This window comes from Phocoena sinus, chromosome 3 (genome assembly GCF_008692025.1).
Source record: "Phocoena sinus isolate mPhoSin1 chromosome 3, mPhoSin1.pri, whole genome shotgun sequence".
In the NCBI taxonomy this organism is placed as follows: Eukaryota; Metazoa; Chordata; class Mammalia; order Artiodactyla; family Phocoenidae; genus Phocoena; species Phocoena sinus.
Window position 1 is genome coordinate 98,358,702 of NC_045765.1, and position 72,089 is coordinate 98,430,790.

General features: G+C 37.5%; 1 protein-coding gene across 1 annotated transcript; it reads right to left on the bottom strand.

Annotated features, from left to right (window-relative positions):
- Positions 1-44,538: 44,538 nt before the first annotated feature.
- LOC116751553 (ubiquitin carboxyl-terminal hydrolase isozyme L3-like) lies at positions 44,539-46,044 on the bottom strand. Its single transcript, XM_032627610.1, is given in 2 exon segments — positions 44,539-45,272; positions 45,275-46,044. Coding segments are annotated over 2 exon segments (699 nt in total). The 5' UTR covers positions 45,758-46,044; the 3' UTR covers positions 44,539-45,056.
- Between the last annotated feature and the right edge of the window lie 26,045 nt (positions 46,045-72,089).

A 72,089-nucleotide genomic window follows, 5' to 3' on the forward strand; every position in this document is an offset into this window, starting at 1 on the left:
TTGTGTATAAAAAGCCAACATTTACTTATTCTGGGTAAAAATAAAATACATTCTTGTGCCAGTTATTGATAAAATTATATATATATGAGATAACGTATATGTGTATTGTATACTATATGTAGTGGATAAAATTTTTTCTGAAAATATTGTCTCTAAATGTATGTCTGAGTGGTATTTCAAGATCATTTTTTAAATTTCTCCATAGAAATTCCTTTCGTACAATATAAATCATTCAAACCACAATCATTAAAGTGCTTTTGAACAGTAAAGTTCTATACCAGTAGTCAGTATTATTATTACTTCTATGGTTTATTTATACCCTATACACTGCATTCTGTGAAAATCATTGTCAACACAATGAACTTTCCAAATACCAAAAATGATTCTGTTCACAAACACTCTGAGAGAATCATTTAGAATTTTTGAATAATAAAAAATGAAATCATTCTCTATTTGTGCAAGTTCCTAGGGTGTTATGAATGCAATGTGATCTTGGTATTTGCTTATCAAAGGAATGCACTAAAATACTGCAGAAAAGGCCATGGGTCATGTATGAACTACATTTTATTACTTAACTTGACTTTGACTATTAACTCTACATTCCTCTCTCTTCTGTTGTTCTTATTAATGGGTTTTAATGATGAGATAAAAGTCTTTGTCTAGTGCTTAGCAAAAAGTTGTAGAATTTCGACATGAATGCAGCTTTATTTTATAGAAGACATTGTGTTTTCAGATCTTACTGGGAAAATGTAACTCAATGAATAGTTTTCTTACTTGGTGATTACTTATTTTCTTATGTACTCTTCTCATTGAAAATTAATTCAGCAATATGAATTGAATTCCTATATATGCTTCTAAGGTGGTCCTTTAAAATGACTTTTTCTCTTTTGTTCTTGTATTCTGTTTCTGTGCTACTTTGCTCAAGATTCAAATTCCCAGTAAAGAGGATCCAGTTGGCTAACTTAAGTGAAGAGCTGTAATGAGGTGGTAAAAGGAAAGTTTTGAAAGAAGGAGCCAAAACTCCTTCTATATTTTACAGGTGAGACAGGCACATGAATTTAACCCCCTAAGACTGCACTCATTAGGGGAAAAGTAATGCCCCAAAGTAACGTGGTGTATGGAAAGCAAAGGGGGAGAGATAATGGTCTCTGTAGTCAGGAAGCCTACATGGAGTGGGTGGAAATTTAGCATAGCCTTGAACAAAGTGTGAGTTCCAGATGGGCATAGAAAGGGAATCAAAATCATTCCAAGAATGGATCGATTTGAATTACTAATGTTCAGTTGTTCGTTTTCTTATAATCTCATGAGAGTGGTACTGATGAATTAAACAATCAATCACAGAGACAATAGCATTACAAACTAGGAGGTGTGTTTGGGTCCCATAAGTTAAGCCACTTTGTAACATGAGTCTTGGTAAAGGTTTCTAGTTTATTTTTACCTGAATTTCACTTGGTCATTGGTAGCCTTATTGTGAAATACTAATACATGTACAACTTTTCATCTTCTTCACAGGGGAACTGACACTACTGTGAGTTTTATTATTGACTCTGATGCCCTCAGAGGGAGGTTCAAAATATTGCAAATAAGGGATGTGAGAAAATTATTTTCCCCAATCATTTCTCAGTTCAAGTCTTAGCTGTGCCCTTTACTTGTTATGTAACCTTGAGCAAATGTCTTAAGTGCTCTGACTTCAATTCCACACATGAATATATAATATTTATATCGATTGTTTGATATACTTATTGAATATAATAGATTAAAAATTGTTTTATAGAATTAAGTATATTGCCAGTTACGTCTCTTACATTAAGAGAACTAAATGCATTCTGGAATTAAAAAACCTAACAATTTGAATATTTGATGCCATTTTCTAGGGACAATATAACCAAACAGTTCAATATGAGATATACATGCACAGTACAAGAATGAGGTTGAAACTTCAATGTCTCAAAAAATAGCTTTATATAGTCATCTTTTAAAATTAAAATTATATTCTTAGAAATATGTATAAATGCTGTCTCTACTTTTTCCAGTGTTTTGTAGGCCAATAAAAAGACAACTCATTTTCTATCATCAATAAAATCAGATTTCCTAGTTTAAAAAAATAGAACAAATATAGTTCTTTCTCAATTTTCTGTACCAAAGAAGCAATGATGTAGATACTCTAAAATAGCAGGTAATGTAATCAGTGCTTATGTTACTGGCTTGACAAACATTGTTTTGAGTATGTTTAATTTGGGTGTTTCTGATCTTTGAGAACCAGCTTTGCATGAGTTGTGTCAGTAGCTGATAGCTTGGTTATGTGATATGATTTGAGTGGGCAAATCCTAAAGTATCTCTCTAGTGTCCAAAGTACCTGAAAATCTCACCAAACTTATCGAAAGACCTGGTTAAGAATTAAAACCTTACCTGGGAAGACCAGAAAATTAATTAACTAATGCCCAGAAACATGTATGTTCTTCTCTTCGGGAACCCAACTCCATTTTCCTTTGCTCCTCTCAGAAAAAAAGCCTTCTTCATTCTTTGCCAAGTATTTCTGTAATTACCTGACTTTAATTTCTTCTTATTCTGTAACTGGCTCCCCCTTTCTCTCCACTTGTTTTAATTCTGTATCGGCCTCTAAGGTCCAGTTTAAACTGTCTTTTGATAAATCCTTCATTATTAACTCAAGTAGAAAGGCATTGTCCTTTCTCTGAACACTTATGAACTTTGTGGTCTGTATGACTCATTTGCCATTTAATCATTTGGTTTTGCCTTGTGACATCTACTCTGTTGCATGTTTAGCTTTTTAAAAAATTGTTCTTTTTCCTTTTTTTCCCCTCATTTTTCTTGTTCAATTCATTCTTTGCACAGCATCCACAGTATTCTTCCAAATGTCACTTTCCTATTTAAAACCCATTGTACAACCAATTAGGTCTGTATTCCTACCTTGACTTATGAAAGCCACATGAGAACCATGTGAGTATTCTTTCAAATCACATAGCACAAAGGGCTCTTTCCTACCTTAGGGCTATTGCCAACACTATTCTTGTTGCCTAGAATTCTCTCTGCCTATCTCTTTATGTGGTTGGCTTCTTCTCATTCTTTAGAGCTCCATCTATGTGTTACCTCCTCCACAGTCTTACTCCGACATTATTATCAAAATCTGATTCTCTCTGGGTTCTCTACTTTAGGACCTTATTGCTTTCTTTCATATGTACAGTGATATTTTTCTTATCTTCATGATCTACTCTTCACCATTCTCCACGCTGCCTCTGCCCTGGAGTCTTGCCCTATGAATTGCATCAGTGAACTCCTGCCCTCTGGATTCAAGTTGGGTTTAGCCAATGAGAGAGGAGATTTAGAAAGTGAGGACTGAGTGCCAATACTTATTCTTCTGGCTCCCTCCCTTCCAGGTCATCCAATGTTGGCTGTTTCTTAGAAAGTAGATATTGTGTATATTTCCACTTTATAGATGAAGAAACAACTCAGAATGGTTAAGAGATATATACAGTTACACAGCTACAAGTTGGTAGTGTCAAGATTTAAATTTAAGCACTTTCTCTAAATCACCCTGCCTCATTTGACAATTGAAACAGTCACAGTTGATCCAACTTTTATTTCTGAGACCAGTTGAAAACACTAGTCTAAGCTTTATTTCTCTACCTCTTTTGCCTCTAAAATCACTGTCTCTTTGACTTAAGCTCACAATAGAGGGTTGGAGGAAAAGTCACCACAGTATTGATACCATGTGTGTTGACGTGTAGAATTCCTACGGAATGTGTTATCAGATGTGCTCAAAATCATCTAGACCTGTGAAAAATAACAAAGAGTGACAAAATTTAAAAAAAAAACAGTAATAACCATCTTGAAATATATCCTGAAGATAAGTATAAGACATCATAATAATAATAACTTAATTTTAAGAATTACTTGAACTTAATTTTTAGGTTAAGTTAAATAAAATCACTAAAGATCTTTGTATCGAGCTGCATATTTTTTATATCATAACAAGATTGACCAAGCTCTCAATGAGAGAATATTTTTGAAATCATCATGTGATAAGACTCTTTATCAGTAGTATTTCTATATTATATTTTGTTAACTGGGAAAAAATTACTATTTGGACTTTATTGAGAGAACAAATCCAAAAGCTAGAATGTAAATTCAGGGAAAATATAATCCTTACAGGTTTTAAATCTTAGAGATAATCTTATGGGGAATAATTGTTTAGGCCTTGAAAGTTTGAACGTTTTACATGTTTTGCTAAAACATTATATGTCCAATACCTCCACCCTTCCTTCAAAATTGAAGAGCTGTAAGAAAAAGCTCTCATTCTCTTAAGAAGATCCATTAATCTCCTTAAACATAGAAAAGGCAAAAAACATGAAGGATGAGAATGAACCCTAATGTAAATACAGATAAATATAGCAACAGCTGTAGTTGAATAGTTACAGAATTGACTTGAGAAGTGAAACCTCTGTAGTACACACACACACACACACACACACACACAAACACACACACTTTGGATTTATTTATGAAACAGCGACTTCTAAACATAGAACCTTGCATTGCAGAAAAGGCAATTAAATAGAACAGCATGAGCTTGTCAATCACTTCAACAACTAACAAAAGCATCTACTATCAAAGCAAATAATGTAAATGTGCAAAAAGGTACCTTGCTATCAAAGCAAATAATGTAACCATGCAAAGGCAAAGAATTCTCTGTAGCAAATGTCACCATTTTAATGTTCACCATTTTTGTGTATGTTTTTGCATATCCTTGATCCTAGTGTATCAGTTGTTCTGAAATTTGATATAGAATTGGCCATTATCTTTTCTTAGAGGAATTGGTCCTTGTGTGAAGCTTTTGAAAGAGGTTGGGACTTTCTTTTTCCATCTTCTCTTTCTTTCTTTCTTTCTTTTTTTTTTTTGCTGCCAGTGTTGTACAAATAAATGGACAGTCACACCTTATCATCACTTAAAGATGCATGTGCATGCTGCAGTTTACTGAAACATGATTGGCTGCTACATAAATCAATCTGATAGAGATCAGTTCCATGAAGAAGAGATGAATCATTAGCCAGAGCTTTTGGAATGTAGTTCATTTTAGATAGTGATTATTGATGATTTAATTTTAGCAGTACATGTACATGCCTAGACCATGATGTTATATAAAATGTTAATGCAGAAAAATATATTCATTTTTAAAGCGAGTATAAAGAAACCAATTAGAAGTTTACATGCAAAACACGTTAATGAAATAGTGGTGTTGAGAAGTCCAAAGTTCTATTTACTAAATAAGTGAGAATGTAGCCTTATTTCTCAGGAAAAATTCTTAAATCTTTTCTTTAGACAGCAGCACAAAGAAGTGGCCCCAAACTTCATTTGACTTATCACACCCAGATGACTGAAGCTCAGGAATATTTTAGATGTACATCTTCTGCATCTTGGCCTCCATCTGTACTGTTTTTTGTGCCCTTAGACCCACCACTTCTATTCATTTCAATTCAACAGCATTTAGTGGGAGTCCTCATGAGGAGAGATCTTGTGCTCTGAAATGCACTGTTTGTTTTCTATCATGTGGGTAAGTAGGGAATGGGGGATGTGTGTTGAGTAGTGCTGACACCGGTAACTCCAAGTGACAGTGGCATAAGACTGGCAAAGACATATTGAGAGGTAGACCAGCTAGATGGTGCCAAGGACCCCCATCTGCAAGGGACACTAGGACATCATTGGGAAATTAATAAGGCGGAAGAATGGAATTTATTAGAAAATTTCCAAGGAAAGTTATACACCTTGTTGGGAGAAATACTTTGAAAGGCTAACTTGGAGTGGGAATGAGCTGGTCAAATAACAATAGCTGGTCACCAAGATATCTTCTCAGAAATGTCTTTGATTTACTGAGTGAAGTATTCAAGTTTGGGTCAGAGGTAAAAGCTGCCACCAACAGGCATCTTCCTTCTTTACCTCATGAGGTCCTGCTTTGAATAAATGTGAACAAATATTTAAACTATACTGGTTTGCAGGGACACAAAATTATTGCCCTGCCCAAATGCCTGGTATAAGTCTCTGGAGAGTAGGGCAAGTGAAAGCACAATGGCAGTCCTTAGTGAAAGTTGTATTTCACGTCTCTGGTCTTTGCCCCTGGCTAACCCAGAGTGAGTCATTCTGGTTTTTTCAAATCAATCTCTGGTCTTTAACAGGCAAATCCATTTCATTGAGGAGATGCAGTATATTAAGTTTGAGATCAGTTTTGCAGTTTCTTTTCCATCTCTTGCCTCTCCATACACAGTCCCTCTAGTCTTTGCTTTTGCCTTGGAAGTGTCATCATCTTTCTAACTCCTAACAGTTCCTCAGTCTATACAGCCTAAGATCTGAGCTGATTAACCTGCCAGCTTCTAGAATCCAGTTCTTACCTTGTCCTTTTATACTGGTGACTCTGTAATTCACTTATTTCCCTTATTCTGAGTGATCCCAAGACATTAGGACCTCTCCTTAAATCACACTGGGTACTTCATTTTAATCATGAACTCCCCAGTGGAGCAGGGTACTTAGGTAGATGTCAGTATCTGTATGAAAATGAATGCCTAGAATCCAGAAACATCTTGCCTTTATTTTATTTATTTTTAAATACATTTTTATTGGAGTATAATTGCTTTACACTATTGTCTTAGTTTCTGATGTGTAACAAAATGAATCAGCTATACATATACATATATCCCCATATCCCCTCCCTCTCGCGTCTACCTCCCAACCTCCCTATCCCACCCCTCTAGGTGGTCACACAGCACCAAGCTGATCTCCCTGTGCGATGCGGCTGCTTCCCACTAGCTATCTATTTTACATTTAGTAGTGTATATATGTTAATGCTACTCTCATCTTGCCTTTATTTATTTATTTATTTAACATCTTTATTGGAATATAATCGCTTTACAATGGTGTGTTAGTTTCTGCTTTATAACAAAGTGAATCAGTTATACATATACATATGTTCCCATATTTCTTCCCTCTTGCGTCTCCCTGCCTCCCCACCCTCCCTATCCCACCCCTCTAGGTAGTCACAACCACCGAGCTGATCTCCCTGTGCTATGCGGCTGCTTCCCACTAGCTATCTGTTTTACGTTTGGTAGTGTATATATGTCCATGCCACTCTTACTTTGTCACAGCTTACCCTCCACCCTCCCCATATCCTCAAGTCCATTATCTAGTAGGTCTGTGTCTTTATTCCCGTCTTACCCCTAGGTTCTTCATAACATTTTTTTTTCTTAAATTCCATATATATGTGTTAGCATACGGTATTTGTTTTTCTCTTTCTGACTTACTTCACTCTGTATGACAGACTCTAGGTCCATCCACCTCACTACAAATAACTCAATTTCATTTCTTTGATGGCTGAGTAATATTCCATTGTATATATGTGCCACATCTTCTTTATCCATTCATCTGTTGATGGACACGTAGGTTGCTTCCATGTCCTGGCTATTGTAAATAGAGCTGCAATGAACATTGTGGTACATGACTCTTTTTGAATTATGGTTTTCTCAGGGTATATACCCAGTAGTAGGATTGCTGGGTCATGTGGTAGTTCTGTTTGTAGTTTTTTAAGGAAACTCCATACTGTTCTCCATAGTGGCTGTATCAATTCACATTCCCACCAACAGTGCAGGAGGGTTCCCTTTTCTCCACACCCTCTCCAGCATTTATTGTTTCTAGATTTTTTTGATGATGGCCATTCTGACTGGTGTGAGATGATAACTCATTGTAGTTTTGATTTGCATTTCTCTAATGATTAGTGATGTTGAGCATCCTTTCATGTGTTTGTTTGTAATCTGTATATCTTCTTTGGAGAAATGTCTGTTTAGGTCTTCTGCCCATTTTTGGATTGGGCTGTTTCTTTTTTTGATATTGAGCTGCTTGTATATTTTGGAGATTAATCCTTTGTCAGTTGCTTCATTTGCAAATATTTTCTCCCATTCTGAGGGTTGTCTTTTGGTCTTGTTTATGGTTTCCTTTGCTGTGCAAAAGCTTTGAAGTTTCATCAGGTCCCATTTGTTTATTTTTGTTTTCATTTGCATTTCTCTAGGAGGCGGGTCAGAAAGGATCTTGCTGCCTTTTAAATTGCACAGCTTTCCCCCACCTGCCCCTCCATATCTTGATTAAAATAAGGTAAAGCAAAGATTTTATTCTGATGAGAAAGCTTGAGACATTGCAGATAGAAGCTGGCATATATGCTAATATAAAGTGTTATATTCTTTGCATGTCACATCAGATTTCCTGTTAGGAATATGAATGTTCCTCTATGTGGCAGTCACAGAGGAGGTCAGGGTCTTGATTCCAGATGAGGGAGAAGGAAGCTGGTCAGTGCAACATAGTGTAAGGTGTGTGTGTGTGTGTGTGTGTGTGTGTGTGTGTGTGTGTGTGTGTGTGTAAAGGAGAAAGACATTTAGCAGGAAACCCCTTGGGAAGGTGTACACATTCTGAGAGGAGTCCTACAAATCTAGTGTCCTGTCTTGTATTTCTTTTCTGTTTCTTTCTGCTCTCCCTAAGCCTCGGAAAGTTCTGTAAAATACCTCAGCCCGCTGCAGGCTGTGGGGAGTAATGAGACAGGCCCACATCCATACTTAGCACAAAATGGCACGAGGGGAGCAGAAAGAGCGTTTGAGAAGTCAGACTCCGGCAGGAAGAGGTCGCCGGCAGGAGGGTGTGGCAGCAGACAGAGACAGATGGCTGGCTGAGGGGGAAAGTGTAAACGAGCACACATTCTGTAACATGTAAGCAATGTCTGGGATTCTCAGAGTTACCAGGGCACAAGAAACTGCTAAAAGACCCAAGTCCCTCTGGGTGGGGTCTCAGACTATTGTTGTACAGTCATTAAAGGGAAGGGCGACCCCTGGAGGCCAGAGCAGCCTACAGCGCCAGCTTCCTTTACTCACCAATTTTTTCATGATGCACTCCTTGTTAATAATAAAAATGCCCACCCCTCCTGAAGGGCTAGCTAAGCATTTGAAAAATGCATTATTTTATTAGACCATCTTATTAGATTAATGTACAGTTAGAGCTAAAGGAATGAATGCAAACTTAGCAGTGTTTATCCTCCCAGGATATCCTCCCAGGCACCTGATCCTTGATTCTTCTGATCCAGAGAATCGAGCATCCTTACTCTTCCAGAAGAAACCACTAAGTGTTCCCAATGGCATAAGTGTCCCCTCACCCCCTCTCCAACCCTCATCCACCACCAAAAAGATGTCTATTTGCTAAAGTAGTGCATTCTGAACTAGCAGCACATTTGCTAGAGTTAAATGTTTTCTTCTCATAGTCTAGTGAATGAACTTCTTAATGAGATTTGAACACATTACATACTTTGGATTCACTGTCAAGCCTCTTGAAGGGGAATTCCGTGTGTAGCAGAGACACGTTCTGTGATGAAACTGTACAGCTAGGAAGTAATGTTTTCAGTTTGATCCCAAGGGCTGTTGGGCTCTGAGGTGTTCATGCTGAAGCAGAGGCATTGGCAGTCACTCCAGTGAATGGAGAACTGTATCCAGGCCTGGCGGATTATCTTTGAATCTTTGACAAATACGTAAGTCTCTTTTCAAATAACATTCTCAATTTCACCAGTTCAGAAACAGCTTTTGTCTCCTTAAACACAAGTTATGATCCCCAGCTGACTCACAACTTACATACTGATCAAAAGTAGATTTGTTCTATGGCTTGACTACCGAAAAGGTCTGCCTTCTCTCCTTATTCTAATTCATAACAAAATAACTAATATACTGTATTATGCAATTTCGAATGGAAATATTTTCTGAAGAACAAGACAGAAGAATTGTCTGATTGGTTTTTTGATTCAAGTTGGCAAGCTCATCCTACTGAAGTGAAATAAATATTTAGATAATTTAGATTATTTTAAACCTATAATTTTATTTAAAAATTTTTGGTTAGCAGCTACTTAGGCACCAAATACTCCGATAGTGATGATTGTCCCAGGGTTCAAAAATCAGAGGAAGTGTTGTTGTTTATTGTGATCTGACTTTATGGAAGTCTCTATGAATGCTACAAACTTTTTCCAAGTGATGTTTTACAGAATTGCTTTTAAAAACCCCAGAGGGTAAATAGTATTCTCAGAATAAACAGAAAAATGCTGACCTTGTCAGATTTAGCTGCTGAAAGCCAAGCTGTTTTAAGACTTGGAGGATCAAGGGTCATGGTTATAAACAACACAGATTAAAAAAAAAAAAAAAAAAAAGGGAAGAAAGTAAGAAATCTAGAAGGAAAAAGGGTAGTGAGCTGCACCATGAATATAAGTAATAAATATGTTGTCCTTGACAAAAAGGGAAGGAGATATTTATGTAAAGATATGAAATAAAACTAAAGCAAAAACACAACCAAAAAACCAAAAAAACCTGAGGCCCAAAACTACTTGAGAAAATGTTTCTTAGAGCATATTTAAAGCCGGAAATGAGTCACTTTAACTTCATCTGTTTTTGGTTTCAGAAGGGGAGAAAGGTCAAAGCTTCTTTGTTTTAAGTAAGCTGGTCACTACTTCTGAAGTGTAACATGATAGGGTTCAGGAGCCTTAATGAAACAGGCATTTCCCAGACACCCTGAGCTGTGTGAGAGTCCTTGGCAGCGGCAGGCCAAAAATGGGGCTGCAAAAATGTGTCATAAACAAAGGCAAAGCGGAGCATGACCCCTTCTTGACTTTCATATCTGGGTGTGTGTTTCTGTAGCCACCTCTAAGGACAATAGAAAGCAGAAATCGGCCATTCCTTTCTCTCTTGTCATACGTTACCATGCATTATAGCTCCACAACCAGAACCATTACAGTTCCATTTATACCCAGGCACTAGGTATAGATCTATGCATTTTAAATATTGCGTTGATATAGTGATGTCTTCTGTTTAGCTTAGACAAATTAAATAAATAAGTTAGGAAACAATTATCATTGCAGGGAACACAAGTACTAACTTCTAACAAATTCTAGCATTTAAATGCTGAATTCAGCATCCTTCCAATGGAAAAGTTAGAGTGTAATATGTCTAAAAAAGTAGTGAGGCTGAAGCTGGCTGAAGAGATGGATTTCAAGAAGTAAGCGCAGTCGACTCTGAGCCTGGGAGGCCAAGACAAACTGCCTTCTGCAGCAGGAAGGAGAATATAGCCCTTTCTATGTCTTCATGGGATTTGTCGAGGTGAGGGTGTCTTGACTATGGGGAAGAGGGAGTTTTGGAGGAAAGAAACGAACCCTGAAGACACAGTCAGACACTGAGGATTTCCATAGCCTCTCCTGTTGGTGGCTGGCCTCCCTTTTGCTGTCCTCCTCTACTCCATCTGGAACGTGCTGCTTCATATACACCTCGGGACTATGGCCTGCTTGTTTCTGACTTTGACTTGGCAAACTTTTCCAGGCCTGCTGTATTCCTGTCCTTGTTTCCCAAGAGCAATATATTCACTCTGGGTCATCACTACCACGCCTGTCACCATTTTGCTTAATGGTTGAGGTTTCTTGTTTTTGACCTTGGGTTGAACCCGGTAATGAATAACTTCTCTATACTGGCTCAGCGGTTGAATTCTCAACGCCTTTCTCTGACGATATACATGTTTTCAATGATTAGAAGTGCAGCCTCCAAGTAAGGAAAGAGGGTGATATTTACATGGGCTGGGCTTAGTAGCAGGATCTGGAGCTGTAGATATTCCAGCATAGATGCCTGTTCACAGCAGTGCTCCAAAGTTGTGTTTAGTATAAGGACAGATCCTGTCTAGAATCCTGTAGGGGCCTTCCACTCCAGCCCTTTAGGAGGGCAGAGAAATGTTTTACAATCATGACATGCAATCCTTTATAGTTGATCAAGATATTTTGTATACATTATCTCACTGGATTCACCCCAATCTTGGGAACTTAGTAGAGAAATTATTATCCTCCAGAATTACACCACTAGCAGGCAGCAGCTCTGGAACAAAACTCCACGTCCTATTATCTCCCATAGCAGTGCTCTTTTTCCCACTCCATGCTGCTCTCCCATGGTTATTATAACAAGAGTAAACCCACAGATGCAGAGTTTTAGAGTGTGTGAAACTTTAAATATTATCTAATTTAATATTATTGTTAATATTATTATTATTAAAAATATGAAATTTAGCTCTGAAGAAAAGAAGTGACTCACACAGTATTATTGATAGAAAACACCATATATCTGACTTCAAATCTTACACACACACACACACACACACACACACACACACACACACACACAGGAGAGAGAGAGAAAGAAGGGAGATTGAGGCAGAAATTGATAAGGATTAGGGGACAGTAATAAGGAAATGTTCAATGTGGTCATGGTTTCATGGTAGTAAAATTCAGCAAGGCTAGATTCTGATATGAAAAACATCAAAATAATTAGTTTGATTTTTCTTTATACAGAATATGACATAAAAGCCATGCTCTTAATCAAATTTTAAAAGAAGTTTATAGTTCATAGTTATTTTTATTTATTGAATATTTCCTGACCTATAAGACATTGCTGGTGATGTAAATATGACCAGGACATAGTCTCTACTCTCAAAAGACTCTTTGTGTCAGAGGAGTTTTTGGCAGTTTTAAACCATGGTCGCAAACTGTTTGACATTCCTGCCATTAAAGGTGGATCTATGTCCCCTGCCCATGAATCTGGGTAGGCTTGTGACTGCTTCAACCAATAATGGTGATGCTACATGACTTCTTAGTCATTTAAAGCCATGAGCTTGGCGGCCTGAGCTGACATGTAAGAAGTCCAGCAATTACCATGAGCCCACCATGCTGGATAAAGACGCATACACCTCATGTAGGGATTAGCACACCTACTGAGCCCAATTTTCCCACCAACCCCCACCAAGGCACCAGAATGTGAGGAAAGACATCTTTGAGCCTCCATACCAGTCCAGCTACCAGCTGAATACCACCAGTTACTTTGTCAGTGCCCTGCAAAATAGAAGAATCACCTGGCCAACACCTGTCCAAATTCCTGACCCACAAAAATCAGGAGACATAATAAGATGGTTGTTGTTTTAAACTAAGTTTGAGGGTTTGTTATATAGCAATAAATAACTAGAACATTGATATAATAAATAAAATTTTAAGGAATTCAGAAAATAGGAGGCATCTGTGTTAAGGGGTAAGAATCAGTCATGAAACAATTAGATCAATAAAAGCCAGAAAAATCAAGGAAGTCTTAGGAAAAAAGTTAAAATTGAAATGGATCTGGAAGAGGCAACCTAACTTCGTGAGGAGGCAATTAGGGAGAGAACAACATGAAATTTAACGAGCGTCAAAACCGGTGTTAGCAATGATAATGGCAACTACTGTTTATTTAGTACTTACTATGAGCCAAGAACTCCACAAAGTCCCTCATATATGATTTTATTTCATTTATAATGCATATCTTATAACTTTCAAGGTATGCCTTTGGTACTGTTTGCCCAAGGTGACAGGTAGCCTGCGGTGGGACCATGGCTTCAGTGGGATATGTCTGACTCTGAAGTCCATGATTTTAACCCTCGCTTCTATACTGCTCTTCTGAAATCACCTTTCACCAAATGAGAAATATAACCATATTATACTTATAGCTTAGATAGAACGTTATTCATATGAATAAAATTCTAAATAATTTCTTTAATTTTCTAGGGCGTTAGTAAGTAAATCAGACATGGCATATGTTTTATCTCGTCTTGAGTCCACAATATACATCTGGTGATTAAAATTATTTTATCAGTATTTGTGAGAAGCCATTAAAATGTGACTTTTTAATAGAACTTTAAAAAATCCCCTATTTTTCAGTATCACCCTTTTATCAATAGCCTCTTTTCAGATTAAAAAATCCTTTGTTCTAATTGGGACACACCAACATTTCTAAAAGATCTTCTTTTGGGTATTTTCTTTGCAAGTACTGAGAAAATGCCCTCTGCTATGTAGCTGAATGCAGGATTGGTTACTTCGTTGATGGTATTTTAACCCCTATAAGCTATTAAACAAACCTGAAATATGATGAAGGAGCTCAAGTTTTAACACACTGAAATAAATGAATAATCCAAATCATATTCTTAGCTTTAACTAAAAGAAAACACATGTGAAAAGTTGCAAAGAAATGCAGGAAGATAGGGTTTAAGTGGTCATCTGGTATAGAAAGGATATCAGGAGATTGAACAGTGTTGTTCTCTCTGATTTAAATTGTCATTAAAAACAGACTCAACCCTGAAGTGATAATCACAAGCTTTAAATCACCTACTCTGAATGTCTCAGAAAGTAGAAACCTCATCTCTCAGGAGGAAAAAGTAAATCAGTACAATGTGCCCACCAAAGAAGGCAACTCTGTGCGGGCAGCAAAGGAGGTTCCCATACATCTTCATCTCTTAGGTGGACCAGATTGTATGGCGTTGCTGTGAGAAAATGTCCATGAATGGAAACAACGCTTCATCCAGAAAGAATAGCTCTTACAACATAGCCAGCAAAGGAGTGCTTCAAAAGTAACAATGTGAGACACATACACACGCAGTGCCAAAGGTCTGTTCCTCATTAAATTATTAAGAGTATTTGAAAATAGATTAAATGTCTGTCCAAAGAAGTAAAATGGCTGCAGTTGTGTTATTGTTTGACAAACTGTATATTATAAACATTTTCCTGTCTTTAATTATTCTATTATATGGAAATACCAAAATTTACTAATTTAATCCTCTGTAGCTGGGCATCAGGTTTTCTTTTCCTTCACTAGTATCAAGAACTTACTTGAATGTAAGTCTTTGTGCACATTCATAACTTCCTTCTGATACATTCTTAAAAATTAACTTACTATGTCAAAGAGCGCACGTTTTCCAGGCATTTCTTACAGAGCACCAATTTGCTTGCCCTAGAGGAAAATCATGCCAATTTATACTTCCATAGACTAGGAGAGTAGTTCTTTCCTTTTACTGAGTATAACAATTTAATTTTTTCATTTCAAAAACGTGCAAATTTACTAAGTCTCTTTATTCCACATATTGTTTTTTAATCTTCTAAATGCTTTTTTTCTGATACATTTTTTAAACCATCAATTGTATCAATATCAATATATTCCTTAAAGGTTCTCACTTTGTTGTTATGATGTTAGCTAATTGCCTGTAATTTCTTCTAGATTTTTATTGTTTAATTTTAAAAGGATATTTTAATTCACCTAGAAATAATTTTGATGTATAGTGTGAGAACAAAAGCTAATATCCTTCTACTTAAAAAAAAAGTACATTAAAAGCTATATACCCCAATTTAATTTTTGTTCAAAAATCATTGTCTTAGGAATCATAACCACACATTCGAACGATACTCAGCATATTTGTAACTTTCATCTAAAATTGTCTTCATTGTCAGTAGAAACTTCATAAAGCCACATAAACACACCACTCAGGGGTTTATATATGGCTTTGATTCTGATCAGAAGTGGAACGACTCAGCGTGATCACTTACCTCATTCAGTAGACTTGGCTTTGATTGGCTTTATGCTCTCTCTAAAAATACAATTTGACCTCAATTGATGAAGATTCACCACCACCAAGAATATTTCAAAGGATTTGGACCAATGGTACCCAAAAATTCACCAAAGAGGACTTCCAAAAATATACTGAGTAGTGGAATAAATGTCTGTCTTCCTAAAGTAACTAATTTGAAATCGGCAACACTAATTTTGTTGTATCCATTCTGATTTGGTTGTTTGAATTTTGGTTTTCATTATTTAACAATTGTACTCTCCATATTTTCTCTAAGAATCAGCTTTCTAAGTGACCAACGTTATGTATTAAACGTCTCTTGTGTGATTTCAAAATGTTCATGTAGTTGTGAGAAAAAGCATTTATATCAAAGCAAGGAAGTGTGTGTGTGCGCGTGCATGCGTGTGTTTTAACCAGACTAATTAATTCTAGGACATATGGAGCAAAGTATCTCACAGAGATAGGATTATGAACAATATTCTTATTAAAAATAGATTCTTCTTGTAGTAGATTTAGTAATGAGAAGCACAAGCTAAGAACTCAAATAATACGTTATGCTAATTAATAAAAGTGTGTGTTCCAATAACACACTCTTTGGACAGAAACTTTATTTCCAGAAATACCAAAAAGAGCATAGGGATATATTCTATGAAGTCAAGAAGGGGAGGAAGTTTTATTTAGAGATGGTAAAGTAGTGCATCTAATTTCTTCCTATTCACTTTTTTTTCTTCACTGTAAATGCCAGTGGGTGGTTCCTGTACCCTGAAGCTACCACAGGTTCTTCCCACTCCTGGGCCTTTAGGTATTTGATTTTGTAATTCCAAAATTGGAATTTTTTTAAAACATGAAGCACTAAGTAAACAAGTAAAACCCTACGCATTTGAGAATTCTGATTATTCTTTTTGAGAAAGGATATAATTAGAAGAGAAGGTGAGTAGGGGACTTATCCTTCAAGTATGAAAGGGAAGAGTCGTGAAATGATTAATTCTTTACCTTTTGGAGTCTACTAACCTTGTGACCTGTAACCTCTTAATTCTTACCTGGAAGTTCAAGAAGATCTCACGGGCTTTTGGGGGTCAAGTTTTTTGCTCAGGGAAGTTTAAGGAGCACCAGGCCAGAAACCCCACTGGAAGCCCCCTGGCCATTCCCTCTTCTCTTCCCAGTTCCAGCTTTATTCTGCACTTTGAAGGATCTTGCGTGCACGTGGGTGGATGTTATAGCCACATGTCCACATTCAAGTTCTGTCCATCTTCCCCAAAAGCCACCTCATAGCCACAGCTCAGAACTGTACCCACGCAGGCGGTGCTGTCAGTTACTGAAAGAATGGACAAGGAAAGGGCCTCTTCAGGCCCCGGAAGCAAGCTCAGGGCCATTAGAGCAGAGTGTAGAGGGATGGGCTCAGGATCCAAGCGGGCGTGTCTTCTTAGCAACATGTCTTCCTCACTGCCTGGAGAGTAGCGGGCTGCAGGAAGAGCCCAGAAGAGTTGTCTAAGACACAGAGCGTGGGACCCTTTTGCCTCAATCCAACGTGGTAATGATTTCCAGGGACTGGAATCTTGGTTACTCATCTAGTCTTGCTTCCCAAACCAGCACTTTCATTCTGCCATGTTCTTCCCAAAGACCGCAGCTTTTCCTGAGACCTTGATTTTAAAGATTTTGTCTCCATTTTCTTCTGCTGATGACTTGGATCTCTGTCTGTCTGCTCCAGGCTCCTTGAGCATCTTATTCATTAATCCAGAGAGCTAGAATCTCCACTCAGCATCTTCTGAGCGTGATTCTCACGCTGACTGCTAGTCTTAACTCACACCATAGCCCACCTCTGGCTCCTCCTTCTGACCACCTACTATGCTCTAGTGAGCTTGCCCTCTGCTCTCATTGTCTGGTCTGATCTGGAATCAAGTGAAGCCTCTGTAGAATAGATTCTGACAAATACACTTGTCCTGGAAAGGACGGCTCCAGGCCTACGGAGAAGTCAAGAAACAGTAGCAACAGGGCACCCAGGAACAGGCCTCTGAAAGACCGTTTTGAATCCATTACCCTTAAATGATTAAGAGGCCATTTCAAGGAGAGGCCTCATGTCCCTTCTGAACATATGTACAATTATCCTAAAAGGAATCAAGCAGATTTACCTTTAGTGTAGGCCTTACCTCGCAGAAGCATTCTTGCCTTTCTTCCTACAGATGCCTTAATTACTTTAATGGGGATACAGTCTTTCATTCCATAATTTGAGAGAAAAGGCTTAAAATACACAGGCCTGACTATGGTTAGGCATTTGCAGAAACTCATTCACACTAAAGTGTCATCAGTCAATCAATCAGTTAGCAACTATAAATGGCAGACATTAGATCTCTTCCTTTTTTGATGAGCATGTGTAGGGGGAAAGATAGTAGAAAGAAACTTTGAAAAATCAATGCTTCTGCATATGTGGGTGGAATTACCATTGAGGCGAGGAAAGAGGAACATAAATGGAAGGCTGGGAACCTCGAAGAGAACACCCAAAACTTCACAGATTCCCTCATCTTCTCATTGCCAGACTGAAGGTAGAATTCAGTCCAATTCAAGTCCACTCTTAGGACCTAGGGTTCAAAGAACATAATCTCTAGAAAATTAACCAGCAGTGTGATTATGTTGGAAGAATAATATCACACTACATATTCTGTGGAGGAGAGACAATAGATACATTCAACTTACATTTTGAAACCTGAATGCACAGATGTGAAGCAGCCTTCCACGTTGTGTGGAGTCTGAGGGTGTCGCAAGTTGAAGCGTGGGATCTGGCCTGTGGTTACCACGACCGAGGATCTTTGAATAGCTACCTTCATACATCATTTTCTGCTCTTACCTTGACTTTGCCTCTTAGGGCAAACAAATTTCATAGCAATAAAAATAATACTAGATAACATTTTTTGAACAAAGTATTCGGCTAAACAAGCTACTTGGATTGCATTATTGAATCCTCACAGCAACCCTAGGAGACAAGTTTGAGGATGGAGGGTTAGGAGTTTTACTAACTTGCAAAAGTTACGGAGACAGAGATTGATAGTACCAGGATTCTAATCTCATTCCATGGATGCTCATGGAAAATTTTGTTGTCCAGTGCTAAGTGTAACAGTAAGAGCTACACTCTATTGTTTCTTCTGTATATTTTGTGTTCATGTCACTCTTTGCCTCAGGGCTTTGGGTCAGAGGGGATGTTTTGCAACAGTAAATGGATGACTAAACATCATAATCACCTGTGATTTAACTCTTCCCAGGATAACATGTTTTCAGCTATGTAACTGTTCAATAAGTGAGATAAAAATAAGTGGCATAAAGCTATCCTTAAAGATGGCTAACAATAAATTAATATGGCAAGAAATGGAATATGGCTTTCTCATAGGAATCTAAGCAGAGCCACGTGCACGAAATGCCTACTTCAAACATGCAAATAAGCTTGATGTCAGTCTGCTTTTCAGAACTCTGCTTAAAGGATTTTGTTCTTTTTGAAGTAAACAAGCTAGAAGGCTCTGATTAAAGTAGGTTAGACTCATGGCAGAATGTTTGAGGGAAGCAACATTTTTGCCACAAGATGCTTTGCTCCTAGAAGCTAACACTAGACTTATGGTGGGAATTAATAGGATTATTGAAACTAGATAGCAATTAATTTATTAATTCTATGATTAATTGTGCAAACATTTATTGCACATCAGAGACAGGTAATATATTAAGATACCATGGTTTGCTCTGTGGAGGACACAAATACTAGCCATATAAAGGCTCAGGCTTTTTGGTTTGTATCAATAAAAACCAGCCGAGGCTACCATTGAATCAAGAGGAGACTTAGTTTAAGGAGATACAGAATTCTAAGAAAGGGAATATACCAAGGGATGTTCCAAGGGGTCATGGAACTTATTCTCTTATCACTGTGGCCATGCCTACTAACCCAGTGCTTGGCACATGGAAGTACTTGATTAACAATTGCAGCATAAACTAAGGGCTGAATCAAGGGCAGAAATGTTTGTACCAGGAAACCCAGAAAGTGGTCAATTTCCATGTCTTATCTCTTTGCCTTTGCGTTCATGTGTCCCCATACTCACTAGAGAGAGACTATGGCTGCTCTACCATCCTGGAGTTTAGATATTATAGTCCAGTTATACTTCCTCACCATGTGTGATTCCAACTGGCTCAAAGTGAATGCCCAGCCATAAGACTTGGCTTGGCCCTCATGGCCAAGAGTGAGATTATGTGGAAAAATATGGCTGCTGGGGGCACACCTAGAGAGAGCAGTTCTGAGGGCGATGTTTATTACAGCCTCAGCACATAACTCAAGAAGTGTTTACATCAAGCAAAAATGGATCCTGCAGTCCCAGGGCCTTTAGATATGTATATAAATATACATTGTTTCTCAGGGTACTGCACTTGAGCCCTCTGACTATTTACTCTCCCTGCAAGCATGCTACTTACACCCCTGTTTTCAGATAACCTCTTATAAGTTGATGATTTCCAAATCTATTTTCAGCATAGAGCTCTCTCCTGAGCTCCAGATCCACCTATCCAATTTCTTACTTAATTTCCCATGCATGTCTATTAGGCACCTCACTTTTGATATGCTCAAGACTGAGATCATCTTCCCTCCAAAATCTGTACCTTCTCTAGGATTCTTTAGCATGTAAAAATGAATACCGTTTTTGAATCTATAGTAAAGACTGTGGTGAATGTTGGCAAGTTGCTCTCATTAGAGATAAAAATATAAAGATACAAAGAGGACATCTTGGAATTTGGAACAGAAAATTAAAATCTAAAAACTGCCAGCAATATCACACATTAATAAAATGTGGGCCCACACATAGTCTGAAAACAATATGTAATTTGGGAATTCAAATCCATTTATTTGGCCACTGGAGTAAGACTTAGTAGTTGGGTGATGATACCTCCCAGTTTCCCTGAAACAGTTCCAATTTATTCCTGTTGGCCCAACATCCTATCTAGTTTTGTATCTGTTTCCAATGTTTAATTTTTGATGAAGTATTATTAATAGTTGAATTAAAATAGTCTTGGATGGGCTTAGTAGAAAGAATTCCACTTTTTTATTCTAGTTTCTGCCATGAATTCATCTAGTAATGTGTGAGAGGTATGTACAGTGAACAGAATTCTCACTCTATCACTAGTGACAGTAACTAGTGATAATCCATTTATCTTTTCATAGCCTTTTCCAAACACAACTGTGGCTAAACCCCCATTTCATCCAAAGACAGCTAACTCCATGTGGTATCTGTATGGTAATGGGAGGGGTATCACAGTCCGATGCCCCTGATGGTATTGTTAAACTAATTAGTTGTGCCAGGGTCCATACAGTGCTCTGTGAGATGCGTGAAGTCATCAATCAGTGGAGTCAATGAGAAACATGGGAAATGATAACTTGGGTGTACATGAAACATAAGCAGGTAATAAAGGCTGAGCAGTCTTGCCCTAGAAGACACAGAGAGTAATTTAAATACTCTTGCTACAATAATATGATATTTATTACATGGTGCAAATCTATAACTATTCAATTGTTTTATTTTGGAGAATACTTTTAAAATTTCCTACAGAATGAAGCTCAAGCTTCTTGTCATAAAACGTTTCTGCCTAGCCTCTGCACCTCAGTTCTTGCCTCTTCCCTCCATGTACCCTTCAGTTCTGCTACATCTATGCATCACATATACTATCTTCCCTCAGGACATGAAGCAGAAAATATTTTCTCAGCCTCATAATTTTCCCCCGTTTCTCTGCTTGGCTTTCTCAGCATAAGGCGCATTCTTTTGCTATAGCACTTAACATAGTCTACTACAATTGTGGATTTGCTATCTTCCTCTCTAAACTGTGTCGTTGGAACAGAGAGTCTGTATTTCCTTCAATATTCCCAGTAATAAAAATATTCCCTTACACATAATATACATGCAATAAAATTATATTGCATACAAGGTAGAAAATAAATGCTGTAATGAGGCACGAGGCACAGGTAAAGTGTTATATGAGAGGAAGCTAAGAGATAAGTGATTTCTAGCTAGAGGGAAAGGGGAAAATTCACACAGCATTTAATTTTTTAATTGATCTTGTGGTATGTATTGGATTTGGGGAGAAAGAAATCTTAGGCAAAAAGTACAGCATAAGAATATAGAAAGTGTCCTGAAAACTGAGAATTTAAGTGCGGGTAGGGTAAATTATAACATGAAGTTGAGTAGTGAGAAATATTTAGAAGGTCTAGATCGAAATTCCTGAATGGCAGACTGTCTAAAGTTCAGAATTTATCCTATTAATAGTGATAAATATTCTGAGTGTTTGGAGTCAAGCATCTTCATGTAGTCTGAAAGCTACGTGAGATGGCTTCATAGGAGGAAAAAAAAAGGAAACCAAAAGGAGAAAATCACTGTACAAACTAGGTGAATAAGTAGTGCTGTCCTGTAGCCAGATTGTATTGGCTTGTGAGAGCCAATTGCTAAGGTTTCAGGATTTTTGTAAGTCAGTTTTTATATACAATCATAATTAGAAATAGAATTATGTAAACTTAGAATTAAATAATTTATATGCAAGTAAAGGTAATAAATACTCAGAACTATTCACTTCATACTTACTTTACTATTATCTATGCATTTGAGGTCACACGTATCTGTATGGTTCAAATAAGATAAAATTATGTATTACTCCACATCTCTCCCCAACTGTGTTTAGTGACGTTATGATGCAGTAGCTTGACATCAGTCACGATGGGAGTATTTACGCTACAGCAATTGGCAAATGCTACAATCATGACTTTCCCCTACAAAATTAGAATTGACTTGCATTTATTTGCTCAGATTATAACTTTATGCTTTCTCCCTTACATTTATCAAGGACCCTTAATATATGTCTTTGGACAAACTTGAAGTGGAATTACTATAAGCGTATGTACACATTGCATAGTAGTATTTTTTAAGAATCCATAAATATATTTCTCTGTGTGAGTTCAGAGACAAGAAGAGTGTTAACTAAGGGAGTGAGGAAAAATCAGAAAGTATTGTATTTTTGATCAATTCTAACAACAAAAAATATATATAAACACATATTTCCAAATAAGGTCACATTCGGAGGTTCTGGATGGGCATGAATTTTGGGAGGATACTATTCAACCCGTAACAGCTCATAACTGAGTTCAAAATTTCAGGAAATACTAAAATAATTTTAAAATTACAGATATGGGTTTTCTAAGTCATAAAATTATGTCCTGGTTTATTTCATATTACATCCTCACTCATTTTTCACATGGTTTATTGTCTCCTTCCCTCGTTGCTCTAGTTTCGGAAGGCTGCGGCTTACCCATAAGAAAGGGTAAGCTAGCCCCTGTGGTTGATCTTTATGGGAACACAAGATGACAGATAAGCTGAATGCACTCTTTCTAAATATTTGACCCACAAATGTAGCCAGACACTTAAAAATAAAACCTGTGTTTCCTAGCTGTGTGGTTATATTAATATCAGACAAAGTAGACCTCAAGAGGAGGAGTACTGCCAGAAATAGAGGGCATTTCAAAATGCTAAAAGGGTCAATTCATCAGGAAGACATATCTTAAATGTGTATTCACTTAATAAAAAGAGGCTTAAAATCCGTGAAGCGAAGATGTCAAATTCACAATCAAAATTGGACATTTTTTAATACTCCGCTCTCAATAATTGATAGAACATATAGACAGAGATATCAATAAGAATACAAAGAATTTGAACAGTACTATAAACACTCTTGGGCTAAATAGTATTTATAGAACACTCCACCAAACACTACAGAATACACATTCTTTTCAAGTTTATTCAGGAAGTTCTCCAAGGTAGGCAATAGGATAGACCAAAAAATAAGTCTCAATGAATAAAAAACAAAAGTATATCTTACGAAGTATATATTCTCTAGCCGCAACAGAATTAGATTAGAAATCAGTGATTTATTAAAAGACACTCCAAATATTTTGAAATAAGAAAAAAAAAGAGCTGCGTAATGATATCAGCTCTTAAAAAGGATGTCAGTTAAACAGCTTAGTCAACTCTGTGAATTCCTGGTCGGCAAAGAGAAATTTTGGTCAAGAAAATTAAAACTCAGAATGAAATAATCCTTTTGAAATTTATGGGTAATGGGGCTCTTTAAAGTTATCTTATGTATTGCCATTAATCACTGGCTTGCTGCATTTATAAAGATGTATTCAGCAATATAACTAATCCTTTCAGGTATCCTAAGATTATTTACAAAAAATACACTATATTACTTTTAATGGTCCCATCTTTTAAAACTTCTAGGATCTCAAAGCCTTTCTGGAGCGGGAAGGAGACTTGCCAGTTGTCTTGGAAATGTGAAGTAAACACTTTTTCTATATATGTTAATGCCATTGTTTATTGACTATTTACTCAGCTCCAGTGTAACTGGGGTCATTAGCAAAATAAAAGCAGCTCAGATCCTGTCGATACTTGACCTTTAAAATTGTTGTACATTCTGTGTTCCTGGATGTCAAACCAGCTAGCCCACAGTGTGGCATCTTAGCTGTTGTTGCAGTGCAAGTGGAAGCAGAGGTGCCATTCCTTGTTGAAAACTTTTTGGGAAAAAAATCTTCTGCTGTAGACATGGTGTTTCAAAAATCAGACAAAATATATTTCATGGAAAATCTATTTTGAGATCGACATTCATTTGAAAAGCTAAAACTAGCATCCGGATAAAAAAAGGAAGGGATGAAACATCAAACTGAAAATATCTTCCTATATTGTGACATTTTCTCAGATGTAAATGAGACCACCTTTAAGGCTGTCACAAGCAAAGAAATCCAACTGGGGTCTTGATGACTGAAGGGATGCTGAAGAATCTCTCATCAGCGGACCATAAAGAATAAAGCAAAAGCTATCAGTAATGTGCAGATGTTATCAGGATGTGACTTCAGCACAACCCCACATCCCAGTGGAGAGACAAAACTGCAGATGTTTAGTGTATTACAGGAACTAACCGCCAATTCTGTTTTGCTTCTCCTACTTTATAATGTTTAATTTTTTTTTTAAAGACATGAATTGCACTTTTGAAGAGCTCCCTGCAACCTGAATCACTTTGTAAGTCTAACTGCTTACAACTAGGATGCTGGGAGCTCTGGGTAAAGTGGCAGATCGATTACTGCTTGGGTGTGGGACAGTGTGGAGTATGCAGGGGTGGGCTGTGTTTAAGCATTCAAACGCAGGTGATGGGAAGAGAGTTCTCATTGTTGTGTGATAGGAACCCTAGGTGCCAGGTAGACCTGTGTACTGATTTGACAACAAATCTACTTTAAATCTGCTCAATTCCTGAGAAACCAAAAGAATTCACAGAAGCTCGAATTTGTTAAAGTACGAAATATTTGGAGATGTGAAGCAAACAGTTCTGCCCAGATGATTCTTTTCTTCTTTTTAAGTGAAAAATGGTAGAGTAATGATTTAATTATTTATATAGCTTCAAAAGAAATTATTTGCCTTGGTGAGAATTCATTTTTGGGGAACGTCTGGGTTTTGATTTTTATGTTCTTGAAATCAGCCAGTTGTAAACTCGTGAACCTGTATTCATTTTGACTGGTTTAGATGTGGTCATTTTCCAAGCAAGTTTTGTTTTTCAAATAAAAGCAGCCTATCTATGCTCTGTTCAGACGCTGGTGCCCTCTTCTGCCCACTGCAAGTCTCTCCTGTCCCCTCTGCTCTCCACCCCCAGTGGCTCTTCTCTCCCTCAAGGAGCCTGTAGGACCTTCCCTTCAGTGTCTTTAGATCTAATGAGTCTACATCTTCTGGATCACATGGACTGAAGGTTATAGAACAAATCATAGAAAAGGGAAAAAAAGGTAATTAAAAAAACCAAGATGACCTCTTAGAGCATAAAGACATAAACCACGCTAATTTGGGGGATGGGCTTGTATTTCAGAAAAAAAAAAACGTAATTTACATTCAAAAGAGTAAATATTAGGAAGCATACCACAGAATTACATTCTAGTAATTACATTTGTAGAAATGATTACATCTGGTATTTAAAAAGATGAAAAATCAGAAGCAGATATCACCTGGAATAAGGGCTGGCTTAACATATATGAGTGCTTAAATTAATTTTCTTTGAGATTCATGAAAGAAGAAAGCCAGAAAATGGGGATAACATACTGCACTTGATTCTAAAGGGAAGAGACAAGAGAGGAACAAAAGCAAAAGGAGAGCCCTGCTTTATCCTAGAAGGCTCAAGTAAGCAAAGAAATTCTAATCTGATCATTAGAAACAAACCAAATCAAAGACAAAGCAATTCCTGGTTTTAAACCAAAGACAAAGCAATCCCTGGGTTTAAAGCACATTTACCTATTTATGTCCACACGCACTGAATGTAATGGAAAGTGAACACAATTCATCTCTAAAGGTTGGTTTATTGTGGGCTTGTGTTCTCTTCATGTTTGTTTTCCTAGTACCCAGCACAGTGCCTGGTACTTTGACATTGTCCAATAATGTTGATTTAATCGAATCATTGAACAAGAACAAAGAACCCTATTCTGAATATTGGATGAAGTGAAAGATTCAGATATTTGAAGACTTCTACACTCTTTGTCTAAAGGACCACCTAAAACTTATAAGAAAATTTCATGTAATTTTTATGTCAGGATAGGCAACTACAGAAGGAATGAAAGAAATTTTTTAGTGTAAGATGGTTCTACCTTTGCTAAGATGTGACCGATTGAAAACCTCAGAATATTTTGAGGAGATGCTATCTGCCAAAGGGATTATCACAATACATGTAGGATCAAAGAAAATTCCACATTTTACCCTGGTGATTAGCTGTAATTAAATAAAGTAGGTCTTTTTAAACTTCATTAGCAGCAAGATGTTTGCTACAGCAGAGTGGGCACAAATCATCCATTCTTAATTAAAAGATAATCCACAGGATGGCCATAATCTTCTTCAAAAAATACACCATTTCCCCCTGAAAAATTTTCTCATCAAATAAGGATAAATAACAGTTTCTATGAGTTTAAGCCATGAAGGAATGGGTGCTCCTCCCGTCTGCTTGAGTGAGTGCTGAATGTGGCTGATAGCATCACTTTGGCATGCTATTATCTAAAATGGTAGAATACCTCACTTCAGCAAAGTCTGACATAAATCTTTGAAAACAAAGACATTGCATATGTATGAGCTGAAATAGATATGACAGTGTTGGCACATTAATATTCCTGTCACTAGGGGGTTTCAAACTTTTAAGGAGAGGATGGGAATGAATTCAGACTGTAGCTGGTGAAATAGGGCGACATACAGTAGGACAATTAGGCATTGCTAACCATAATAAAACATGTACAGAGAAAGGGTTCCCCTGCTCCCTGCCTTTGGTTAAAAATGACTGTGGGATTATCTCTTGGGAATGCCAAGAATAATTAATTTAGCTTAGAGATTTGCATGGTTGTTCTAAGCATACTAATAAGAATGTTCCGTGAAGACCAGTCCCAATCAATAGAAGAGAGAACTGTTTTTTCTCGTGTGGCCACTGTGGTGGTTCATGGCTAACAGATGTTTCCACTTATTCCTCAACAACCCTCATTAAAAGTAACTGTGAGGCCTAATTGACTAGTTCTCCACATAGTTGGATCTACGTAGAAAATAGTCCTATCACTGTATGTTTTACAATGATTTCTTTTCCCGTTTTTTGTTGCTGATATGAAAAGCTTTACCATGACCTTTTCACTTAACTTCTCAGGAAGAAGTAAAGGGATGAAAACTAAACTTTTTCCTCCATCTTACTCTGGATGGACTTACTGTGTGTTGTGAAGCTCTACTTGGAAATGCCAGCCATTTTTAGAAAAGCCTTGTAAATCCTCAAATTCTAGAAAATCATCACTTACTAGGGAAGATGACATAACAGTTGTATTAGATTTCATTCTGTAGGGGAGTGGGCAAGAGTTATTCAACACCAGGTCCTAATGAAAAATTGTCACTAAGTTACAGTTCTGGTGTTTGAAGCTGATGCTGAAATGTCAGAATTTTTTCTTTTGGTAAAACATATGTGTTGACCTGGTGAGTGGATATGAGGGGCTGCTTAAAAGCTTTTTAATATTTTTTACCAAAAGCTTTTTGGACATGTTGGGAGGCTTGGTCTGAGCCTTGACGGCAGTCACCAGATGCAGGAAAAAAAAGGCTTCAAAACCTGTCCTTTGCCAAAGAGACAAGAAATAATATCTGACAGAGGCATCACAAGCAAACATGATGGCGAATCAGTAATTATACAGGCTACAAAGGAGAGCACATCTCACTTCCAAATGTCTTTTTTCTTCTTCTTCATATTTTACTAATAACATCTCATAGAGGTGCTTAGGTCAGTAGTTTTAAAAACAATTTAATATATGACTGTGCTTTGGGTTAGGTTTAACTCCTTTATTAGACTAATGCTATTTGTCATTTCATGCATGTGTCAGCATTGTTTTTGAATGGCAAAAAAGGTTGGGAATAAACCAAGCACAAAGAAAGACACTCGCAGCTCACTATATGTAATTTTGCTTTAGAAAGGAATAAATATTCCATGAAGATAGGTTATATGCCACTTGCAAAATATTGCTATCTCTTAAAGGGAGTTACATGTTGAAAGAAAAAGACAATAACTTAAATAATATTAGTGAAAAAATGGCAGCAAATTTGACCAGATCCAAGTTGCATAGCTTCACTCTTTAATCTCAGACTCTTTGAATGTATTGTTCTTGATTTTGGAAAGCAAGTAAGAGAAAGGCTTTTCAAAAGAAGTTACAAGATTAAATTTCAATGTCACAATATTACTGTGTTTTTCATCAAATAGCATACCATGAAAAATTTACGTGTACAAAATGAATTTTCATCCCATCTTACAAATAAATCATCATTAAAAGCATATGTCAAATGAATCGAAGTCCAAGTTTCAACCAGGATTGATGTGAAGAAAAAGAAAAAAATGATAAATGGAATGGAATATTTACTTCAGAAATAACTGCAACTTATACTTTCTCAAAATCTTTGCCTTTTTATTTCATAATAATCTGTTACTGATCAAAGATATACTATATGTCAAATAAGCAAGATGCTTCTGGTATAAAATTATTGATATGAACCGTAAATGAAAACAAAGTTACTTGGGCCTTGAAAATGTTCTCTTTCATGTTGATTCATTGCAGACAGCTAATGAATTGCAGTCTCTTCTTCTTTCCCTGACATATTTGGGATGGTTTACATGACTTTGAAATGGCTTACGTATTTTACCACCCACTATAGAATATTCGGAAGAAGGGAAGAAAAACATGCATTTATTTTGCTGGTGGTCCTTTTTTACCATCTCATTCAGTGTCTAGGAATACCAAAGGTATACTGATAAAAGGGAAAGGAGAAGAAAGCCTAATCAAATGTATTAAAATACAAGAATATATTTTAAAGGCTATCTTAGAAGATACTTGATAATTACCAATCAATCCACTGACCACGTGGTCTCTAGTATGAAGGTACTGTAAGATCTCTGATAACCACGTGCTAATCAAGCTACCTATAAAGTGGCTGTAGATAAGGGTGCTCCTAAAATTATGTCTATAAACACCAGTTACCATTTTAAAAAGCACTAGAAAGATGTATTTTTTCCCAACCACATTCACATAAAGAAATTTATTTATACCCTTACAATTTCTTTCTTAGGATAATCTCTTTTGTTCTATCGGATCATATAGATTAAATTTACTGTGATATTATGTTTTCTGATAACTATGAAAGTCAGAATTTCAGCATACCACTGATAAAGCTATCATATCCCTTTATTATGTATAATGCACCTATTGTGATTTAGACCCTTGCAAAAGCTAGAAGCTTTTATTAAAACATTTCAGACATATTTGATTTCAAAGGTACAGTATACCATATCTTGTTTATTTGAATTAAACGTTTGTCTGACGTTTTAGTACACTGTACTAATTTCATTGTTTAAATTGAACAAAAATGGCCACGAGTTTGATTCTATATGGAACTGAAACATTTAACACAATAATCATTTCATATGAAATGTAGAAAACATACCTACAAACAAATGTGAATTTGATATTATCAATGAAGAAGAATATACCCTAAGAAACTGGTACCATTTAGTGTTACATGCTATGGCATTTCATTATCTGGCAAAATAAATCTTCCATCTTTTGTTACCACTTTATATAAAATAAATAAAAGACCAACTTCTTTTCTTATCCTTGCATTGCTTACTCCTTGCAAAAACAGATATGTTTTATAAAAGAACTTGTTACATTAAGATGTATGTCTGCTTTCCTTCAGAAGACAGATTAGAGTGCTTCAGCCGCCACTAAAGTTCTTTGTAACAAAATGTAATGCTGCATATATAAAAATGCAAAGTGTAATGTAGAGTCAAATGTCTCTCAGCACAAGAGTTGTTCGTTTTAGCACCCATTTTGTTGGTATTTATCAACTTACTAATTATAGGCAAATTGCTTCCAACACGAAAACTGTGATGATTAGCAGTTTTTTCTGCTAACTCTAGTCTACTGTAGTTCCGGTAAAGAATGTCAATAATCCAGATTCCTTTCTTTTTCCTGCCTTAGAATATGTAAAAATAAATTCATCAGGCTAGCATTTCTAAACTTTTGGGAAACGTGGTTTGGAAGGATGGGGGTGGAAAGAGGAAAAGGGATGGATTAAATATATCAAATCAAGAGAAAGTCTACTTGCTACTTCCCAGCAATTGGACAATCTTGAGGGCTCACTGGAGATTGGTCTAGCACAAAATGGAATTAGGTAATCCCAGTTTAGTAACAGAGTAACTGCGTGTGATTGCACAGTAATTGCATAGGAAGTGCATCAACTGCTAGCACCCAGCATAAAATCTCTATGTTAAAGGGAGGAAGAAGAGTCTTAAGAATTACTTCACATACCATCATTGATACCCAGCAAATGGCTGGCACATATTGTGTAAACCTCTCATACAGCTATTCAGCAGAGCTATATGTTATTGCTTGGTGAGGCATAAAACAGTCTGTAACCTTCAGCTTTCCAGTACAGTCCTTTAAAGTGAGCTCAAATGAAAATGGGAGTAACATACCCATCTAGAAAACATTCTCATAACGTGCAATACAATAAAAGGTTGAATTTTCTATCACCATTGCTGATTTCACCCATTTGTTTCTCATTACAATAAGTAAACAAGATTAAATGCAAAATCTTACAGTTCAGAGTACATTACGAAGCAGAAATGTCTGTAACGAATACTGACTTAGTGTCTTAACCAACTTATGTGTCTCTAAGTGACTATTTCTTCCTGCTAGGAAGTTTTTACAATTTTAAAGTTATATTGGCAGGTTCCAGTCAACAATGATGTCTGCAATGGCCTTCTTTCTCCGATACGTTGCTTTTAGTCTAATTGCTTATTTGCAGTCTCAGCAAGCAGAGAGAAGAATTTTATCCTCTTTGCCTTGTCTCTGAATACTAACTAGCTGGCCCAGCCGAGGCTCTCTAAAGAGAGAAACTGCATGAGAGACACACTGCATTTGACACAGTCAAGAGGTAAAAGAAAGAGCAAAACAAAAGTCTATTCAAGACTGAATCCTCTGATATTCTCCCCCATCCCCCAACCCCTTTAAAAATAAAGCAAAAGGGGGGAAAACCCATAAATCCATGCCTGAATGCCTGAGGTTGTCGGAATAAAGGACAGTGAATGACAGGTGACTGTCAGCATAATTCTCAGTCTCCAAGTAATCACTTTTTGGCATTGTTGCACAAAAAAAGTGTATACATAACAAGGGAATATGTCATAAGTTCTCTATGTATGCACAGACAACTTCAGTATAGGAGAAGCAACTAAGCATTTCCACACCGACCCAATGGTTTCCTTTCAGTTCAATGTATTGTTGCTGGAAAATGTTCTCAAATTATTAAGTGTTTTTCTAGTGACAAAAATGCTAAATAACTTTGGGGAAACTACTGAAGGGTTATGAACCTACTTTCCTCTTACTTCTTTTTCGAAATGTATTTACAGAATGGGAGATCTGGCTTGATAAATAAAACTCCTTACACACGTTGCTAAAATGTTAAAAAAAAAGGAATAAGAGTCAACTGATGAGTTTGATTTTTAAAAGTCTCCTCTCCAGCTATTTTCCCCCAAGATCTCTTTACACTTTCATCTTCACAGACGGCCTTAATCTTCCTGTCTTTTTTGTTCCAATGTCTGGTCAGTTTGTTTTAAAGTTACCTCCCCCTCCCCATTTGCTGGAACTGAAACTTGACTTCGGGCACTTGCAGTTACAAATGCTGATAAATGTGCAGGCCTTTCCAGAGAAAGGTGGAAAGTGCTGAAGCAGGAAAGGTTTTGATGATTATTTAAATAATGTGTATTAAGTTGTCTGTTGCATGAGCTCCAGGTACAGAGAGATAAACAACGGAAGTGACAGAGTAATTGGTAATTAAAAGAAACCTGGCCTCTTCTCAGATACTGGCACACTCCAGTCTGCTGACCATCCGTAGTGGAAGGACAGGGATCCTAGCCTCAGTTCCACTGGGCTGAGGAAGAGACAAAACTGACCAGAGCCCCAAGCTTCTAGGTCCTGCCTAGAAGACGTGGGCATGGAGACGGTTCACTGTGGCCAAGTTGCTGATGCCAGGTGTAACCAGGTGACGAGCAGGAGTCTAGAGACAGTGATCTGTGTCACTCTAAGTACTCACAGGGCACCATGAAGGCAAAGCTCCACTGCAGTTACCACCCCAGCAGGTGTTACCACATAGTCTAAATCTTCTGAGAGAAATGAAGGAGGAAGGAAGGAACTCGAATGACATAAAAGGAGACAAATAAGAGGAAGTTACTTTCCTGGTTACAACTTTTTTCTTTTGCTTGCTATAAAGGAAGAGAAAACTCTTAAAAGGATGAGCATGACTGAATGGTGTGTATTTATTTCACTATTAAATATGGACAATAATTTGTTTTGCTTTTAAAGTGTGGAAGTTGAAAGTCCTTGAGATAAAACAGTCACCTTATACAGACTTGAACTCAGTCTTCAAGAAGTTAATTTGTAGAATATTTAACAAACTGATCAGATGAGAATTTTCTTCAATTGCATATGAAATATGTCTTTGCACAGATAAGTGAACAAGATTGCTGGATTCTGTTCTTGTTTTTCACTTACAGTGGCTGTAACTTAAGCTGCCACTTTTGAGTATTTATTTCAGAGGCCCAAATAGAAATGATTATACCCAACACTTGAAAATGTTTTCATATAGTCCTTATTTGTAGTAATATTTCTACTACGTTTTTATGATGGTCTTCATGAAAAAACTCCTAAAGAAAACAGTAAGATTAAAAATCTTCTTGTCCTGGGACTTCCCTGGTAGCCCAGTGGCTAAGACTCCTGGCTCCCAATGCAGGGGGCCCGGGTTTGATCCCTGGTCAGGGAACTAGATCCCACATGCCACAAGTAAAGATCCTACATGCTGCAACTAAGATCTGGCACAGCCAAATAAATAAATAAATACATAAATAATTAAAGGAGTATTTTAAAAATTTTTTCTTTTCCTAATTGAGATTGACAAGTTTAGAGCTATTAAACTTAAAAGTCACAGATAAAATTGTTTTAAAATTCAGGATTAGTCTAATATTGCTTTTGCTTATTAGGAAAACCTGGGCATGGGAGTTATATAAGACAGTGATATGAGACAAAGATTTGAGAGGAAATAGACCAAATTTCAACTTTTAACAAGTGAAATTAAACGTATGCATGTTTGATGAACTGAGTTCTGTTTTTAGTGGGGGGCAGGGGGAAGGAGGGCTCAAATGAACCAGGATTAAAGATGACTACTCAGTACTTGCATGAGCATTTTTTCTTAATGAAAATAGAATAATTATTATTTTAAAACCAAAGGTTTATTTGTGGATGATGTGTCAGTGTGCCTGTGTGTCTGTATGATGAGAAAGTAGAAAGAATTACGTTGGGAATAACAACTAGAGCCGTTCAAAATGAAGATGTTTAATTCTTCATTTCATTATATTTAACAAGATTCCTAATATACAGTTGAAGAATTCCAATTATTAAAAATAGTGACCTTTGGATCAATCATATCTTGACAATTCCTAGTGAGAATTCAAGAAAAAACTCAAGGTCTTAAAAGTATAGAAATCTATGTGGTCATCATCATCATGAAATAACAGAAAGTTTCATATAATTTATAAATAAGATGATTATTTTTTGAGCTATTTATTTCTATGAAGACTTAATTTTTTTCCCCTAATGACAAAGAATGAGATGGTCAAGAGAAGGCATGAAATACCCAGCTGACAGTCATTTTTAAAGAGTAGGTGATAAATGCTTTCATTCTGGAATCTGCTCAACGAAAATACATTAGTAACTATAGTTTACCCAATATGGCGATTCTCTAGGTTGCACGTCTGCAGTGCCAGGGCTGAGGAGTGGAGCGAGTGACCACTGTGAGCCAGTAGCCAGGGAGGCAGTGTGGCAGAGGTGGGGCTTGTACTCTAAATGGAAGGAAGAGAGGTTGAGGAGAGGTCTGCAAAGGAGAAAGAGCCTTGCTGGACAAAGAATGAAATGAGCAAAGACACAGATGTGATGATGAAGATAGGTAGAAAATGTCCAAATCCTGACTTTCCCTTTGCATAGATAGATACGACAGAAGGATATCTCATGTTGGGAAGTGAAATTCTGTGATAATAGTTTAGGAAAGTTCATTACTTTCTATTAATGTAATTTAAAATGTATAAAGGAGAAGTTTTATCTTAATAATATAACAAATACTGAGAAACAGAGAAAGAGGGATGTGAAAACCTGGCAACTTAAACTATTTTATCCCTTTTCTGGCTGAGAATGGAAATTCAGATTAGACATTCATGTAACAATTTGATTGACACCCTGCCCTACCCACCCCCACCTCCCGACCCTGTGTTCTCCCTCCCCCTGGGCACCAGGACTGAAGTTCAAGAGCCTACGTAGCAGTGACTTACACGGTGCTGTTTGAGTATAAGTTGGTATAGTTTTTTTTTTCTGAAGAAAAAAACAAACAAATGCTTTATAGGTCAAAAACCTTGAAAATGTATATATATACTAACAATTCTACTGCTTGGAATTTATCCAAGATAAATACTCAGATAATCCAGGTAATTAAAATGGAATCCACCTAAATGTGAACTGTAAAAGATTGATTAAGTAAACTATGTTATATCCAGATGTCCATCATTGCTTAATTCCAACCATGAGAAATCATCACTATTGACAATTGTTCTAAGTTCAGGTGAAATGGAGCAGTTATTCCGGATCAGCAACCCTTGGGACTGTGCACAGGTATCTGTGTGGGCAGTCTGTACTTTATGCTCGATGAGATGCTTAAACATATGCAAATGCTTCCACTATGTTACATACGGCTGTTTGCCACCCATGTTCCTCCAGTGGGAAGGTTCAATTTGGTTACCAAGTAAGGAGTTTCTCTTTACACTTAATGGAATTTTAAATACCAATAGTATATCAAGACATAGAAGGAAGATATCAACTGTGTTCACAATAAGATGGCCCGTAGAAATCATCTTTGCTTTACCTGTGCCCTAAAGATTAAAAAAAAAAAAGATAAAAAACTAGCTAACATCTGTCAGAAATAAGCAAATGTATGAGTAATGATTTTTCAGAGAATTATATAAAGCAATCACAATTGTGAAATTAAATTTTTCTTCACATATAGGTTATATATATATTTTTATGAATGCTTTCACACTTACTCCAAGTGCTAAAGAGAATCAATTGAAGCTAGAAATTCTCACAATTTTCATGGAGCGCTACCCTTGAAGGCTTCAAACGTCTGCTCATTACCATTTTAAATGCACTTATTTAAATCTAGCATTTACTTTCCTTTTTCTACCTGTAAGTAATGCATTGGTAACATCAAAAATTTACTTTGGCAAAGATACTATTTTTCTCACAGAATAGGTTTGGGGCAGTAGTCAAAAATTTTTGCTAACCCACAGTAAGAGTTTCCCTCTCTACTGGAGATGACTGACCTGTGCTCCCCAGGGGCAGGTACCCGACATGAACACTCTCTGTGTTCCAGCAGTGCCTGACAGTAAAAGATGCTAAACAAATGTTTGTGGCAGGAAGAACACTTAGAGGCAATCCTCGCTCCAACGAAGTTAATTATACATTGTCTCCTGAGTACATTTTGCTCCTTCTTCCTGCCTACAAGTTTGTCAACCATCCTACCTTACCTACTGAAACTCTGCTCTTCCCTAAGTGTCACTCTCTCTATTATCCTCTCCTGATTAACTGAGGCTACTACCATTTCCCCTTTCTTTAAATATTTAGATTTTTATCTGTTCTCCCAATATCGCATATGTTATCTTGCATTATAAATGTTCTTTCATAATTACATGCATTATATATTAGTAATGGTTCTTCCTTGTAAGCAACAGACACCAACTCTGGTTAACAAAAGTAAAAGGGAACTCACTGGAAGAATATCCAGGTGGGGGCTTACACAATTAACAGGGAGCTGGCAGACCAGGCTTCAGACCATGATTCAAGAAAATTCAGGGCAAGATGGCAGAGGAGTAAGACGTGGAGATCACTTCCTCCCCACAAATACATCAAAAATACATCTACCAGTGGAACAACTCCTACAGAACACCTACTGAACGCTGGCAGAAGACCTCAGACTTCCCAAAAGGCAAGAAACTCCCCCACGTACCTGGGTAGGGTAAAAGAAAAAAACAGAGACAAAAGAATAGGGACGGAACCTGCACCTCTGGGAGGGAGCTGTGAAGGAGAAAAAGTTTCCACATACTAGGAAGCCCCTTCACTGGCAGAGACGGGGGTGGGGGGTGGGGGTGGGGGGTGGGGAAAGCTTTGGAGCCACGGAGGAGAGCGCAGCAACAAGGGTGCAGAGGGCAAAGCGGAGAGATTCCTGCACAGAGAATAGGTACTGACCAGCACTCACCAGCCTGAGAGGCTTGTCTGCTCACCCGCCGGGGCGGGCAGGGGCTGGGAGCTGAGGTTCAGTTTGGGAGAAACACTCCGAAACTGATTCTATGAGGCCCCCATCACCCTGATGACGAAAACCAGACAAAGATGTCAAGAAAAAGAGAAAACTACAGGCCAATATCACTGATGAACATAGATGCAAAAATTCTCAACAAAATACTAGCAAACAGAATCCAACAGCACATTAAAAGAATCATGCACTGTGATCAAGTGGGGTTTATCCCAGGAATGCAAGGCTTCTTCAATATATGCAAATCAATCAATGCAATACACCATATTAACAAATTGAAGGAGAAAAACCATATGATAATCTCAATAGATGCAGAAAAACTTTCAACAAAATTCAATACTGATTCATGATTAAAAAAAACTCTCCAGAGAAAGTAGGCATTGAGGGAGCCTGCCTCAACATAATAAAGGCCATATGTAACAAACTAACAGCCAACACCATTCTCAATGGTGAAAAACTGAAACCATTTCCTCTAAGATCAGGAACAAGACAAGCTTGTCCACTCTCACCACTAGTATTCAACATAGTTTTAGAAGTTTTGTCCACAGCAATCAGGGAAGAAAAAGAAATAAAAGGAATCCAAATCATAAAAGAAGAAGTAAAACTGTCACTGTTTGCAGATGACATGATAATATACATAGAGAATCCTAAAGATGCCACCAGAAAACTACTAGAGCTAATCAATGAATTTGGTAAAGTAGCAGGATACAAAATTAATACACAGAAATCTCTTGCATTCCTATACACTAGTGATGAAAAATCTGAAAGTGAAATTAAGGAAACACTCTCATTTACCATTGCAACAAAAAGAATAAAATACTAGGAATAAACCTGCCTAAGGAGACAAAAGACCTGTATGCAGAAAACTATAAGACACTGATGAAAGAAATCAAAGATGATACAAATGGAGAGATAAACCATGTTCTTGGATTGGAAGAATCAACATTGTGAAAATGACTATACTACCCAAAGCAATCTACAGATTCAGTGCAATCCGTATCAAACTGCCAATGGCATTTTTCACAGAACTAGAACAAAAAATTGCACAATTTGCATGGAAACACAAAAGACCCTGAATAGCCAAAGCAATCTTGAGAAAGAAAAACAGAGCTGTGGGAATCAGGGTCCCTGACTTCAGACTATACTACAAAGCTACAGTAATCAAGACAGTATGGTACTGGCACAAAAACAGAAATATAGATCAATGGAACAGGATAGAAAGTCCAGAGATAAACCCATGCACACATGGTCACTTAATCTTTGATAAAGGAGGCAAGAATATACACTGGAGAAAAGACAGCCTCTTCAGTCATTGGTGCTGGGAAAACTGGACAGCTACATGTAAAAGAATGAAATTAGAACATTCTCTAACAGCATACACAAGAAGAAACTCAAACTGGATTAAAGACCTAAACATAAGGCCAGACACTATAAAACTCTTAAAGGAAAAGAGACGCAGAACACTCTATGACATAAATCACAGCAAGATCCTTTTTGACCTATCTCCTAGAGAAATGGAAGTAAAAAGAAAAATAAACAAATGGGACCGAATGAAACTTAAAAGCTTTTGCACAGCAAAGGAAACCATAAACAAGACCACAAGACAATCCTCAGAATGGGAGAAAATATTTGCAAATGAAGCAACTGATAAAGGATTAATCTCCAAAATATACAAGCAGCTCATGCTGGTCAATATCAAAAAAAGCACAAACAACCAATCCAAAATGGGCAGAAGCCCTAAATAGACATTTCTCCAAAGAAGATATACAGATTGCCAACAAACTCATCAAAGGATGCTCAACATCATTAATCATTAGAAAAATGCAAATCAAAACTACAATGAAATATCACCTCACACCAGTCAGAATGGCCATCATCAAAAAATCTACAAACAATAAATGCTGGAGTGGGTGTGGAGAAAAGGAAATCCTCTTGCACTGTTGGTGGGAATGTAAATTGACACAGCCACTATGGAGAACAGGATGGTGGTTCCTTAAAAAACGAAAAATAGAACTAACATATGACCCAGCAATCCCAGTACTGGGCATATACCCTGAGAAAACCATAATTCAAAAAGCGTCATGTACCACAATGTTCATTGCGTTACTATTTAAAATAGCTAGGACATGGAAGCAACCGAAGTGTCCATTGACAGATGAATGGATAAAGATGTGGCACATATATGCAATGCAATATTACTCAGCCATAAAGAGAAATGAAATTGAGTTATTTGTAGTGAGGTGGACAGGCCTAGAGACCATCATACAGAGTGAAGTAAGTCAGAAAGAGGAAAACAAATACCATATGCTAACACATATATATGGAATCTGAGGGGAAAAAAAAGGTTCTGAAGAGCCTAGGGGAAGGACAGGAATAAAGACCCAGATATAAAGAATGGACTTGAGGACACAGGGAGAGGGAAGGGTAAGATGGGACAAAGTGAGAGAGTGGCATGGATGTATATACACTACCAAATGTAAAACAGATAGCTAGTGGGAAGCAGCCGCATAACACAGGGAGATCAGCTTGGTGCTTTGTGACCACTTAGAGGGGTGGGATAGAGAGGGTGGTAGGGGGATACTAGAGAGAGGAGATATGGGGATATATGTATATGTATAGCTGATTCACTTTGTTATACAGCAGAAACTAACACAGCATTGTAAAGCAATTATACTCCAATAAAGATGTTAAAAAAAAAAAAAGAAAATTCAGGAACAACAGGTTTTAGGAAGTAATAGCACAGTAAGTTTCCAACAGGTGGAATAGAGTGGTCAGAATACCATCATGGTGACAGATCCAATTGTCATATTTAGGCCATAGATAGAACTTCCTACTCTGCTAAGGGTCTAGAAAAAAGAATAATTTGCCCCCCCTCACCTTTCTAGAAGGGAAGGACCAGGCTAGAAATTCACACACCAGGAGAAAGAGGGGATTTCCAAAAAGGAAATTGGTGGGGGGCGTCACTAGGAAGAGCATGAATGGCAAGGCCATCCATTTACTGAATTAAATTAGATGATTAGCTCCTGAAGTACAGGGAATAGACTTTACACTATTTCATCTGTAAAAAGGACCCACTAGTGCCTTGGACAAGTATATGGCCAGACATGTGCTGCTAGGAAGGAAAAAGGGCAGGGAAAGAGATAATATTTATTGAAATTGTGTGACAGGGCTACACATAGTCATGAATGCAGTCATTACTCTGTTGCTCACATGAGTCAAAACCATGTAAGCAGCACCCATCCAGAAGGCTACCTTGTGAGACTTGCATTTTGTGTGTGCTGAGGTGTGCACAACCTGGATATGTCAATGGAGATCGTATATAATACCGATCTTAGTGCAGTACCTGTTAAAGGTATTCCATAAATTATGATTATGTTTAGTAATGATTTATTGTCAGAGTTAAGGTTCTCTACTCTATTTGTGCAGGGGGGATCTGCTTTTGCCTTTTTTCAGTTTGCTCTTGACTGATCATCTAGCTTGTCAAAAAACTCCACAGACGAAAGATGAAGCCCTGTACTTAAATCTCCTCCCATCGGTAAAATAAGAGTCTATGGGGGTTCCTGGGTGACCTAACAGATATAAAACAGGCTGAATTAATTGTTAGTAACCACTTTTTTAAAATTATATATACAATGAATAATTCTTTCCAGCTGCTAAGTTTGAAAAAAAAATAGTAAAATGAGTTAACAAAAACAAAAAACTCAGCCTTTCCCAAGTCCAGAAAATTTGATGGGAAATAAATGCATTCACCAGACTCATTTTGTGTAAGGAATATTTTCAGTGTTCTGGCTTTACTTAGTTATTTCCTCATTTCGGAGTTAAGCCACACAAATAAAGGAAGATGACAGTGCCAGGAAACACACGTCCATCCCCCTTTCCTATGAGTATGCAAGCTGCCAAAGTGCTGACAAAAGTTGAAAGGTCAGCAGTCATCTGTGGCAGATGTGCTTCATTATGGTAAACACTTGGATGCTGAAAATGGTGCTGTTCACAGATAGTTTATAATTTAGGTGAGAAATACAAATGTGAGGAAGCTTCACTGATGGGAATCTTATTTCATGTTTGAGCGCAATTAACCAGCTGATAAACAGGATTTTGTTTTCCATATGAATGGACAATGTCCGTTCATTTGGGACACTATCTTGTCAAATGGGCAACAATAACAATAAAGTTTATGTATCTTGGCTCTCTTCTGCTCTAAAACCTATAGTAACCTCCTGCGATAGAATCAAGAACCTCAACTGAGCGTGCAAAATAATTATCTTCCAGAATCCACCTGATGGTGATGCTATGGAAGATTATCTTGTTTTGAACTGGAAATGGGACTAAAAATCTCTTTTAATTTCAATAACTCAATTTTAGTATAATCAGAACATGCTTGTAAGCCCTAGTATTCTATATTCCACAAGTTCATGTGGCATAATCTTGAGGATGATATACGTTATCAGATTTCAAAAGACAATCTAAATTTTAAAAGCATATGACAATTTCTTATTATCTGGACTATCTTGCAGCCACTTTCTAAGCCCTTACTGATAAAATGCTGAGGACTTTTCATTGCCACTTAATGTTTTACCACAAACTATAAATTTTGCACCTTGACTTTTTTACTCCTCACCCACACATTTTCCAGTGTGCCATGTTCATCTCTCTCTCTCTCTCTTTTTTTTTTTTTCTAAATAATAAGATCATCTGTTCCTGTTTTGGCTTCATAAATGAAGATGACACATGACTGTATTGGGGTTTTTTGCTCACAGTGACGATTGAAAAGAAAAGCCACCTATATCTTCTTGCTTAGTTTCCCTTGGGAAGAATGAGCAAAGTGAGCTGTGTAGCCTAGTAACCATGGAACATATTTCCTGTATAATGTTCACAACTTGGGCAAGGTAATTATTATTGCTATGCAACTTCTGGTAAAATCTGTGAAAGAAAGGAAATTATATTATTAGCTTTCACATGTTGACCCAGATATGACTGGATCAGTTTAAGAAGGCAAATCAGTGTTGATTTTCATTTATCCCCTCAATAAATATTTATTGAGTACTACTATGTCCTATTTACTTGAGAATAGAATTATGAATAATGTATGGCTTCAGTTTCCAAGAACTTAATAACCTAGCATGCTTGGTTGTACTGTTAGTAGCAGTGGTAGATACTGGTGATGACTGGTGATGATTTTGGTTTGTATTGGGAAAGAACTGTTGGGAAGCAGATATATCACCTGGACTTGTACATCTATCCCCTGGGAAATCCACACTAACTTTTTTACCTGCTACCTTTATTACCACAGAATTGTTTAAATGTGATATTTCTATTTTTTTTTTAATGAAAGCTTATTTATTTATTTATTTATTTATTTATTTATGGCTGTGTTGGGTCTTCATTTCTGTGTGAGGGCTTTTCTCTAGTTGCGGCGAGCGGGAACCACTCTTCATCGCCGTGTGTGGGCCTCTCAATATCGCGGCCTCTCATTGCAGAGCACAGGCTCCAGACACGCAGGCTCAGTCGTTGTGGCTCATGGGCCTAGTTGCTCCGCGGCATGTGGGATCTTCTTGGACCAGGGCTCAAACCCGTGTCCCCTGCATTGGCAGGCAGATTCTCAACCACTGTGCCACCAGGGAAGCCCTAAATGTGATATTTCTTAATTACTGTTGCCTATCACTCTTAAATCTCATTTATATTTTAATGAGCATCAAGGTTCTCAAAAAATTTCAAAGGGTAGACATCCAACGGTGGGATCAAACTTTAATCAAATATAAGAAACTTTTCTCAGCTTCCTTCTCTGTCTGGGAAAGTGCTTCATGCTCTATAAGAAATATGCTCATTGGCATAAAGGATATAATTTTCCTGTGGAGATGAGACATGTATATATATATGTATCTAAATAATATACAGTATACATATGTACGCACAATGCTCTTGCACATTCGTATACATGTACACATACATATAATGTGGTAGAGACTATAAAAAAATGGTACTTCATTCATTCTAGGTAACAGGTCACTGTAGGTTGAGGGTTAGTCATAGAGAAAGGTCATTATTAACTTTAACATAAAATGATGTACTAAACTTATTTTAGTGAAAAGAAAGAAGACATCTATTTTCTCATAATGAAAATGAAAAAAAGGAAGAGAAACAATATTGAGGACTCAATGTGGTGAATAATTTCAGTAAATGGAATATCCACCCGGCCCTTTCACTCTGGCCGAAGAATTGGTGTACAGCACTGTTTACTTTAGGTTGAAATCTTAATGATGAAGAACAACTTACTATGAGTTTTTTTCCAGTAACAGTTACCTTTACAGTATTAATGACTCTTGACTTCTCTTTTTTTTTTTTTTTTTTTTTGCGGTACACGGGCCTCTCACTGTTGTGGCCTCTCCCGTTGTGGAGCACAGGCTCCAGACGCTCAGGCTCAGTGGCCACAGCTCACGGGCCTAGCCACTCTGCGGCATGTGGGATCTTCCCGGACCGGGGCACGAACCCGTGACCCCTGCATCGGCAGGCAGACTCTCAACCACTGCGCCACCAGGGAAGCCCTCTTGACTTCTCTTGTTTAACAGTTTTATTGTTTACCTGTTAACTGTATTTGGTAACTAGCTATTATGAACCGAGAAGTATTTGTTGACTTTTATGTGACCAGCCCTGGGCCAGGTTTTAGAGAGCAGAGCAAAAATGCAAGACAAGATCCTTTCCTGCAAGGGTATTCTGATATTATTGGGTGGCCTACTCTCTGGCAATACACTTGAACATGCAATTACTGGTAATATGGAAAGGGACATGTGTTGCTGCTATAGGAAGACAGGGTTTGTATCTATGGGCTTTTTAGAAACTTGAGGAAAACACAATACCAGCAAGCAGGGACCCTGCTTCTGGCCTGTATCTTAGGGAGCTCTGCACTGTATCTTAGGGAGCTCTGCACTTTGGAACGCCTTCCACTAAATTTTTAAAGATTCCTTCTGGGGGCTAGGACCTACAGGGTCCAAGAAGGCCATCCAGGTCAGGCACCTGAGTTCAGACCAAAGCATTTCTTTCACGGGGTCACATGAGATTAAGCTTCCAGAATAGTGCTGACATGTTGATTTCAGGTGAATCTCACTCACTTTGAACACAGGTGGAGATTAGGGCCCTAGGCTACTGATAGTCCACCTCTAACCCTTGGGCCACAGGGACAGTTCTCAGCTCTCTGTGTCCAGGTCATATGGTTTCTCTGATCTTTACTTTGTGCCCATCCCCACCCCACCCCTGCCCCCAGTTTTAACCTAGGACAGTTTCCCTACTCCTTCCACAGGCTTTGCACTGCATGTCAGGCAGATCTCTGGCAAAGGCTGTGCCTGTCTCCTTGGAGGGCTTTCCAGGATGTTGCTCCTTGATGCCCATCAGCCCTTCTTTTCTTTTTTTTTTTTTTTTTTGTGCACCTCTCACTGTTGTGGCCTCTCCCGTTGCGGAGCACAGGCTCCGGACGCACAGGCTCAGCGGCCATGGCTCATGGGCCCAGCCGCTCCGTAGCACGTGGGATCTTCCCAGACTGGGACACGAACCCGCGTCCCCTGCATCGGCAGGCAGACCCTCAACCACTGCGCCACCAGGGAAGCCCGCATCAGCCCTTCTGATCAAGTTTTCTCTTGCCTGTGATTGATGTGGAGGCATACTCCCCTGGGTAGTCTTAAGCCTTGCTGAAAATGGATGGACATTCCTTGTGTGAATAGGACTGTTCTTCTTGCTCAGCTCATGGGACCCTCAGCAATCTTCCTCACTGGTGGCCATATGTGGTCAACATTGAAAGGTATTACATTCTAGGAATGCAGTGACTTTAGCTAAAGATTTCAAGGGAAGACATATTAAGATATGTTATTCTGTGTTTATAAAATTCTGTTTGATAAAATTGAAATAACAGAAAATAATAACTCACACTTTCCTGCATACTTTGGGTAAGATTTGCATTTATTTGTAGTTCTCATCAGTGAAGCAGTTATTACCTTTGATGGCACAATGAAGCCATTGGGTGGAGCAGCATCATGAGTAATGTTGTAACTAAATAAACGGTATTAGGGAACTGGAGTAGCAAGAAGATCTATATTATTTCAATACAAATGCATTCTGAAGAGCTATGGCTTTATGACTAGTAATGACACTGCTGTCTTTTTCATGTATTGTGAGGTATGACATTAGTTAGGAAATGACACATTAGACAATAAATAACATCGAGAGATTGTTCTTGAACCTGAACAGGAAGAGATAGAGCCTGGATACTAAGAAGAATCATCATATGCACTGATTATACAATAGACAAATATGTAACGACTTCTTCTCTACCCATTGTTCTAAGTCTTCATTTCTACCTCATATGGGCCCATGGATTTTGTAATACATTTCAAATGTAATTATTTACAGAGATACGATTCAGACATTCTAAACTGATCATCCACTGCGTGCTACATGCTACATATTTTATTTATTTTTTAGTTCACATAAAATTTAATCAGTCAAGTTAATGAAAAATATCAAACTTTTTGAATTAGTGTATGACAGAAGAAATTTAATTTTGTTGCAAATAATACAGTATTTGGTGTTTCCATTCTGGACAAGCTATGCTGCAGAAATAGCAATGGCATTGAATCTCCGTTCATCAGGGTCACATTCCATAAACTTCTTGAAAACTTCTATGGCATCCTCTAATAAAGTTTCATCACTAGTTTCCCCATGGTTAATTGGAAATGGTTTCCATCCATCTAATTCATAGAGATGCCCATCTACATGAACTAATGCAATAAAATGAAGATCTACTTTTTCATCTATATTTTTTGTGTGTGTGCCTCAGTCTGACCTTCATGGTCACTGGTCTCATGAGTAACTCGAATGGAGTCATAGTTCCCCAGGTATATGGCTTGTTCTTCAGGGCTCAGTGATGCAGACTCCTCCAGGAATTTTTTCAAGGTCGATCCAGATTCAAAGTGCATCTTGTCTTTATTGTTGGCAATAGCATGGATTAGTCCAGTTGTTCCACAGGCCCTGTTGATTGTTTGCCTCATGAAATACACTGATGATGTAATATGTTGTCCCTGAGATTTTATTTTTTCCTCTTCTTCTGTTTTGAATACTTCATACTTTTCTGTAATAGGGAAGAGAAGCAACACTGCACACACAGGTCTTGGTACCATGCTAAGGAGTTCAGGATCCATTCCATATACATCAACAAACTGCCAGTTAGGATGTAGACCTAATTGTTTGAGAAACTGGTTGGTGACCTCGGGATTGGCCTCCAGCGGCAGCCAGCGCTGACCCTCCATGGCCGCTCCGCCTGGCCCCTCTCCAGCTCTCTAGACATATTTTAAAATTGTTCAAATGAACGAAGTACATGCATTGATCTTGTTCCTGTGCCAGCATCCACTATAGAAAGTGCAACATTTTTTGAGTAATTGTCACATTATTACCTTAACTAATACTTAATTTTACTGCAAGTGTTAGATTTTAAATTTTATGTGTCCTAAATACTTTAAGAGAGTCTTTTCCCCCGGATTATTTAGACACAGTTAAAATCCCACCACAAGGAGAAATCATAGTCTACAGTATTATTATCTAATGGATTCAAAAACTATATGTTTGCTGATCCTGGCTTAATTGTCAGTGAATGAACCGTATGATAATGCCAATAAACTGAAAACTTAGTAGTAATAACTCTAAGATCAATTTCTTATTATAATTAATTTTTCAATTTGCTTATGAAATTTTTAAAAGTTTCCTTGTTTTCTTTCACTTCCCTTTTAAAAAGACTTTTCTTTTTTGAGAGAAAGGATAAGAAATTGTGATGATTTCAGTTGGGTAAATTTCATGTCTTAATGGTAAATTAAATTATTTAAAATACAACCATGGATAGAGTAAGTGGTTTAGTCTAGTGTTTCTTCCATAATAATGAAAAGAATCTTTTTTAGGTACCCAGCTGCCCCACTGACTATTTATAATTTTTCAGGAACCACTTTATACATTTTAATTTTGGTGTCATAGGCCACATAAAGATGGATAGACCCTTGTAAAGTGACCAAGAAGAATTCTCTGATCATACTTGATGCTTGTAGTCATCAAAGAGTGTTTGCTTTCAAAGGAATTATTATACTTCCAGCTTGCTTGCCTTGGGGAATGTCAATTAAATCCAAATTATTTAATGACAGAGATTTTGCCATTTTTAGAGACAGGGTAAGTGAACTAGAAATGACAAAAATCAAATGAGAAATGAAAAAATACATTTTGATGTTTACCTGTAAATTGCTTATCTTGCAATTAAGCATTGGTTTACCCTTGCCAAATGTCCCCATTTGCAGATGCCTGTTAAAGAATAAGCTGTTTTCATTTCCTGCTAGTACACAAGTTAGCTTCTTTTAATGCATGCTTGTACTCAGGGTTTTCTGAAGAGCCTTGTGTTATCTCTGTATCTAGTCCTTATAAAGAATCACTTTCAGCATGTGTGGCCTGGTTCCTAACAGTCTATCGATTCATTGAATTTCCTGAATTTCAGAAAGACCCCCATTGATTCTTTATGCTGCCTGGCAGAGCAATTCTTAATTTTTGTCTGATTCTTTCCAACATCAGTCTTAAGAAGAAAAGGTTTTTCTTACAACGCCTTGAAGGGTTTACTGAATCATGCATCACCAAGAACATTTTAAAGCATTATTTTGTCTGTTATTTAAAGTGGGAAATGCCGTCCCTTAAGACACTGGCGCTCTGCCATTTGCCTCCAGAATATTTCATGGTTCACTGTCAGGACTGCTGCTTTTTCTCCAAGAACATATGGGCCATTTTGGAGAAGTTTTCTGTAACATTCAGATGCTGAACATAGTATCTGTGTACACTTGGTCTCCAGCAAATAATGTTTCTGGAATTTTAATACCTAATGGATTCTTTGGAACTTACTGAAAAGTCTATTAAACATGGTAACACCAAAGGAGGCTTGTGAGTTGGAGGTAGAAGGGACTAAATATAACTGATGCAGAGTTTAGCATCATTAGAATAGAATGTATTCCTGTGATTTTATTATTTTTCATTGGAGTAGTTCTCTTCTTCTTCTCCTCCCTCTTTTTTCTCTCCACCTCCTCCTTTTCCTTCTTCTTAGTGTTTTCAAATAGTCACTGCAAATTATTTTAAATGGGGGAGAATCTTCCTATACTCTGTGGTGTTGATACATAAGTCATTGGAATGTGGTAGGGGTTAGCACACACTTGTGGATGATTGTGTCATTAAAACTGCATCCAGTCAATCTGGAAATACCTCACCTGCATTGTTCTGTAAATACCTTTCTCATTAAAACACCTGTTTGGTTTGATGGTGTATATTTTTAGTCAAAGGAATCAAGCAGAACACATTTAAAACAAACAATTAAAATTAAAGTGTGACTACATTCTGGATAGAAGAGCTAATTGCAACTCCAATAAAGAATAGCTTCCCCCCTTGTACAATGTAATGTACTGATGACCAGAACTGGGCAGATTCTAGTGGAAAGACACTCATTCCTTATATTACTGTTCTACCAGATTGTCTCTTTGCTGGTCATTTGGTGAGCAACTCCTTGATTTGCTAAGTTATGGAGCTAGGTGGCTCTTAAATGAGCGATAATCTGCAAATGGTCCTATGATGATTAAGGAAGAATGGAAGAGTACAAGGAAATAAAACAAGAAAATAATAATCATGTTTTAAATCTTGAAATCACTAGTGACTCCATAGTCAGGGACCTCTGCGTAGAAAGTTTTTTGCCCAAGCAAACCTGGGGTCTTTCCAGATCCTGAGGAGTTGAGGAGTTGGAGAGGACAGAGGTGATGATGGTCAGAAAAAGATAACAACAGAAAATAAAAATACATGACAGAATCTCTGTGTCATCACAGAAGGGATGAAATCAGGGATAGATTTTAGAGACTGTACCCTTTGGGGAAATCCAAAGTAAGTATGGCCATGTGTCTTAGCACTTCAGTTATTTCATCTCCCTTACGTTTCAGATATGGATGTGATCTGGTTGTCATCTCACTCTTATTCAATGTGTCATTTTGCCATTTGGCCATGACAGCAACCAGTGTGAGAATAAGAAGTCATGGCCTTCTCTGGACTCACTGTGTAGTTAGTGGCATCCACTTGCTCCCTGAAGATTTCTTTAAAGGACAGGGAAAAGTGAAGCTTGGGAAGGATCCTGATAGGCAACAGGAGAGGAGGAGGAAAACTAAGATAGATTCCTTCACTCCCATGGCCATGTAGCAGACAGGAGAGACAGTGGAAATGATTTGTTCGCCCTCACCTTCTAGAGGCAAAGTCAAGAGAAAAAAAATCCACACTTGTTGGGAAAGGTTCAAAGGTTCAATTAAACAAACATAGTTGTTTAATTGTCTGCCTGATGGTAGGTTAGTATATTTCACTTACCCATAAACCACAATGTGATTATTTGCATATGACTCACATTATATTAAAATAGTATTTGTTTTTCAGATTAGGGTGTTCTCATTAAAATTAGGTGAACAAAAGTATAAATGTATCTTTACGAAATCCCCAAATAGATACATCCTAAAAAGGAAATTTGGAGGAGAGCGATACACTACTGTATCTTTTAGTACGTCTACAGTTATCCACCCCCCAAGCATCACCCTCCCAGTCCTGATTTCTCTGAGCCACTTGATGCTTTCATTTTTACTTACCCTGAAACATACAACTTGGAGTTAGAACTTAGTACAACACATGATAGTGTTTCACTAGAATGTTTACCACATGCAGACAATCATTTAAATATTTCTATTCTGGAGACACACCTTTGATTTCTGTGTTTGAATATGTGTTATGAGAAACATGTTCCATGTTTATTCAAAGATTCCCAAATCCTGGCATGTATTATTTAGTAGAACTGGACCAATTTTAAATCCTACTACCCCAGGAAGCCCAAGGTATTCAGAAGATCTACACACCTATAATGTACACACATATTGGCGCCCACACACCCAGAGGCAGAAGATTCTCAAATTGTGTATTTTAAGAGAGACAGTATAGAGGAGTGGGGAGGGCTGCATACCATGCTGTATTCAAGTCAGTAAAAGCGTATCATTACCTTAGAGTTTCTCAAAGGGAGTTTAGATTCTGAAAATCCTATGAACATTTTGGTAGAGTGAAGTCTCACCTGTGACATGATCCTTTGGTCTTTCCTACGTTTTTGCCCTTCATGTTCAAAAGTGGTGCTTCAGATGGTGTCAGTGTATTTGTCAGATCTCCATCCATCAATAGGCCTCCTTCTTGGCTTGTTTGCACGAGCCCTGACTTGCAGGGAACATGGGCAGCCGAAGAACACAGGGAAAAGGGCCATGATAACAGCAGGGAGAGAATGCCACTGTGCCTTCTCTCATACCCAGGATGTATGCCCTCTGTCCTCACACGGAGAGTCATGAAATGAGGAAAATGATATTCATGGCATCTTTTATAAGACATTAAGTCAATAAAGTCTTTTAAAAATTCAGTGACTTGTAAATCTTTATTCTTAAGATTATATATATATATATCTTAAGATTATATATATGTATAAATGATGAATCTTGTTTTTGTCTCCAGTGGATATAGGCATTTGATCCTAGACAGTCACCAATGTTTCTTTTTATATAGTTTATGATGACAGTCACTTGTTTTTCCACCTTCACTAGAAAGACATAATTCATGCTCCTCCATTTAACTGGGACTTGTGGAAGAAATGGTGAACCCCACCCTGACCCCAGGGTTGAGACTCTTTCCTTCTGTGACATGCACAATCCCTGTGATGCTAGACCATAGGAGAGCGTGACAGGTAGTGTATCACCAAGAAGTTTGTTGTCGTATGCATTGTGAAAACGTCATGAGCTCTAGACCATTGGCAAGAAATTAACAAAGACCAACTATACAGGTTGCTTGTTACTGTCCTTTGATACCACCACTAGAATAATTCTTCTGTCTTCAAGTTTTGTCAGTCTTGTTGCTCTAGTTAACAATTTGATAGGGCCCTATGTACTTTGGTATGAATACTGACCATGTTAAAGCCACGATTTATGCTAATACAGCAACTTCCCACAGGAACTGCTAATCTAAAGGTTATGTAGTAAATCTTAGTTGGATCGAAATGTATAGTCCAAATGCCATAGTACACAAATACCATTTTTTTAATCCACTTATCTCTGTCATACTATTACTTGTTAGCTACTAAAGGAGAAAATTTTGATTGTGTTTAATTGGTGGCAATTAATAATATTAGTTCCATCTTCAGTATTCCATAAGGCATATGATTTCTCTACATCCACTCAAATATTTCAACATTTACTCAGATATTTCAAATGGTTAAGCCAGCTTCCTCTTTGACATGCTTAGAAGAGACCCTGGGTTTGACTTTTTATGCTTTTAAATGCACTGTGAATCACTGTGCCAAACTCCTGCCCTTCAAGTGAATGATATATTTTATTTACACTCTTAGAAAAAATCTATGCATAGCCATTATTAATCACTCACACCTTTAAGAATGATCTTACCTTTTAGCTATTCATCAAGATCGGTATCCTTCCTGTTAGAAAGAAACACATCATAACTGATGTACAATCAAACTGTAGATGGGCCCAAGTACACGGCTAATACCAGAATAGATGTCTCTTCACTTGAGGATTACACTCACATGTGTGCACGCACACACACACACACACACACACACACACACACACACACACACTCACACCTCAGTATGCTGTATCCATTCTGGCAAGTCCCTTTAAAATGCCAAACTGCTAAAACCATGTCAGCTCTTAGATAATACATCACTATGATATTGAAGAGCAACATATCATTTCCAAAACTGCTCCTACCCTGACCAAGGCCAATAAGACATTGGACCCCTGGAAACAACAAAAATTCAAAGACCATAGTCTACGATTTTTATCAAAAGCAGGAGAGGGGAAAATTGGCAAATAAATAAGTTCTCTCTGCTGATGTACTAATTTCAAGAGAAGACTATTTATAATTGAATCATATCTCCATTTAAAAATCAAGAAAATAAAATTTTCCACCTTTGACAATAATTGCAATGCATGCTTTTCATTAGGGAAGAAACGCTAAATAGATTCACAAAATGTGTTTAAAAGAATTTCCTTTTTTGGTGGACATTCTCGTGCACCTCTAAAACGTTGGCTGGAAATTGCAGAGGTGATGCTTTCATCAGCCCCAGGGGAAAACAAAACAAAATAGAAATCAAAATATCTTTGATTTTCCCTTTTTCTTTAGCTACTACTCTGATTTTTGTATTGGGATAAGAATTAGAAAAGGCCAGGGCTTCCCTGGTGGCGCAGTGGTTGAGAATATGCCTGCCAATGCAGGGGACACGGGTTCGAGCCCTGGTCCCGGAAGATCCCACATGCCGCGGAGCAGCTAAGCCCCGTGTGCCACAACTACTGAGCCTGTGCTCTAGAGCCCATGAGCCACAACTACTGAGCCTGTGTGCTGCAACTGCTGAAGCCGACGCGCCAAGAGCCCGTGCTCCGCAACAAGAGAAGCCACCGCAAGGGGAAGCCTGCGCACCTCAACGAAGAGCAGCCCCCGCTCGACGCAGCTAGAGAAAGCCCGCGTGCAGCAACGAAGACCCAATGCAGCCAAAAATAAATAAAGTTAAAAAAAAAGAAAAAAAGGCCGAATGTGTAGCTGGCTTCTAAAAGGTTTTAGATAACAGCAAAATGAGGTAGAAAATGCTTCAGAGTAAGATTCTTATTACACAACATCTGTCTTCAAACGTGCATAACCTTAAAAATATCACTAAAATAAATATATCATGAGAGAGACATTTAACTATACCGGTAGCACTTTAAAATTACAAGATCAAGAAAAACTTTGCAGTCAGGCTTTGAATCATAGAAGATGCTAAGAACTCTCTTTTCAACAGAATGTTTAACTCCCTGGGCATTAAGGAATTACTTAATAGAAAAGGAAATAACCCATGGGAGAAAAGGTAGCCAGCAGTAAAGCTGCTTACAGTTTTTGATAGGCCCTAGTATAGCACAGCAGAAAGGCAAGTGATTGTGTGCTCACTCCAAAACTCTCTTTCTTAAGAGTTTCTCATTCATTAATTTTTCTTTGGTGGCGTTAAAAACTTCCAAAGAGAGAGGCTGGGCTATTGAACTTGTTATGAATATCCTTCTTACTGATTTCCTCAGTTCATGGAAGGCAGATCTGTAAGACACAGGATCTAATCCCAATTTAGACTTTTGTAACTAAACCCTAAAGCAAAGAAAGGCAGCCCCTGGAAGAAGTTACTGCAGGTAACAGGGGTGTATTGCTCACCATTGAGTGTCTTAAACACAGAATAGTCAATCTTTCTTAAGGTATATTTAGTGAATGCTTGTAATGTGCCTGGAATTGTGTGAAATTCTGGTGAGAATGTAAGCATGGCAAGTACAGGTCCCTTTGGTCAAGGAGTTCACAGTCTAATATATGAGACTCATGTGAAAATAATAACATTATAATGTAACATGGACCACAGAATAGCTGAGAATACAATTCCATAGAAACAAATACTCCAGAATTATACTTCATGTGGGCTTTAAACACATTGTGGAAAAGCCATCCTATGTATTTTAAAAATATTTTCCTGAGAAGCGAAATCATTTTGTGATCTTATATATTACACGCCTTTAAAGAGAGCACCCCACTTTTTCTTGTATCAAACTAGCAGTCTCATTCAATGAGGATGTTACTCTATGGCATGATGAATTTAAAGCAGCAGCGTTCATTATCTCCAGGTTTCAGGAAGGCAGAGGCAGAGACAAAGGGATACCCCTTTAGGATCTGCGTTACTTTAGCCTGTTACATTTCAGCTATCAAACCTGCACAAGAAGCACCCAGATTAGTCAACAAGCAGATGATTAGAGATAAAACCTCTCATCTTGGGATAAATTTAATCCAGGCAGCATGTGCTCTTTGGTCATTTTATAAATATAGCATTTTAGAACAACATTCTCAGAGATCCAGCAGTGTATATCCAGCATTGCAGCTAAAATAGTCAAATAGAAATAAAAATAACTCTCCAGAAAGTCGCTGGCATTCATGTTTCCACTGGAGAATAATTACAGAAGTCAGTTTAAAAGCTAACCTAAGAGATATTGAACCTCTCACCCCCGCAGAAATGCTAATGACTAGTTGTATTATAGTCTTAAAGCAAAGGTTCCAAAACCTTCTCTTTCCCAGATTTACGGTGTCACAATTACTGGCCGGGACCAGGCTCTCTGGAAGGAAACAGAAATTCCCTGGGCAGGGAGGAGATCCAACCACACATCTCCGGGGGCAGCAGAATTTAGCCCTGAAGGTTTAATATTTCTAATCCTGTTATTTTCTAATCCTATTACTACAATGTTGAGGTGAATTGAATATATTTCCTTCTTTATCTTCGTGCAATCTCACATATTTCCTTTAATAACGACTTTTGGCTGACCCTGCAAACAATTTTGCTTCTTTAATTCTTAAAAAGAATATATACACCATCTAAATGATATGTTTATAGTAACACGCAGTGCTGTCTCCTTGCGATGCCTCATGACAAAGCTGGTGTTACAGTGACTACACATCCAGCCTGTGATTTCTTGCCTTTTATTAACCTAACTTATTATTACATCAAAAATCATGGTTTCCACTGATGACAGATTCAGCACACACACATTCACACTAATGTGTGTGTTTATGTGTGTGTGAAGTAGCTACACAATGAGTTATTGAGTTGTATATAGAAAAAATGCTAGGCAACTGCAAATTACAAGGATATAATGCCATCAAGGGGTTTAATGGTGACATCATAAATCACAAGAGCAAGGTATAAATGGACTGTGCTTTCCCACAACTCTCAGATGCCTCTGGCGCTATGATTTTAAAAGTTGTCTACTCTCCCCCAACCAGTATTCCCTTACACGTGGATAATTTGTGTTATAATTTCCATCTTCTCCAATCCTCTTTACTTTTCCTCAACTTCAAACCTTCTCTCTACACCCGGAAAGAATCTGTCTTTCCCCCTCTGCTATTAGAGCGGCTATATTTAAATGGAACACTGGATTGTCCCAAGTTGAAATATAACTATTCTAAAAATCTTGCCATTCTGGGCTAGGTGTCACACTCAGACAATATGACAGACAGGTGACAACACGTGCAAGAATTAAGGGATTTTTCTCCTCGTGGATAACAGTATGCTTCGTGTACTATTCTCTTTTCCTCTGAGACTAGGAAATCTAATTACTCTACTACCCCTGTTAGGACTGCAAACGTAGAAATGGGTTTTATAGTTTTGCTTTTTATTCGCATCTGAAATTCAGTGAATCCAAGTAATTTATTTCTTATGTCCTAAATGATTCCCTTTTCTCTCTGATGCTGTCTTACGAGAGAATATATTAACATAAAGTAATAACTGGCCCAAACTTGTGTCCAAATTTAAATATGTCCTAGCAAAGCCAGCTCCATTCTAATTGGTTTTATGTGTCACTTTAAAGCTAGAAGACCCAACCTCCTGGCAGCTTTGCTTTGGGTCTTAATTAGCCACTTAACTGCAAATTGGTTGGCACCCTAGTCCTTTCATCAGTTGTTACCCAAATAGCATCACCGACTTAGGATAAAGAAAAGATCCCACATGTAGCAGGTCTTTCCATCATTATTGCCCTTTAATACAAAGAGGGGGGTTCCCAACTCTAATTAAGGCTACGTTTTTGATAGGCAATTGGCATCTTATTTAATTCACTCTCAGTGCAGTGTCTTAAAGGGAAAACAATCACAGTAATGTGTGTATAGTGCTATATAATTTACAAAATATTTTCATCTACTTTATTACTCTTACACAGTGTTTTAGCCATGTATTAATCAATATGTTTTTATTGGTTGTAGGGATTTAAGATGTAGGTGTTATTTCAGTCCTTATCCATTTGTCTGCATATCCACTAAGCTGTCTATCTCCAGTATATAAAGGGAGTCGCTATCTTTATTTTTTGTTGCACTTCTAGAATGATACACATACTACACGGAGAGGTACTTCTCTGCAAAGCAAACCTAAGTGGTTAGTGGGCAGAAGAGTCACCACCTTCAAAGAAGACACAGTTAGTTATGAGAGAGAAGAAAAGAATTGAGAAAGAGCAAAGAGGCTTGGTTCTGTGAATATAGAAATAAGCACATAAGGAAGAAAGGGGCCACAGATATAGGTTAGATCCAGAAATTTGCCAGAGAGTGAGAATTCAAAAAGAGTGTGACTTAATTAGTTTAGTGTTTTAACAGAATACCCTCAGTTGATGCTTTGCATGCGATACGATATAACATCCTTTGTTTCTGCTGGAAGAGAAAATAAATAATTATGGTGCCGTTTTAGTAAGCAACACTGTGGCTTTTTTAAACCTATCTTTTCAAACTGGTTTTATTAATTTATGCTACAACACTTTTTATAAATTTTAAATGCAGGTATTCTTTTCTAATCTATCATTTTAAACCACTAGAAATTATATATGGTCATTACACTCAAACTTCCTATCTTTCTGAGAGGCAGCAGTTGAGACTTTGCATATTCCAAATTTCCTCTGCCCATCACAGCTCCCGGAGCTGACGTCCAAGCCCACAGGCTGACCAAGAGTGAGATTCTTTCAGGCTGTGTGTTTCTGAAAACTTGGAAATACTGAATTATGTTTATGAGATTCATTTCTCAACTGCTCCAGAGCTTATAAAATATTAGTATTTACAATATCCCGGAACAACGAACACAGCATGGAGGCAGCTGCCTCGTCAGAGACTGAGCCACAATGATTTCAGACATTTGTCTATTTATCATGGATTGGATTTCCTTGGCAAAGAATTCAATAAGGATGATGAGCACACCAGTCCAACACTTTGCTCAACTTTGCAATGAAATTTGCCCCTCACCATCACTCCAAAAGCAATGCTTCTCTTTGGTAACCCCGTTGCCTCTAAGGTGAAGTGTGAAAAATAGCGATGAGGAACTGAGATCAAATGAAGTCAGGCCTTTGATTAAATGCAAACTGAGAGGTGTTGTGAAGGGAACACAGATATTTTCCCTTTGGCCAACATAGGCAGCATCTACAATGAAATCTCAAAAGGAGCAGATGTATGCTTACAAGAAAGATTTGAAAGAAAAATCATTAGGAATTATTATGCTTCAGCCATATCCAAAAGCAAACTTGTTCCATGAAATGTATGAGCTATTAACTCTGGCAACACTAGACCTTTTTTCCTCCCATATGTGATTATACAGTACCCTGTTTTTAAGTATATTATGCATTTGAATGTATCCAACAAGTCCTCTGCCCTAAATAAAAATTCAGTCATCTAGAAGAAGCTTGATGATAATGCAATCACTGTAAATTACTCAGCTAGCAAAGGATTTTGTTTTTCTACGTCAGACAAATGAAGCCTTTACTTAGTATCTTTCACCTAGTAAGTACTGAATAAAATGTCCAAATGAATGAAATAGTTGAGAAGAAAGAACAAGTCTAATAAGATAATATTTCTAGCTCATGCTACATGGTTCCTTCTGTGATAGCTGAAGAATCTTGTTTTAACCACTTCAAAAGGGAAAATATTTTATTTTTGTTTAACTACCAAAGTAATTTCACAGTGCAGCTGCTTGCCCACAAAGGACCCTGGGTAAAGGAGGGTCCACCTGAAATGGATGTGTAGCCAAAAAAAAAAAAAAAAAATCTTGGTGTGTTTGAGAGTTCATTAGGCCTTCCCTGTGATAGACATTACCCTGAAAAATAAAATGGAGAGTCTCTTTTCCTCTCTCTAGATTGAGTTTATTCTGGCCAAAAAAACACATTCCAGAGTTTTTCTAATTTCCTTACTGAGTTCATTTGTGAGTGGCCACAACAGTTGGCCGAGGTCAGCAAGTCAGGACCACAGTGCTTTATGGCTCTTGGGAGTTGTAATTTTTATATCAAAATGGAGGTTATTCAGGGTGGTTGTTTTCCCCCAGCTGTTGTTAAGTAGACTGTATGCTGACCACCCAGTGGATGAGACCAGGGTGTGTGGAAGTGGAGAAGCTATTTGATGTGACTCAAAAGAAGAAAATGCAAGATTCTTGAGGAAGATTCTATTCTGGTAGGAGGCCATGAAATACTTGTCTTAAACAACTAACCTTATTTTGTACTATAGATTATAGACCTACCTCCTATGAGCAGCCCTTAAAAATTGAGACAACATAGAAGACAGTGCCGAGGTGCTGTAGGAAGAAGATATGTATTAAAGTCAAGTTCATAGAATAAAGAAAATAGTTGACTCTAGTCTCTTAGATATTTTTAATTTGTTTTTTATATCCTGTTTTGAATAATACTAAAAAGTCAATGAATAATTTAATATTAATTGAGTAAACCTTATGTAAGCTATTCTATCTGAATAATTTTATAAAACTGGAGATATAGAACTGACTTTATAAATAGACTATCAAGTAGAATTACTATTTCTAAATAATAGAAGTAATAAAAGGGTGCAAGAATAGAGTGATTTTATGGTTTTGTTTTACTCATGGATGAATAAGTAGTTTTTTCTTTAAATGACTAAACCTTAATTAATCCTTGGCTAATAAAGTAAACATAATTTAGTTCATTAAGGTGTCACTGAGAATAGAGACATGTCCATTTCTATTACATTACTTAGAATGTAAGCTTCATGAGATTAGGAAAACAGGCTTATTTACTACTATATTCTTAGTACCTACAACAGTTGCTGACAAATTTTAAACATTAGGTAAACTATTTGCTGAATAAATGCACCTAAATCAGTGATTTCGCTGACCAAAGAGAAAAGCTTTAAAACCAAAACAAACTAAAACAAATCACAGAAAAACAAGAATCTTAAGATTGAACCCAGAAATTTGAATGTTTTAGTAGATTGCCCAGTGATTTTGATGATCATTTAATTTTGGGAACCACCAACTGTATACAGGTGGGTACCATGTATTAGAAACCACAAGGTGAGCCTATCTATAGACACAGAATTCAATTTAAGAGAAAGAATTTGAATGTCTTTAAAAGAGGCACACTCAATCTAGTTAGCAAAAATTTCTGTATCCCTCTCTACCATTGTACGCTAATTTCATTTTACTCATTTTCTCTACCTGTCTCACAACCGAAGACATTTGAGTTTCCAATCTCTGAATTATAGATTCTTGTAACTCAGTCTTCACAGACTCTCAATTTATATGAAAGCTTCAATTTGATATTTATTTTTCCTTATTTTATTTTTATATTTCTCATAAGAAACAAAATACACTTTTGAGATTAAAAAATAGGAGATCCAAGAAGAAACTTGAACTAGATGCCCATTAAAAAACTTCCAACAGTGAGATTCTATGAAGACACTCATGATGAAAGTCTCAAGTATTTAGTACATTCCTCAGGTCTCTAATGCTTTTATGGAGAGAGGCATACAGAAGACAAGCAAAAGAAGAGGTTTATACCTTGAGGGCTGGAAACAGATCTGCCTTCAAATGCAGGAATCTCATTTGCTATTTTAAAATTTAATGTGGCTTTTGTTAAAGGCACATTACAAACTGAGATTTACCTCTTTCAGGTTACCAGTGTGATAATAGACTCAAATATTCCTTTGTGGTTTGAAGGAGAGTTTAAGGCTTCTTCACCTGGCCTCGTTTCTCTCTTCAGCTGCATGTTTTACCACCTCTCTGAACTTTTACCCAAAATATTTTCAGCTCCTTGGAACAGACCACCGTCTCTCTTACCTTTAGGCATTCTCTCATATTGGTACTACCATCTGGAATATCTCTCTCATCTTCTTTTGACTAATTCCTCTCTTAGATTCTGGTAAGGAGACATTGTTTATCCTTAAGGAGATGAGTTCCAATGTAACCCATCAGCCCTTAAGTTGCTGGTTGCTTCAAGGAATGGTGCCCCACACAGGCTCCATCTTGCTGCTGGTAGACATTAAGAAGTGGCAGTAACTAGTCTGGGCTTTGTGAGAAGGAGCCCACACATAGTTTCCATTCCTTCCACCACGTCCACTCTTTCCATAGTCCCATTGCACAAGCTCACTTAGGCCCTGGGGTAGCAGAGGAAACAAGCTAGTTGATATCTATGAGACAAGTCATCCTATCCATGTGGTTATTGAGGGCTTACTCTGTGGGGAACATTTTTTCTTGTGAGGATTAACTGGAGACACAAAGAGTTATGTGCTTTACGCTTACCCCAAAAGTCCTTCTGTTAGATCTCTACTCAAGACTTCCTCATCTACAATCCTCCAGCTTCATTCTTCTGCCCATGACTGAGTAGCCAAGGAATTTCCCACTGTCCATGAGTTCATGTATAACCATCCTTCAGATCACTTCTCCCTCCATATTAAGTGAATGATGCAGTTTACTGCTCTTATCTCTGCCTGCTGGTAAGATTTTCCCTAACACAGTCCTTTAGACAAGTTCTAAGTGGGAGTACAATGGAATGGTAGTCCGTTTTTGGCTACCACCAACATATGTTAAAAGGCTCAAGTTCCTTTCTTCATTATGTGGTTGTAGGGACCCCCCTTTCCCCTCCAATGGGCCATAGTTGAGGGAGAAGTGATGGCACAAGCATGAAATAAAGTGCTCAGGCTTAAATTTGGCCAGAGCCCTCTCAGAGCCAGTAATGCGATGGGCACTGGGACAAGACAGAGGTGAGGCAGAGAGGACCTGAAGTGGTGCATATGAGGTGCCAGATAAATATCCTCAGTGTTTCCACAGTGACTGACTCAGGATGTACTAAAAATATTTGTGGATTTATCATCAGAAGCATGAAACCATCAACACTGATGAAGAAAGTGACTATTCCGAGAAGTTAAGGGAGGTGAATCTTAGAAACCTTTTAAGTGGAAGGAGATAGAATTAAAATGGCTGTAGTAGCTTACAAGACAATGCTTAAAGGATGGTTTTTAGGCAAAAGCAGACTTAAGAGATATAGTAAGAGTGAGCAAGTATGTCTGAGAGAATAAGGAGGGATAATGGAGTAAAAGATGAGGCAGGGAACTGACAAGTTTTAAAGCACCGTGTAAACATCTACCTGGCCTGGGATCCTCTGGGAGACGTGTGCAGTTGGGCTGGGTAATTTTATGTGTCAAATTGACTAGGCTAAGGGATACCCAGGTAGCCAGTAAAATACTGTTTCTGCGTGTGCCTGTGAGAGTGTTTCCAGAAGAGATGAGCATTTGAACCAGTAGCCTGAGTAAGGAAGATCCCCTCCCCAATGTGAGTGGGTGTCATCCAATTGGTTAAGGGACCAAATAGAACAAAAAGGTAGAGGAGGGGCAAATTCTCTGTCTTTAATTCACCTGGAATGTCTGTTTTCTCCTACCCTTGAGCATTGGAGCTCCTGGTTCTCAGACCTCTTGACCCTGGAACTTAGAATAGTGAAGGAACCCCTTTACACCAGGAGTTACATCATCAGCTCCCCTGGTTCTCAGGGCTTCCAACTTGGACCGTATTACACTACCAGCTTTCCTAGTTGTCCAGCTCTCAGACAGCAGATTGTGGGGCTTCTCAGCCTCCATAAACATGTAAGCCAATTTCTATAATAAATACCCTCTTACATGTATCTTATGTATACCCTCTTGATTCTGTTTCTCTGGAGAACCCTGACTAATGCAAGAGTGCAGAGAGTACTGACAATTCTAAGACTGCTAATTTGAAGAGGACTAATTTGCAGCAGTTCTTATGGGTTGTAAGCGCAAGCTGTTGCAGTATGAGCTGTGAACTTGAAATATAGTGATTGGTGTTTTAATCCTGTCTTTGCCACCTACGGCATTTTCCCTTAGCCGCAATGTGAGAGACGGAATAGGTCTTTGAGCCTCTTTCAGGCTTGAACATTATACAATTATGATCGCAAATTAGAACCCTAAGATTCTGTGACTATCCAAGGGAGGAATCCTCAAAGCCTGACAAAAAGATAGCTTCACAAGGTGTGGAGGTGTGGGCAGTGCTGTATAAAAACGTAAAACAAAATGATCGGACATGCAAATGATCGTATAGCTAAATGATCAGCTGGCAAAAATATGATGAAGATGATCTTACAGGATATAGGGAAGAACTATAAGAAGTCACATTTTAATATTGTCTAGATAGGGATGTCAGTGAGACCTTCCATTGGACAGGAAAGAGAGGGAAAGTGAATAGCAGATTTCGGTGATATCTGCATGTAGATGTATCTGGTAGCTAGGTTCGTGTCAGTAGATAAAACTAAGGTTTTAATCTAAGTATCTTAAATTGGAGTCACATGAAACTTCCCTTGCAGATGAATTGTATGATGTGAAGTTAAAGGAAATTCTGGAAAGGTGGCTGAGTAGTAAAATGTAAATACAGCAACAAAACCTCCAAGCTCTTGGGAGATTGAGGGAACTATAGTATGTTATTGAAGAGAGGAAGAATACAAGAGTAATAGTTACTCCTCTCACATTATCTAGCTACTCCCTCTTCCTTTTTTATATTTTTGTGAACAACATGGTGTTTGTGTATGAATTCAGGTTAGACAGGATTAAATCAGAGGAGAATTTAAACACTGTTTTTGTTCAAAAGATAAATGTCAGTGATGGGTTGGCAGATGACTTCAGTATGCAAATATTTTGGCTTTTATCAAGATAAGGTGGATTCCAGCACAAACTACTTCCACCTGCAGACTTTTCTTAATAAAAATGCAGTCATGTTGTCTTGGGTCGGTCCACTTTCTTTATCAAGACGCTCAATTTTCTTTACTTCACTACAATGGCCCTGAGATACATTCCTCCTTGACTAAGGTTAAGGTGGAGGATACAGATGTAATGCCATACTATAAAACTGTAGTTTTATCCATCTGGATCAACTTCCATGCTATTATTATCCATATGGGAAATTGCAAAGAAAGCAGAAATATGACTTTCATTAGATTTGTAAAATATACTGATATAAAACAGAATAGATTGTCTATCACTTTGTTTATCGTTCTGGGCAAAGAAATGTGCCAATCATCCAACTATATATATTTCCATATACAATTGAAAACTCCTAAGATATTTACATCTAGATATGTTGTCCAATGGGAAAATCTTTCAAAGTGATCTATTGTTTTTATCTGGCTCTTCTCTTCCCACAACTCTGGCATATTGTAAATTGTCTCGAAGAGTCTTGTTACAATGTTTAGTTCTTTAATCTCATGTCAAATTGAAGGCTAGTTTGACGCATATTAAAAAATGGTAGAAAATAGAAAAGAAGACCTTGGTGATAAACAGTGTTTAATTCCATTTTGAAGAAAACAATCAACTCTCTTTCTTTAGGATAAAGCTGAAAATGGCAAAAGCTCACACACATATACAGTGCTGTATCATTCTCAGGTTAATAAAAACAATTTATATGCAAGGTAGTGAACAAGAGGGGTGTTATGGAAAACATTTCTCACCCAGGGACAGTGTACCAGATGTGCTAAGACTTATGGGAGCAATCAGAGGTGACCAAGTCTCTGTGGCAGCCCTTATTAAGTTAGATGGCGACCCAGCATCTTCAAATTATTAAGCTGTCGAGGACTTCAGTGATTAAAACTGAAGAAAGGTCAGATACAAACCTTCAGAATGTCCCTGCACTGAAATTTTCTTATAGGCACTAGACCCTCATGGAGATACTTCTCTTGATACATGGATTCGTAAACATTAAATATTTGAACTGGATTTACGGAGAGCTTGAGGGAATTTTAGTGGATGATGCTTCCTCAAGCTGTCTCATACCAGTTTCAAAGCTTTAACCAACATCTCAAGAAATATCCTTAGAGGGTGATTTTGTATGCCATCAGAACTGAGGGCAGAGGAACAGATTCATGGGGACTTTGACATGTTCAGTTAGGTCCAAAAAGACAATAGTTACAGGTAGAGACATTAGGATAAACTTTCAAAACCTTACAATGGCTATATGTAAAAGTTAAAATTAAGTTAGCACTTGTTGATGGTTTAATGCTCCCCCAAGCCATATCCTAGGCTTTAAATATTGTTTGAGTTTAGATAACTTTTCTCTGTCCTGGGCTCTTCCTCTCTTTCTCCAAATATATCTCTATATTATGATACATAGATAAACCAAATTCTGAATACATTCATATGTAAATGTAGAGGTACAGGGGTATCATATATCTATAAATAAATACTACACATGCATCGGGATGTTAAACGTTACCCTTCCTGTTGTCTTGGAATTTAAGCAGAAGTCTCAATTTGATATGCACCAAAATGCTTCATATCCGGAAGCAAGTTGCTGTACTATCTCCGCAGCACATGCCAAATCGGTTCTGCAAGCTTTTGCCTGTTGTTCAATTCCTCAGTGTTCCTGATGATGACTCATGGTATTAATAATGGTGGTATAACAAACAGAGAAGATCAAATTTCAAATTCAATGTATTTTATTCCACAAGTTCCAAGTCTTATTTTAAAACTATACTTTGATACGAACAATACAATTTTAGATGAAGGATTTAATAGACAAAATGATGGATTTGCTGTAGTTTCTTAAAAAGTATTTTTGAATCTTTTATTGAAAAAAGAAAATATTTTTACTGATATGATCTATAGTTTTTCTTTATGAGATTTTTACATATTGATAGTTGATTCATATTCCACTTCCCACAAACTTTAAAGTCCTGTCTTTCTAATATGCTTAACATGAAGAATAATTCAGAGTTTTGGAATGCAAATACTTAAACATGAAATCTTACAGTTTGTGCACATGAGAGAACTACATAGACGACAGTGTCCCTGTCTTTGTGGAGACACAAATTTCAGATCGCTTTTCAGATTCGCACATGTTCTTTCATTTTCTTTCTTGATCAACATGCTGCCTGTGCTATTTTCCCCTCCACTTTCTGACTTACATGAAAATCCTGGAAGTTTGAAGAGCTGGTTCTCTGTGAGGTGAATCTTGACCAGTGGGAAAGGGAAGGAGTCAGGTACATCAATTGCTTCTGTTTTCTTTCTCTTCCCCACGGACTCCTCAAGGCTTGCTTCCTTTTTGCAAAACTTGCAGTTCTGAGTGCCAGGTAACACGAGGACAGGGCAACCAACCATGTGTCTTTGTGGCTCCTTGTTAAGCAGAAACCAGTGTGGTAATACATCATAGCACACTGGTTTCACATTTTTTTGCTTTGCTTCACCTTTTCTCTCACCTTCACTACAAGGGCTAACACCTCCAAAAAAATGTTAACACCTTAACCCTTGCCCCATCCTCTACTTCCTAGGAGACTCGGTTAAGACACTTTCCATTTAGGATGACTTCTTTCAGCATATGTAGACTTGGGCCATCAGCATTCTGGGAAAAAATTTGGTAATGAATCTGTCCTTGATATTGTTTTGATAAACTAAAGGAAAAATATATGTATCTGCAGATTAAGAGCTTATTTATTCAGACACCTAAAATTGTGATAGAAAGGACGACTGTCAAAGCCGAGTGTAAGGTTGTGGTGGTAATCCCAAGACTCTGTCAAGGAGAGAGAGTTACCTCAGTCTGGTCCAGAGAAAAGTTACTGGCTTCAATGCATAATATTTAAGATTTTGTAGCACATTCCAGATTGCATCACCATTGTTTCTAACCCAGTGGATGATCTTACATATGTTATCTGAAACTCGGTGAACAACCCAAGCCCCGTGTGATTAGGAGTATAATCTGGATTCTACTAGATTGGGTTATTTTATGTCAGAAAATCTTGGCATTCATCCCAGCAGCTGTCAGATGGATTTGAGAGGACCATGGTGACTCAAGTGTGGCTACGTAGAGTGAAGTGAATGTGGCAAGAACTTTGCTTTTTATACCAAATTCAGGAATGAGAATAGACATTGACCATGAGATTTGGAAGAAAGTCTATAATTTGGTGGGTACAAGTGCCTATGAGGTGTTAAAATGGAAAGGATATGTAAACTTTGCTACTGATGTAAGTGTGGCTTAATTGAATCCATATTTAAAACAATATCCATGTTCATCTACTATTAATAATAGTGAAAGATATATGACGTTGAGAATAAATTCTTCGGAGCCTTTCTTGTGTTCTAAATGCTCAAGGATTACCTTTTGTTATCATCAAGAATCTGAGAGTAAATATATTTTGATATCCAGAAAGATCTAAAACAATTATGATATCTGGGTTCTATGCTAAGGAAATGTAACAGCTCTAATGTGACTAACTGACCATTCAGTTTCCATCCATACTCATGGATCATAGTTTACTGTTTCTTTCTAAAGTGAGAATTGGGCCAACGCTATTCAAGCACACTAATAAAATGCTTGCATTTTAATCTATGAAAAAATTAAGTCAACTACCAAACGTGCCAAAAAAAAAAAGAAAGAAAAACAAGAAAGAAAACAATATAAAATTACACGGCTTAACCTAAAACTAAGTAGAAATACGTATGAGGGTGAATTTTCTCCAATGAAACAATTAGACTACACATATCAGACAATATTCCCTTTTGTAATATGTCCTCAGTAGACTTAACAGCTAAGTTCTGGGTTAAGTTTTGAATAAATCAGTTGGCAATTAAAAATAACTGTAACTGGCTTTGAAAATTATAAAAGTAATGTAATTTTCACTGTAAACGTTATAAGTATAAAGAAAAGCAGATTAAGGGAAACAGTTTGCAACACCCAGGGAGAGTCATTGCTGATTTGGGTGTATTTGTGCCCTAATATTTTTAAATATATATTTACACAAACAAATACTTCCAAATTAAGATAATACTGTGTAGGCAGTATTGCATTGTTTTGGGGGTTTTCTGTCATCAATTTTCCGTGTATTTCTCCAAATCTTTTCATAATCTTTGAGAAAACAATTTTTAGTGGCTTCTTCATAGCATTACTTCACATGGCTGTAGCATACCTTATTTACTTATTAGTTCATTGGTAGATATTTAGGTGCTTTTGTCCATTTTTCTATTAGAGAGAACTCTGGACTGAGGATCCGTATATACATATACTCTTTTTTGTGTATCTCCTATTCCTTCTTAAGTAGTAGAATTACTGGGTCAAAGGGCATACACAATTAAAATTCCTTTGACACTTATTACCAAATTTATAAAAACTGGACGTCAAAATGCTATCCCACGTATTTTCAATTTATGTTTTTGACTATTTATTGAAATTTAACTTTTAAAATTTATTATCAATTTGTATTTATTATTTATATCTTAATGTCCTTTACTATTTTTCTACAGCAAAAATTTATCTTATGTATTGGGATATAATAACTCTTTATATATTAAAAGTTCTTAAAATGAGTGTGCCAGACATGGTTAAAGATGAAAAACAAAGAACTTACTTTCACAAGCTTATTTTAGCACTCCAAGACAGAAAATAAATAAGCAGACAAGGAAACAAGATATTTGTTTGTTTCAGTCAAAGATATTTCTTTGTCTCTGATCTTTTAGATAGCAATAGGGGTGGTGGAGTAGAGAAGAGTGATGCCTTAGCTAATGTGTTCAGAGCATGATTAGAGAAGAGTGATGCCTTAGCTAATTTGTTCAGAGCATGATAAGGTCCTCCAGTTTCTCAAATCTTTATTTTAAAAACATATATCACTTTATAGTTTTCCTTATTTAGGTCTTGCCCACTTCTGGTCAAATTTCTGCCTTTGTATTTTACATTTTTGTTGTTATAATGCAAAGAGAGATCCCATCCATAATGTTTCCTAACTGGCTATAGCAGGTGACTAACAGTTTAATTGTGATGTCTGTAATTTGAGCTACAGTGCCAGTGTTAGCATCAGAGTGAGCCAATTACCGCAGATGCTACTCAAAATTTCCTGTGATTGAGCCCCTCGAACTCTCTTCCCCTAACTTCCTGAGCTCACACTCAGTGTAGAAGTATCAGAGTTAGAGAACCTGACGATGACCAAAAAGTTTAGCCTTTTAAAAAGTATTTATGTCTATTGGTAGTTTATGTCTTTAAGTTATACTATGAAATTTGCTATTTATCAAAAACACCTTAATTTTTGTGTATTGCATGTGGTCAAGTTTAAGAAACTTTAAAAAAGTATTTATACATTCTAAAAGCCCATTTAATATTTCTCAAGTTGTATTACAGTTTTTGAAGTTATTTTCTTACAGATTTTCATTTAAAGAAGAAGAGAAAGTTGACTATTATGACTGGATAATGTTGAATGAGACTGGGATGCTCTCTCTGCTTTCTGGCTCCACACTTGACCAGGGAGGTTGTGAATGACTATATGAAGGGGGTTGAGTGACTGTTATGGTGGGAACAATTCTCAGGAATGATCTATCTTCCTATCTTGCTGAATGTCAACCTGTGTATTTCCATGGGACTAATTACCAAGGGGGAGCCCTGACAGATCACATTAGTCCAGGGAGAACATAAGAGTCAACGAGAAACTTTCTCCTGTGATTCTCCATAAGTTCTACCTATGGTTTGTTTGCAGGTAAAATTTTGGGACGTTTTTTCTCCTAGGATTCAAAATATAATATTAGCTGCAATTTTACATTAACATAATTCACTGATACTGCTCTGTGTAATTATTGTTTTCCTACTAAGCTTGAAGACTTTGAATGCTTTGTGTTTTGGGGTCAAGTCAACATGCTTGTTATATTTTTTTACAGGCTTAGCTGAAAAAAAGTTTAAGTATGAGGGCAAAAGAATATTGATACCATGAATTTCTTTTCTCCCTACACACAGAGATCCCAGTTAAGGGTGAGATGAATACTTGCCTTCCAATAACCATCCCCAAACCATCATCACATCCCCCAACCCCTTCGCCTCGGCCTTTATACAAATCACTTCCTTCTATATGTTCCCATATCATTTCACACTTGATTATCATTGTGCTCAGCACCATTACTTAAAATTATTTACTTATCTGAGTTTTCTTTACTGGATTATAACTCCAAAAAGGTAGGAAATTGGTCTTATTTTTCATTGCGTCTTCTTCAAACTTCTGTAAGGGCGAGGTATATAGTAATTGTTTATTGAATGAATCAGTAATCCATTGAATGATTATTTTGTTTTGTTTTCACGTTACTTCTGAACCTGATCAACACCAGCGTCTGCCAAGTGCTTTTATTTTATTTTATTTTTATTTATTTATTTTTTTTTGATTTTTGGCGGTACGCGGGCCTCTCACTTGCTGTGGCCTCTCCCATCGCGGAGCACAGGCTCCGGACGCGCAGGCTCAGCAGCAGTGGCTCACGGGCCTAGCCGCTCCGCGGCATGTGGGATCTTCCCGGACCGGGGCGTGAACCCGTGTCCCCTGCATCGGCAGCCGGACTCTCAACCACTGCGCCACCAGGGAAGCCCTGCCAAGTGCTTTTATAAGCTATTTTAGTTCTATATTGAGTGACTAAAACTTAAACAATATTCTGTTAAAAAAATAAAATGCTTGTTTTCACTGTGCGTCTCTTCAACTTACAGAGTAAATTCACATTTGGTTTGATGAGTAAGTGTATTCAGACATTTATCTGGCACACTTGAATAAATTCTGAGATGATAGATCAGTGTACTGTTTTTAAAGTAATAATAGAGCGTGTGGAATTCAGTCGAACAGCTTCTAGCAGCAGCAAAAGCTAACACTTATATGGCATTTACTACGTGCCAGGCTAGTAGCTAACTTAAAAGCACTTGCCAGGCATGATTTAAGGATCTACATGTATTAATTTATTTATTCCTCTTGATAATACTATGAGGTTGATATTATTATTCCCATTTTACATATGAGAAAACTGAAGTAGAAAGAAGTTAAATAAAGTGTCCGAGGGTATGTAGCTGGTATGTAGTAGAGTGAGTATTAGAAACTAGGCCCTCTGGCTTCACAGACTATGATCCTGACCATTGTGCCAAAGACTCTATTTTAGATCACATTTAGAACATGACCCTGAGGATGAAAAAAATATTGAGTGGTGAAGATAGAATCACAGAAATGTAAGGTACCCTGACTTCAATAACATCAACGTTAGACTGAGAAGTTTATTGATGGCAGTAAATTCCTAGATTTTGAATCATATGCTCACACCCTAAACAAAAATCTTGCGATGAAAAAGTGGCACATAGGATGCCCACTGCAGTCTGTAATGGCCAAACTTAATCCAAAATCTATGAACAAACAACACTAGGAACTGCGGGGTTCTTTTATGTAGAAGTGGGGTTTTTCTCAGCAAAGATTAATTAATTAGTGCTAGTTAAGAAAGACTGTCCACCTGGGTTTTCCCTCCTCTTCACACCCCTAAATCTCTCTGAATCTTGGCTAAGCAAAAGGGGTACCTGAGGCTGCCAGCCCATCCTTTGTGCCTCTCAGTTTGTCCCTTGCCATCTGTCCGACAACACTGCCACCTCTCACACAATACCCACCCCCTCCAGCTTTCAGGCAACCTCACCAGCATGGCCTTTCTTTCAAAGCCTCTTCCACTTCTGATTTCATCAGGCTAAAAAAATGACTTTTTAAAGCATTTTAATAAACAAATTAGAACTTAACAGTAGCTGTCCTCATTGTCCTGGGAATGATGTAGAATGAAGCAAAGTAGGAATTATTTTAAAGGGCGATAGGAAGAATCTTCTTACCTGCCACTCTGTTCACCAGAAATGCACCTTCTCTCTGGTATTGCCTACAAAACCGTATTGTTACCCTTGAACGGATACCATCAAACATTGCCAGACATCAAACAAATAAATATCACATAAGATTTCTCCAAAGTCTCATAGTCAGTAGGTTGCAGAGGTGGGATTTGATATTTTTCTATTCTGACTCCAAATCTCAAACTTCTTTCATAAGACCATGATGCAAAAAACGGATGAATTTTAATGAGGGACTAGAGAAGCAGCAAGGGATGATGTCAAGAGAGAGCCAGCTTGGCTGGGAGATTCTGGGAAGTCAGCTCATAACCTAAAATCTAAAAGTCTCTGAACGTGAACAAAAGGGTGAAGAATAAAAGGTCCCAGGAATCTCAAGAATGTTCTCTCTTTCGAAATATTTCTGAAAGTGTGATGTTTATGTCAGGCTACAGTGAGAGACTGAAAAGGGGTTCAAAGTGGACGCCGCAGTGAGGAAACCCCAGCTTTGTAGATTTGTTTGCCATATTTATTCATTAGATTCCAAACTTTTAGATTTACATTCCGACTTTTAAAGGTATTGTTTAAAAGGTGTTGTTTGCCACCAGATGAAAGATGATGAAGAGAGTACTGACAGAAACAGAGAAGTGACTGAGATATTAGTGATGTTGAATCCATATGATTTAGCGTCTATTTGAATTTGAGGAAAAGAGGAGATCTTATAATCAGAGAGGCCCAGAGCTGTGAAACTGGAAGATCTGAGAAGGGTGTTGGGTTCAGTCTGAGGTGGAGTTGATCAGAAGGGAGTTTTGAAGCGAGACAAAGTTTGTGATGTGTTATAGTCAACATATATATTTGCTTAGAAATGATAGTGAAAGCCAGGCTGCTACAGGTAGTTTTTCAGGGAAAAAAAGGGAAGAGAGAGGTTAGGTCAGGGAGGGATGAAGGATGGAAACTTTGGAAACTTTTGTGTAGGGAGCAGAACAAGAAATAACAGTCTGAAAAGAAGTCCTAGAAGGAGCAGTTGGAGAGAGCAGCTTTGCAGAAGGTACTGGCAGAGAGCTGTGAAGATGCTACAGAGCAGTTAAAGATGAGGATGGAAGAAAAAAAATCTTAGATCTGGAAGATTATCATTACACCTCTGAGAGAGCGATTCACTAGATCAATTGTGCAAATGGGAAAAGAAAAAGTGAAGAGATGGAGGTTCTTCTTCTGAGAATGATCTTTGAGAAAACTAGCAGTAAAAGAGAGCACACGGGCAAGAAAGGGGTGTGAATGGGAGCACAAATGTTGGTATGTTTGTAGTCTGAAGGGAAGGATCCAGGGGAGAGAGTGAGAGAGAGAAAGATGTGTGAGAGAAGAGAAAAGGCATGTGATTACCGGGACAAGCTCTCAGAGGATGTGGAAAGAATGGAATGAGGTCGCAATTGAATAAGCCCTGAAATTACTTCTTCCGTGATGGGAGGGAGAGAAGAGAAGTTGGAAGGAGAAGCTGAGGGTTTTGAAGTGAAACAGGAAAGGCATTAAGGAAGCTCATTGTCATTAGTCTTGATTTCACTTAAGTAGAAGGTGATATTATTTGCAGATAACAATTAAGTGTGAGCTGGGGCTATGTTCTTGAATGAAACAACCTTATGCAAAGGCAGTCAATTTAGAGACAAATTAAAGCATTGATTAGTTCACAGTGCGTGGCTGATTTCTGCTGAGTTTATGATGGAACCAGTTATTTTGTTATAGAGTTCTCTCTAGAACAACTTGAGAGTTCAGGAGCAGAAAAACTGGCCTTCGAGTTAGCATACATCTTGTTTTCTATTGTTGCTTCCAAACTTCTTTTCAGTACCTTCAAAAACTCAGTGAACTATTTTCTTTGTCTTTATTGCTCTTATCTACCAACTTCAAAACCCTTATCTGCTTCTGTGATTTCAATACTTGTGTCATTATCTTTCTCTCCTTACATCTTGACATCATCCTCCCATTGCTCCTCCAGCCATGTTAATAACGTCACTGTTTCAAAGTCCCTTGACCTCCTCAGCTCTATTTAACTACATCTCATTCCACCTAAGCAACCCATGAACACACCAACATTTCACACACTGTAGTCATTT